General features: G+C 44.5%; 1 protein-coding gene across 3 annotated transcripts; it reads left to right on the top strand.

Annotated features, from left to right (window-relative positions):
* Positions 1-13,536: 13,536 nt before the first annotated feature.
* Positions 13,537-42,679, top strand: BATF3 (basic leucine zipper ATF-like transcription factor 3). Of its 3 annotated transcripts, XM_056568290.1 has the most exons (5): positions 13,537-14,813; positions 33,648-33,726; positions 34,204-34,327; positions 38,209-38,313; positions 41,491-42,679. In XM_056568290.1, the coding sequence occupies exons 3-5, from the start codon at positions 34,247-34,249 to the stop codon at positions 41,677-41,679; spliced, it is 375 nt and encodes a 124-aa protein (XP_056424265.1). In that variant the 5' UTR covers positions 13,537-14,813; positions 33,648-33,726; positions 34,204-34,246; the 3' UTR covers positions 41,680-42,679. The 3 variants fall into 3 exon arrangements, with proteins under 3 accessions (XP_056424265.1, XP_056424262.1, XP_056424264.1); XM_056568287.1 differs by lacking the exon at positions 33,648-33,726; XM_056568289.1 differs by lacking the exons at positions 33,648-33,726; positions 34,204-34,327.
* Positions 42,680-72,089: the final 29,410 nt, after the last annotated feature.

Raw genomic sequence — 72,089 nt, 5'->3', positions numbered from 1 at the left:
ATCAGGATATACAGTATAATAGTTATGCACCTCCTCTCCAGCCCTGTCTGTATACTGCTGCTATCTCTATGGATCTGGATATATATTAATGATACACTTCTCCTCCAGATATATCTGTAAACTGCTGCTATTAACTATATGGGATTGGGATATATAGTAGTTATACACCTCACCTGCAGCTCTATCTGTATACTGCTGCTGCTATCTCTATAGGATCAGGATGTACAGTATAATAGTTATGCACCTCCTCTCCAGCTCTATCTGTATACTGCTGCTGCTATCTCTATGGGATCAGGATATATAGTAGTTAAACAACTCCCCTCCAGCTCTATCTCTATGGGATCAGGATATATAGTAGTTAAACACCTCCCCTCCAGCTCTATCAGTATACTGCTGCTACTATCTTTATGGAATCAGGATATATAGTAGTTAAACACATCCCCTCCATCTATATCTGTATACTGCTGCTGCTATCTCTATAGGATCAGGATATATAATAGTTATGCACCTCCTCTCCAGCTCTATCTGTATACTGCTGCTGCTATCTTTATGGGATCAGGCCATATATATAGTAGTTAAACACCTCCCATCCAGCTCTATCTGTATACTGCTGCTGCTATCTCTATGGGATCAGGATATATAGCAGTTATACACCTCACCTGAAACTGTTCAGATGTTGGGTTTTTGCCAGGCTTTCCCTAAAATTGTTCTATTTATCGCAGTAAAGATACATCGAAAATCTGAGCTAAAACAGGGCCAAAACTTGGTAAAAACGTATTTAAAAATGATATAAATTTGCAACATTGTAAACACAACCTGAATACTTTTGGTTATGGGCCAAATCTGTTTCTCCTCATGGCAACATTTCTCTAAACAAAACACACTTTGAATAACAGAACACACATAATGTGAACTGACCCTAACCCACTTATAAGTCTCCGCAGTTAAAGGGGTACTCCGGTGAAAACCTTTTTTCTTTTAAATCAACTGGTGGCAGAAAGTTAAACATATTTGTAAATTACTTCTATTAAAAAATCTTAATCCTTCCTGTACTTATTAGCTGCTGAATACTATAGAGGAAATTATTTTCTTTTTGGAATGCTCTCTGATGACATCACGACCACAGTTCTCTCTGCTGACGTTATTATAATAATAATAATACTTTATTTATTGTTGTCCTTAGTGGGATTTGAACCCAAGTCCCCAGCTCTGCAAGGCAGCAGTGCTAACCACTGAGCCACCATGCTGCCCTTAGCATACATCTGCTATGCATGGTTCCTAAAATGAATAGAGATGTCAGCAGAGAGCACTGTGCTTGTGATGTCATCAATGTTCCAAAAAGAAAGGAATTTCCTCTGTAGCATTCAGCAGCTAATAAGTACTGGAAGGATTAAGATTTTTTAATAGAAGTAATTTACAAATATGTTTAACTTTCTGCCACCAGTTGATTTAAAAGAAAAAAGGTTTTCACCAGAGTACCCCTTTAAGGCCCCTGGTTGCTGGAGTCTAGCCAGGTGATTAGATTGGTCTCATTAGGTGAATTGCAGTGATGAGACTCCACACCCCCCCTCTTCGCAAAGCCAGAGGCTTCATGGGGAATATAGGCAGCATTAGAAAATTATAGGAACTAGTATGGCTGAATACCCCATGCCTGCCACATCATATAAAAGAGGTAAGCAGAAGACATACACAAGAACCTTTTACATTATTCTCTAATAATAACCTTTGCTGCACTCTATAAAAAAAAAAAAAAAAAAACACATTATTGGAGTGTTACTTTAAGGGTACAGGGTTACACATACATGGCCACTTTATACCAGAAACAGCTGCACACTTGTCCAGGGGTTGTATCTGGTATTGCAGCTCAGCTTCTTTGAATCAAATAGGACCAAGCTGTGATACCATACACCACCTGCGGACAGGGGTGGAGCTGTTTTGGGGAGAGGGAAGCCATGTTATTCTAACCCCAGACAACCCCTGTAAGAAAATATCTTAATTTAGGAAATGATGTACAGTGGTCCCTCAAGTTACAATATTAATTGGTTCCATGACGACCATTGTATGTTGAAACCATTGTATGTTGAGACCAGAACTCTATGGAAACCTGGTAATTGGTTCTAAAGGCACCAAAATGTCATCCAAAAATAGGAAAAAGTGAGGATTAAAGAAAAATAAGTAGATAACTAATATAGATAAAGCAAATCCTTACATATAAAAGTAATAAAGATCTGCTGGGAGCTGTAATCACTGTCTATGTCAGTGTTTCCCAAGCAGGGAGCCTCCAGCTGTTGCAAAACTACAACTCCCAGCATGCCCGGACAGGCAAAGGCTGTCCGGGCATGCTGGGAGTTGTAGTTTTGCAACAGCTGGGGGCACCCTGCTTGGGAAACACTGGTCTATGTAGAGGACAGAAGCTTCTTCAGGGTCCTGTAAAGTGTACACAGTGTCCTAAAAAAGTAATGGAGTCGCCCTCACCTGGTGTCCAAAGGAGCAGCTAACCCTGGGACAGGTAAAGTGTACAGAACATGTAATACCTCCCTGTACTGTAGGGGGCGCTACCAGACACCAGTCAGTGCATACACTTCAGTAATACAGGTAGATTACAGAACATGTAATACCTCCCTGTACTGTAGGGGGCGCTACCAGACACTAGTCAGTGCATACACTTCAGTAATACAGGTAAAGAGTAGTACAGAACATATAATTCCTCCCTGTACTGTAGGGGGCGCTACCAGACACTAGTCAGTGCATACACTTCAGTAATACAGGTAAAGAGTAGTACAGAACATATAATACCTCCCTGTACTGTAGGGGGCGCTACCAGACACCAGTCAGTGCATACACCAGTAATACAGGTAAAGAGTAGTACAGAACATATAATACCTCCCTGTACTGTAGGGGGCGCTACCAGACACCATTCAGTGCATACACTTCAGTAATACAGGTAAAGTACAGAACATGTAATACCTCCCTGTACTGTAGGGGGCGCTACCAGACACCAGAAAGTGCATGCGCTTCAGTAATACAGGTAAAGAGTACAGAACATGTAATATCTCCCTGTACTGTAGGGGGCGCCACCAGACACCAGTCAGTGCATACACTTCAGTAATACAGGTGTTTTACCAGTGAATGCCCATTCTGATTGGTCAGTTCTTCCGGCCATTGACACGTTTCACAGATCTGGACTGTCCGTACATTGTATGTTGAGTCTGGTTTCAAGTTACAATGGTCCAGAAAAGACCATTGTATGTTGAAACTATTGTATGTTGAGGCCATTGTAAGTTGAGGGATCGCTTGTACAGTGTGTTGTATCAGCTGATAGGTTTTCTTCATGAGATCAGGCATGTTTTACAGTAAGTGTCTGACTAGAGATCTGACCAAATGTCTCCTGTGGTATAAAAGAGAAGTGGTGTAAAGAGCTTCATGTAGTCTTGTGCTAAAAATACCCTGACTATAACAACTACTCCCTCAGGTCACACCATGGCTGTCCGTATAGAAACTACACGTAGCAAATATTTACTCATGGCACGAAATTAGCCAAAGACATCCCCTTAAAGGGGTACTCCGGTGGAAAACATTTTTTTTTAAATCAACTGGTGCCAGAAAGTTAAACAGATTTCTAAATTACTTCTATTTATAAATATTAATCCTTTCAGTACTTATCAGCTTCTGCATGCTCCACAGGAATTTTATTCCTTTTTGAATTTCTTTTTTGTCTTTTCCACAGTGCTCTCTGCTGACACCTCTGTCTATGTCAGGAACTGTCCAGAGCAGAATAGGTTTGAGTATGGGGATTTGCTCCTGCTCTGGAAAGTTCCTGAAATGGACAGAGGTGTCAGCAGAGAGCACCGTGGACAGACAGAAAAGAAATTCAAAAGGAAAAGAACTTTCTCTGTATTATATAGCAGCTGATAAGTACTGGAAGGATTAAAGGGGTTATCCAGGAAAAAACTTTTTTTTTATTTATATATATATATATATATATATATATATATATAAACTGGCTCCAGAAAGTTAAACAGATTTGTAAATTACTTCTATTAAAAAATCTTAATCCTTTCAGTACTTATGAGCTGCTGAAGTTGAGTTGTTCTTTTCTGTCTAAGTGCTCTCTGATGACACCTGTCTCGGGAACTGTCCAGAGTAGAAGCAAATCCCCATAGCAAACATCTTCTACTCCGTGCAGTTCCCGAGACAAGCAGAGATGTCAGCAGAGAGCACTGCTGCGAGACAGAAAAGAACAACTCAACTTCAGCAGCTGATAATTATTGGAAGGATTAACCCCTTAACGACGCAGGACGTATATTTACGTCCTGCGCCGGCTCCCGCAATATGAAGCGGGATCGTGCCGCGATCCCGCATCATATCGCGTCGGTCCCGGCGCTCATCAACAGCCGGGACCCTCGGCTAATACCACACATCGCCGATCGCGGCGATGTGCGGTATTAACCCTTTAGAAGCGGCGGTCAAAGCTGACCGCCGCTTCTAAAGTGAAAGTGACCCGGCTGCTCAGTCGGGCTGTTCGGGACCGCCGCGGTGAAATCGCGGCATCCCGAACAGCTGACCGGACACCGGGAGGGCCCTTACCTGCCTCCTCGGTGTCCGATCGGCGAATGACTGCTCCGTGCCTGAGATCCAGGCAGGAGCAGTCAAGCGCCGATAATGCTGATCACAGGCGTGTTAATGCACGCCATTGATCAGCATAGGAGATCAGTGTGTGCAGTGTTATAGGTCCCTATGGGATAATAATGATCAGTATAAGAGATCAGTGTGTGCAGTGTTATAGGTCCCTATGGGACCTATAACACTGCAAAAAAAAAAGTGTTAATAAAGGTCATTTAACCCCTTCCCTAATAAAAGTTTGAATCACCCCCCTTTTCCCATAAAAAAAATAAAACAGTGTTAATAAAAATAAACATATGTGGTATCGCCGCGTGCGTAAATGTCCGAACTATAAAAATATATCATTAATTGAACTGCACAGTCAATGGCGTATGCGCAAAAAAATTCCAAAGTCCAAAAAAGCGTATTTTGGTCACTTTTTATACCATTAAAAAATGAATAAAAAGTGATCAAAAAGTCCGATCTAAACAAAAATCATACCGATAAAAACTTCAGATCACGGCGCAAAAAATTAGACCTCATACCGCCCTGTACGTGGAAAAATAAAAAAGTTATAGGGGTCAGAAGATGACATTTTTAAACGTATAAATTTTCCTGCATGTAGTTATGATTTTTTCCAGAAGTGCGACAAAATCAAACCTATATAAGTAGGGGATCATTTTAACCGTATGGACCTACAGAATAATGATAAGGTGTAATTTTTACCGAAATATGTACTGCGTAGAAATGGAAGCCCCGAAAAGTTACAAAATGGCGTTTTTTCTTCGATTTTGTCGCACAATTATTTTTTTTTCCGTTTCGCCGTGCATTTTGGGGTAAAATGACTAATGTCACTGCAAAGTAGAATTGGCGACGCAAAAAATAAGCCATAATATGGATTTTTAGGTGGAAAATTTAAAGGGTTATGATTTTTAAAAGGTAAGGAGGAAAAAACGAAAGTGCAAAAACGGAAAAACCTTGAGTCCTTAAGGGGTTAAGGAATACCCCCTTTAACCCCTTAACGACCAAAGACGTAAATTTACGTCCTGGTGCTGTGGTACTTAGCGCACCAGGACGTATATCTATCTATGTCCTGTAAATGACCGTGAGTATTGGAGCGATACTCGGATCACGCTGGTCCCAGCTGCTGACCGGTAATGGCCGATCGCGCGGATGTCCGCCATTAACCCCTCAGATGTCGTGATCAATACAGATCACGGCATCTGCGGCAGTGCGGTCAGAAATATGGATGATTGGATCGCCCGCCGCACTGCCACAGCGATCAGATCATCCAGAACCGCGCACGGAGGTCCCCTCACCTGCCTCCATGGGTCTTCTACTCTGGTCTGTGATCGAGCAGTCCAGAGCAGAAGATCACCGTTAATACTGATCAGTGCTGTGCCCTATGCATAGCACTGAACAGTATTAGCAGCCAAAGGATTGCTATCGATAGTCCCCTATGAAGTCCATTAAAGTGTAAAAATGTAAGTAAAAAAAAATAATTAGAAAAATCCCCTCCCCCCAAAAAAATTTTAAATGCCCTTTTTCCCCATTTGACCCCAATAAAGTGTAAAAAAAATAAAATTTATACACATATTTGAAATCGGCGCATGCGTAAATGTCCAAACTATTAAAATATAATGTTATTGATCCCGTACGGTGAATGTTAAAAAAAAAAAAAAAAAAATGCAAAATTGCCAACGGCTGTCCGGGCATGCTAGGAGTTGTAGTTTTGCAACAGCTGGAGGCACTTTCATTGGGAAATACTGCCCTGGAGCCTGAGGGGTTTCAAATGGCCCCTTCCTCCATAGGAGAGGACAAGTACCATAAGTACAGATTTTGCATCGGGCTAATGAGCTTTAAAGGGAACTCGTCACATTAAAAATGTAGCCCAATCTGCAGGCATCATGTTATAGATCAGGATGAGCTGAGCAGATTCATGTATAGTTTTGTGTCAAAATTTTTAGAATAACTTGTTATTTTCTGCTCATGTGGGTGATGTGGGTAGGACCGCCCACTTGACTACTTGGTCCAGGAATGCGCAGAAAATAACAAGTTATCCTAAAACTTTTGACACAAAACTATATATGAATCTGCTCAGCTAATCCTGCCCTATAACATGATGCCTGCAGATTGGGCTAAATTTTTTATGTGACGGGTTCCCTTTAAAGCTCATGAGCCCGATGCAAAATCTGTACTTATGGTACTTGTCCTCTCCTATGGAGGAAGGGGCCATTTGAGACCCCTCAGGCTCCAGGGCAGTATTTCCCAACCAGGGTGCCTCCAGCTGTTACAAAATTACAACTCCCAGCATGCCCGGACAGGCACGCTGGGAGTTGTAGTTTTGCAACAGCTGGAGGCTCCCGGGTTGGGAAACACAGTTTTTTGTGGGGCCTAAAAAGTCACGTCTAAAAAATAAATCCACTTAAAGGAGATCTGCAGCTGCATATAACTTATCTCTTATCCCTGGCACCAGTTGATAAAAAAAAAATATATATATGTTTTCCACCGGAGTACCCCTTTAAAGGGATCCTGTCACATTTATAATATAATGCTACCTGCAGGCATTATGTTATAGGGCAGGATGAGCTGAGCAGATTGATATATAGTATTGTGGGAAAAGTTACAGGATAACTTGTTATTTTCTGCGCATCCTGGACCAAGTAGTCAAGTGGGCGGTCCTACCCACATCACCCACATGAGCAGAAAATAACGAGTTATCCTAAAACTTTTGACACAAAACTATATATGAATCTGCTCAGCTCATCCTGATCTATAACATGATGCCTGCAGATTGGGCTACGTTTTTAATGTGACGGGTTCCCTTTAAAGCTCATTAGCCCGATGCAAAATCTGTACTAACTACAATGGCGCATAAATAGTATTCGTCCTCTCCTATGGAGAAAGGGGCTATTTGAGACCCCTCAGGCTCTAAGGTAGTATTTCCCAACCAGGGTGCCTCCAGCTGTTGCAAAACTACAACTTCCAGCATGCCCGGACAGCCGTTGGCTGTCCGGGCACGCTGGGAGTTGTAGTTTTGCAACAGCTGGAGGCACCCTGGTTGGGAAACACTGCTCTAGGGCAGCTGCAACCTCTGCTTTCCCTATTACCATGCAAACTGAGGACAAATGCTGAGAGATTTCAGCACTATAGCTTACAGAATTAGGAATAATACAGGCTGTAACTCAGGATCACGTCAAGCATAGTAATGCCATTTATTTTTTAAGTAACTCAACTCTAAGGCTATGTTCACGTTGGACTAAAATCCACAGCTGCAGAAAATATGCAGCATTCTTCACCTGAATCTGCAGCAGAGAAATTCCACACCAAATTGTGCAGATTTTGGTGTGAATTTGCTGTGGATGTTGAACAGAATATATAAGGGATAAATAAATAATGTGTTTTATTACCATAACTTCATTACCATGTCATGTGATCACCAGTCTGACAAAGTTACAGTGCTTAATGTGTGTCAGAGGAAGTCAGTCCTGGGCCAGCTGGATTCCTGTGACTTACTAAGTATGACACAATCACTTACTGGATGCCTCCTACTAGCTCCTTGACCCCTCCCAGATCTGTATACTGCTTCTAAATCTGTGGGATCAGGATTTACACTAGTTATACATCTGTCCTATGGCTTTATCTGTATACTGCTACTGCATTCGATATGGGATCCACATTGTATATACAGAAGTTATACAACCCCTTCCAGCTCTATCTACAGTATATACCACTATCTCTGTGGGATCAGGATAAACAATAGTTATACATCTCCCCTCCAGCTCTATCTGTATACTGCTGCTGCTGCTATCTCTATGGGATCAGGATATATAGTAGTTATACACCTCCCCTCTAGCCCTATCTGTATACTGCTGCTGCTATCTCTATGGGATCAGGATATATAATAGTTATACACATTCCCTGAGTTGTTTTTAACAGCATTTACAGATCTGCTTTACAGCAAACCCCATGGACATAGGCAACAATGGACAGGAGCTGTCCCATTCACATGAATAGGAAAAGTTACTGGGCGTTCTCTGTGACCTTTGCAAATGGCATTCTACAGGGCGGGGGGCTCTGAACTGTGAGCTATATCTATTGTCTTCTCTCTACTAGTGTCACCTATCACCGTAATGCTGTACAGATCAACTTTCCTGCAGGCTCCTCCTTATCATCACAAACAGAACAGGAAGTCTCGGCTTGGTTGTAGGCTTAGTGGTGAAAATGGAAACTGCAAGAATATAGTAGATTCAATTATAGCAAATAATATAGTAGATTGAAAAGCGGTATCACAGAATAGGGGATAGGTGTCTGATTGTTGGGGGTCCGACCACTTAGACCCCCCCCCCCCCTTTTCTCCTGTGCAATCTTCAGAACGGGAGCCCGAGTCTCATCTTGGCATGGAGTAGTGTTGAGCGTGTTTATTCGAACAGCAAATTTTTATCGCGAATATCGGCTCGTCGAGATTTCGCTAATATTTCGAATATAGCTAAATATATTCATTATGATGAATATTCGTTGTGTACTGTGTAAATAAAAAGTGATCATCCCTCCCTGCTTCCAGCTTATGGTCCAAAGAAGGCGAATGCAGCAGAATCTAGTTAAAAAACAATGGGAGGCTGCTGCACCATATTTTCCGCAGCAGAATTCTGCTCGGAAAATACATCGTGTGAACAAAGCCCTAATGCTTTAGAGGAATACTGCAGCAGTTTTTAGCTAATCCCCTATCCACAAGATAGAGGTTAAGTATTTAATCGTGGGGGGGGGGTCCAACCGCTTTGACAACGCAACCCCCCCTCCACCCCACCCTGCAATCCCCCATAGCGGGACCTGGCTTTGCTGTGGCTCTGCACGGCTAGTGCTCCTGACATCGACCTCACTGAGCATTCAGCTCTATGGGAGAGGCGGGGAGGCACGAACGCTGCATCTTTACCTCTCCCATAGAGATACATGGAGGGGGCATGTCATACTGCGGCCAACACGCCTCCTGCATGGGTAGAGCTGCGACAGGAAATTGCGGGGGGTCCCAGCGGTCAGACCCTTGCGATCAAACACCTATCCTGCGGTTAAGGGATAAGTTATACGCAGCTGCAGATCTCCTTTAGGGTACGTTCACACATACGCAGATTTTCTGCTGCAGATTTCAATGTAGACTAAATGATTGAGCACAGCTTCTAATCTGCAGTTACAAATCAAATCTGCGCAGGATGCTGTACGTGAGAACGCACCCTTAAGTGGATTTTTTGGGGGGGATTTGACTTTTTTCGCCCCAGAATACACTCCCAAAAACTGTGTGAACAATCGTCTCGCTGCGGTTACTCTCTGTGCTTGCTCAGCGGCAGGGAAGAACTGAGAGTTATCTAAGGACATGGATGTTAAAAGGTCACGGATTCATCATGAACCCTTATGGTCCTGCCCCGAATTTCTGAAGGGGTTCTCTGCTTTGGACAATCCCTACTTGCTAGGAGTTCCCCTGGGCCAGTGTTTCCCAACCAGTGTGCCTCCAGCTGTTGCAAAACGACAACTCCCAGCATTTACAACAGCTGGTGGCACACTGGTTTGGATCCACTGCCCTAGAGAATAAGCTGATTATGGAAACAGCAGCGATTAGGTCTGATCTAAGAAAGGGGGAACACATTAACCCCTTAAAGGGGTAGTCCAGTGGTGAAAAACTTATACCCTTTCCTAAGGATAGGGGATAAGTTTGAGATCGCAGGGGGTCCGACCGCTGGGGCCCCCTGCGATCTCTCTGTACGGGGGCCAGGCTCTCCGACCAGATAGCGGGTGTTGACCCCCGCACGAAGCGGCGGCCGACACGCCCCCTCAATACATCTCTATGGCAGAGCCGGAGATTGCCAAAGGCAGCACTTCGGCTCTGCCATAGAGTTGTATTGAGGGGGCGTGTCGGCCGCCGCTTCGTGCGGAGGTCGACACGCCCCCTTCCCGCGGGCTGTCGGGGCCCCGTACAGGAGGTCGTGGGGGGCCCCAGCGGTCAGACCCCCGCAATCTGCAACTTATCCCCGATCCTTAGGATATGGGATAAGTTGTTCACCACTTGTTCACTACTGGACTACTCCTTTAAGGACACAGCGATTCTTCATTATTGCGCTTAATTTTTTTCCTCCTCGCCTTCTAATAGCCATAATACGTAAAATTTTCTACCTACAGACCCACATGAGGCTTGTTTTTTTTCTGTGCCACCAAATGTTGTACTTTGTAATGACATCTCTCAGTTTACTACAAACTCTACGACAAAACCAAAAAATTTTATGATCTGTGAGGAGAAGCAAAAAGAAAAACAAAAAAACACGTAATTTTGCAACTTTTGGGATGGGGGGTTTTGTTTCTACACAGTGCATTTTGTGGTTAAAATGACATATTGGGGAGATTTATCCAGTCCAGTGTCTATTAAAAGTTGACCAGTTGCCCATAGCAACCAAATCAGATCACTTCTTTCTTTTTTTACCAAGGCCTGTAGAAAATGAAAGAAGCGATCTGATTGGTTGCTATGGGCAACTGGTCAACTTTTCCTATACACTAGATTTTATAAATCTCCCCCATTATCTTTATTCTTTAAGTCAATATAATTGTCATGATACCCAATATATCTATAGGTTTTATTGTATAACTTTTAGGGTGCGTTCCCACAGGGCGTATACGCAGCGTATTTGACGCTGCGCAAAATGTATGGCAGCAGCGGGAAATACGCTGCGTATTCCTTGCTCACTATACACACAGGGCTTTCCGGCGGCAGCCCTATGTGTGCAGTGAGTTTTGGAGGCGGGGCCGTGTGCCGGCGTGTCTGTGACGCGCGGCTCCGCCTCCAAAACTCACTACACACATAGGGCTGTCGCCGGAAAGCCCTGTGTGTATAGTGAGCAAGGGATACGCAGCGTATTTCCCGCTGCTGCCATACATTTTGCGCAGCGTCAAATACGCTGCGTATACGCCCTGTGGGAACGCACCCTTAACAAGAAATTAAACTATGCTTAAATGGGCACTGTCACCAACATTTTTTTTTTTTTATATGTTGTAGTACTTATGTACTAATATAGTTTCATTTTTTTAAATTTTTTTATTAAAATGACATGACGTCACGCTTGAATTCGGACCGATGCTGGCCGGGCAATCAATCCTAATTAATTCAGCCTGCGCTCGCTCCCTGCCTGTCAATCAGACAGGCGGGAGCGAGCGAAGTGAACGCTGGGGCTGCGCGCATTGACTGCCTAGATTCACAGGCAGCCCGTCCCCGCCCCCGGCATATAATCATCAGAGTGCCTCCAGCTGCTGAAAAACTACAACTACCAGCATGCCCATACAGCATGCCCAATTATAAAGTATAATTGGGCATATAGGGACATGTTAGGGGGGGGGTTCTATATTATTATGATTTTTTAAAAATGAAAAAATATCAACCATTATATGCAAAATCTCGGTCCCGGGTCTCGGCAGGTGTATATTTCAAGGCTACTCCTATTCTCCTCCTCCCTGGGTAGCACATACACTGCTAAACAGGGAGGAGGAGACCCCGGAGCAGCCTGCTGTGCGATTCGCTGATCATCAATGGCGCACTCCCAATAGGAGCGCAGCATAGATGAAGTGAGGGCGGAAGTCGGCGCCCAGCAGGCATCAGTGACGTCGCGCCTGCTGGGGAAGTCGGCTTCTGGGAGGGGAGAACGCAAGAAGACAAGAAAAGCTGAAGATGACAACTTTTTAAGTTATAAACAATTTTTTTTAAAGGCAGGGAGGGGGTTAGGGATAGATTACCTATAGGTAGGTACAGAAGAAAAAAAAAAAAGATGGAGCTACTCTTTAAAATTGTCCTTTTTTGACCCCTATAACACTTTTATTTTTCCGTATACGGAGCTGAATGGGGGCTCATTTTTTGCACCCTGATCACTACAGTTTTTATTGTTACTGTTTTTGTTTTGTTTTGATCGCTTTTCATAAAAAAAATTCTGCCATATGAAGTGACCAAAATTCAGCAATTCTGGAACAGAAATGTATTTTTGCATTTACGCTGTTCACTGTGCGGCTTCGTTATATTCTAATAGTTCAGACAAATATGTTTATTTTTGTTTGCATTTGTTTATTTGAAAAATGGGAAACGGGGGGATTTAAATGTATTTTTCTTTTTTTTTGGGGGGGGGGGTTCTTATTCACATTGTGACCAAATTTTTTTAATATTTTTTTTTACTTTTTTGTGCCTATAGGGGACTATTACATGTAATATTTTGACTACATTGTTCGAGGTTGTGCCATAGCGCAGCATTGATCTGTGTTATCGGCGCTGCATTATTACAGGCTGCTAAGGCTTCCTGTATTTTCAGAGCACCGATCAGACACAGTTACTAAGGGTGCTTGCTTAACCCTTTCTATTCATGACGGCAGGGTGAGGGCTATTCTCTGCATGCTTGTACTACCACCACCCTTCCCAAGAGCGATAGGGAGATAGTAAATAATTTATTGTCCACAACCGGAGATTTGAAAAAACTTGTCAGAACTTTTACTGAAGATTTTATGCAATAATGAACAGGAACAGTCCATATAACAGAGCCTATTAGAGCTTGACAAGTGGTTGGGACCTCGTGAGTCTATTGAGCTTAGGAAGGTAATTGTTGCGGTGATCCACTGGATTTAGGGGTTTAGATTCGGTCCAGTAATCACATTAGCTTTAGCGGGGATTGAGATTTTTACTCATATTTAGTTTAGGCTGAGGCCGGCAGACTTCTGGCCTAGCTTGTCTTTGAAAGGGGCGTGATGTCACAACACTCGGTCCCCATGGGAGGCATAAGACAGAGCCTCTGGGCGTGATGGCACACGGGGTGGGGCGTGATGTCGCGATACTCCGTCCCCGTGGTCGGGAGGCATAAGACAGAGCTTCCGGCAGTACTTACAGGTGGGTGCTGCATGCTAGATTGCGGGGGTCCCCAGCGGCGGGACCCCCGCGATCAGACATCTTATCCCCTATCCTTTGGATAGGGGATTAGATGTCTTGGGGCCGGAGTACCCCTTTAAACCATGTCAGTGCTTTCTATATTTTGCATGTCTGTGTAAAATTAATCAACCGTTCGCAAGCTTGTTGATAAATTTTGCTCAAACATAGACATTCCCTCATGTTTCTACCGTCCGACACATTGGCACGCGCACTCCTCGGTGTTCTATATTTGCGCAAAATCTTTTGCCTTCGTGCAAAGTTTTAATATCTAAACAAAAAATGCGCAAAAGTAAATTAGTGTGTAAAGCATTTTTCTTTCTACGGTACACGAGCACGTAGGGTAAGGGATAAGATGTCTCAGGGCCGGAGTACCCCTTTAAATGATTTCTACCTCACACCGACATTGATAAATCTCCCCCTATGTCCCACGTGCCCCTTAGATACAACAAAAAGTAAAACAAAAGTGTCGACTTTCTGCAAATTTTTTTTTTTTTACAAAGATAACAGAGGGAAACATAGAGGTGGCTGTGGCCCTGTTATCAGGACGAGGCAGGCGCTGGTTATCGCCGCTTACAGGGAATTTCTCTGAATTATTTTTTTTCGATTCATATAACACAAACAAAGTGAGTAATTCTCAGGTTGGTGCGGAGGTTGAGCACCGTTCTCTCAGTTCCCTGTCACTCACACGTGTGGTTTCCTCTACGTTTCAAAGACTTTCCACGTGACTTACTTGAAATGATCTACAGACTTCATTCCAAGAAGAAGAAGAAGAAGCGGAGGTCGCAGCGATAAAGCTCGGATCTCTCATGACAGCCCCGCACTCCGCATTACCTGGTCCGACGCTGCCCATAGCCTCAAGAGTTTGGGGTGTTGGAGTGCCGGTACTGCCCCCCTTGTGGAGCCAGCTATAGCAGACATTTTTTTTTTACATTGTTACCTCACAAAACAGCCGAGTTTGTTACAGATTCCATATGTGGCTGGTTTATAGTAATGGCCTACGTATCATAGGTCTATAGTTGAGGGTCCCGGTCTCATCGTGGTGCTGGTCTTCGATTTTCTTGGAAGTTGCATCCCATCACCGAGTGTTTTGTGGGCACCACCTCCGTCTCCTCCCACCTATGGTCTACTGGTCCTTCAGTCATCTCATGCGTCCTCATTGACTTCTGAGCTCCTCAGTCTATACAGGATGTCACAGCCGTCACCCTCAACAAGCAGTTCTTACCCTAGGAGCACGCACAACACGTCCGGATCCGAAGCGGATGTCCTATCCCAGGTATAACATCTTTTTTTTTTTAATATTTATTAAATTATTGTTATATTACTATATTAGATTTATTTGATACATTTTGAGCATACTATATCACTACCACATGTTTATTATAGTGTATTATACTATTGGTATGGATTGACCGATTAGCGGTTTGGCCGATATTATCGGCCGATAGTCACGATTTTGGACATTATCGGTATCGGCAATTACTTTGCCGATATGACGATAATGCCCCGCCACCCCTCCCCGGCCAGAGACCACCGCCGCCGCTGCCCCATTGCCTCCCCCATCCCCGGTTTTATAATTACCTGTTTCCGGGGGTCCGCGCTACTTCTGGCTCCTGTGACGTCCTACGGCATCCTGCACGCTGCACAGCGCAATGACGTCCTCAACGCGACGTCACCGTCAGTGCACACGGTGACAGCTCAGGAGGACGCCGCCGGAGCCAGAAGTAGCGCGGACCTCGGGAACAGGTCATTATAAAACCGGGAATGGGGGAGGCAATGGGGCAGTGGTTGGACTAGGGAGGACCCCAGGAAAGGCAGGGGGAGAGAAGCGGGTGGCGGCGGCGGTCTCTGGCCCCGCAAAAGCCGCTGCAGTTCATTGATTTAAAGCGCCCATTGAAATAGCCGATAACTTATATCGGAATAACGGTAGAAGTTATCGGCTATCGGCCTGAAAGGTCACAGATTATCGGTATCGGCCCTAAAAAATCGATATCGGTCTATCCCTAATTGGTATATTATATTATATTGTGTTTTATTTATTACAGTTATATCAGATTACTGCCATGTTAAATTGTTTAACTGGTATATCATTTTGCGTTATTGTAGTATTATATTATTGGTATTTCATATTTTTGATATATCTCCCATAAGACCACCTTCTACAAGACCACCCCCTTATCCAGACCAGATTGCTTTTCATGGCTTTTCAGCCCACCATTTCAGGTTTTTTATGAATAGACCATGTTTCAATGCAATTTGAGGTGGTCTTCCGAAAGTGGTTTAGTTGTTTATTATATCGTATTATATTATTCTGTTGGTATTTTATATTTCAAACTTTGTCTTGGCTTGATGAAGGCCCCATATGGCTGAAACATTGCCGTATACTTGGATTGTTGAATAAAATAAGGGGTTTATTGGTCCTCTGGTGCCTTGGATCTTAAATGACAGTGTTTCCCAAAAGTGGTCCTCAAGTACCCCCGAGAGTGGTACATGTTTTCTGGATTTCGTTAGTCTTTCTCAGGTGATATAGTTATGGGCAGTGCATCATGTAACACCGTAATTATATCACCTGTTGTAGACTAAGGAAATCCTGAAAACATGACCTGCCGGGGGAACGTGAGGACTGCGCTATACAGTGGCCCTCAAGTTACAATATTAATTGGTTCCGGGATGACCATTGTATGGTGAAACCATTGTATGTTGAGACCAGAACTCTATGGAAACCTGGTAATTGGTTTTAAAGGCCCAAAATGTCATCCAAAAATAGAGAAAAGTGAGGATTAAAGAAAGATAAATAGATAACTAATATAGATAAAGCAAATCCTTACATGTAAAAGTAATAAAGATCTGCTGGAAGCTGTAAATCACTGTCTATGTCAGTGTTGCCCAAGCAGGGAGCCTCCAGCTGTTGCAAAACTACAACTCCCAGCATGCCCGGACAGCCAAAGGCTGTCCGGGCATGCTGGGAATTGTAGTTTTGCAACAGCTGGGGGCACTCTGCTCTGGAAACACTGGTCTATGTAGAGGACAGGAGCTTCTTCAGGGTCCTGTACAGAACACAGTGTCCTACAAAAGTAACATGGAGCCGCCCTCACCTGGTGTCCTAAGGAGCAGCTAACCCTGGCACAGGTAAAGAGTACAGAACATGTAATACCTCCCTGTACTGTAGGGGGCGCTACCAGACACCAGTCAGTGCATACACTTCAGTAATACAGGTAAAGAGTACAGAACATGTAATACCTCCCTGTACTGTAAGGGGTGCTACCAGACATCAGTCAGTGCATGCACTTCAGTAATACAGGTAAAGAGTACAGAACATGTAATACCTCCCTGTACTGTAGGGGGCGCTGCCAGACACCAGTCAGTGCATACACTTCAGTAATACAGGTAAAGAGTACAGAACATGTAATACCTCCCTGTACTGTAGGGGGCGCTACCAGACACCAGTCAGTGCATACACTTCAGTAATACAGGTAAAGAGTACAGAACATGTAATACCTTCCTGTACTGTAGGGGGCGCTACCAGATACCAGTCAGTGCATACACTTCAGTCATACAGGTGTTTTACCAGTGAACGTCCATTCTGATTGGTCAGTTCTTCTGGCCATTGCCACATTTCACAGATCTGGACTGTCTGTATCATTGTATGTTGAGTCTGGTTTCAAGTTACAATGGTCCAGAAAAGACCATTATATGTTGAAACTATTGTATGTTGAGACCATTGTAAGTTGAGGGATCACTGTATTCTATTGATGTGGACAGTGTCATTCAGTAGAGAACTATTCCGAGTTTAAGCACAGAGGATACATGGGGTGCAAAAGGGACCTCGACATTGATACTGCTGGTAAATGTCATGATATTTGTGTTCATTCCATTTTATTTTATTATTGGAATAGTTTTGTTATACTATTGGTCTATTATGGTACTGTAATTGATATTATTTACATGAATATTATATCTTTTTTTATATATTAAAAGTATTTTGCTTCAGAATTAGAGATGAGCGAACGTACAGTAAATTCGATTCGTCACGAACTTCTCGGCTCGGCAGTTGATGACTTATCCTGCATAAATTAGTTCAGCTTTCAGGTGCTCCGGTGGGCTGGAAAAGGTGGATACAGTCCTAGGAGACTCTTTCCTAGGACTGTATCCACCTTTTCCAGCCCACCGGAGCACCTGAAAGCTGAACTAATTTATGCAGGATAAGTCATCAACTGCCGTGCCGAGAAGTTCGTGACGAATCGAATTTACTGTAAGTTCGCTCATCTCTAATCAGAATGTTTTGCTTTTTAACAAAATGTATCACTATATCAAAAATAATCAAAAGAAAAAACAAAAATTAGGCACAAAAATACACAAAGGCACCAAAAACGCCAACAAGGATCACACACACCACAGGGTAGATATAATGATCAATAATTTACATGACAATACAGTGTAATATCAACTGCTCCAAAAGGACATTAGGAATAACAGTATGTAGTAGACATAGGGCATATACAGTAAAACAGTGCTGGACGAAAATAGGATAGTCCTAGAGTAGCCAGAGCCCTAGTATCTGACATGTACATAAACCTTACCCAGGTATGTACAGACCCCAACGTACATTTCACTCCTAGTGAGCTTCATCAGGGGGTGTTCATGTCTATCGGATACTGTTATTCCTAATGTCTGGACTAGGTAACGTCCTTTTGGAGCCATTGATATTACACTGTTTTGTAATGTAGATTAATGATCACTATATCTTCCCTGTGGTATGTGATCCTTGTGTAAGTTTTTTTTTAAGTGTCTTTGTGTTGTGTATTTTTGGGCATAATTTTGTTTTTACTTTAGATTTTTTCAATAAAATTATACATTTTGTTAATTTGATCATATTTTGTCTTTGATTAAAGGGGTACTCCGGTGAAAAACTATATTTTTTTTTAAATCAACTGGTGCCAGAAAGTTAAACAGATTTGTAAATGACTTCTATTAAAAAATCTTAATCCTTCCAGTACTTATTAGCTGCTGAATACTACAGAGGAAATTCTTTTCTTTTTGAAACACAGAGCTCTCTGCTGACATATCTGTCCATTTTAGGAACTGTCCAGAGCAGCTTATGTTTTCTATGGGGATTTTCTCCTATTCTGGACAGTTCCTAAAATGGACAGAGATGTCAGCAGAGAGCACTGTGCTCATGATGTCAGCAGAGAGCACTGTGCTCGTGATGTCAGCAGAGAGCTCTGTGTTTCAAACGGAAAAGAATTTCCACTGTAGTATTCAGCAGCTAATAAGTACAGGAAGGATTAAGATTTTGTAATAGAAGTAATTTACAAATCTGTTTAACTTTCTGGCACCAGTTGATAAAAAAAAAAAGTTTTTCACCAGAGTACCCCTTTAAGGTATATTGTAGTCTATACACTATACAGATTGAAAATAAATTGTAATCTATACACTATACAGATTAAAAGATTTCTATGTATTTGTTGCCCTTCTTTTTGGAGACTATACAATGGCATTACTTTAGGTTGCATTATATATTGCATGACGCATATATATATATATATATATATATATATATATATATATATATTTACACATAACAATATACATTCTTTAAAAAAAAAATAAAAAAGACCTGATACTTCATATTTCCCCCTAACCCCACAAGTGTTTTAGAACCTGGATCCCACATTGCAGTTGTCTCTGGGGTCAGGATGGAGCCGTTAGGATGCCCTTTATGGTACCTTGCTCCTTGGTATACCCTGATGCCATGTTTCATGTGTCCTGCACTTTTCTGTGGGGGTAGAAGAGTACACGACAGAATTTTCACTTTTGCTTGAAGTGTCACCTTAACATAACCCAATGTATAAAAGTCTAATAATGCCTAATCACTGTCCTCAAAAAAGACATTATTTCACCTAAAGATGTTTTGACTAAATTCAAGGTTGAGTCAATCTAGAACAGTATTTCCCAAGGGTGCCTCCAGATGTTGCAAAACTACAACTCCCAGCATGCTGGGAGTTGTAGTTTAGCAACAGCTGAAGGCACCCTGGTTGGGAAACACTGATCTAGAAACTGATCTAGCAGAATACATGTTGTTCTTTGTACATTTCACCTGAAAATAACAAAAGTATGCATGATATGATTAACTTTGGGGAAAAAACGCTAATGTAAATACCTTGCATTACCACTTGTGACCACCTGGTGGTGTTGTGCCATTCTGTTTTGTTGCTGTTGTTGTAATGAGAGGTTAAAGTGTCTGTCACTTTAAAAACTTTTGGCATGTCACACAGACATGTCAAACGTTTTGATCAGTCAAGGTCTGGGTGTTAAGACTCCTGCAGATCATTAGATTGGGGGTTAAAGGGGTATTCCAGGAAAAACTTGTTTTTATTATATCAACTGGCTCCAGAAAGTTGAACAGATTTGTAAATTACTTCTATTAAAAAATCTTAATCCTTCCATTAATTATCAGCTGCTGAAGTTGAGTTGTTCTTTTCTGTCTGACAACAGTGCTCTCTGCTGACACCATGGCAGAAAATATATATACAAAAGGGAACAGGTGTCGGGGGCCCAGAGGACACTGCAGGGAGGCTGCCTAACAAGGGCAAGAGTACTGGGGAACAACTCCTGTACTGGGCCACCACATAAGAAAGATCTGCTGGGATCTGTAATCACTGTCTATGTAGAGGACAGGAGCTTCTTCAGGGTCCTGTACAGAACATAGTGTCCTAAAAAAGTAACATGGAGCCACCCTCACCTGGTGTCCAAAGGGGCAGCTAACCCTGGCACAGGTAGAGTACAGAACATGTAATACCACCCTGTACTGTAGGGGGCGCTACCAGACAGAAATTCAGTGCATACACTTCAGTAATACAGGGGTTATACCAGTGAATGCCCATTCTGATTGGTCGGTTCTTCCGGCCATTGACACGTTTCGCGGATCTGGACTGTCTGTACATTGTATGTTGAGTCTGGTTTCAAGTTAATTCCAGAAAAGATGGAAAATATTGTAACCTGAGGCCATTGTAAGTAGATGGACCACTGTTTATTGGCACCAAATTGTGACCATGTCCCATAGTAAATATACAATGCGCATATAAAATATGTGGGCCTCTACCTATGATGCCAGATAAGGAGTAAATCATTATAGGGATTGTACCCAAATACTACTTGCAGCCCTATGGACATTCTGTTACTATAAAGCAATAGTGTTGGTAACTTGTACCCTATGGTGCTGCACAATCTAAAATCCTTCATACAGTGCTCACATAATACTCAACTATACTGACCAAACAGCTCCATACATCAACAATTGTAATAACAATTCAAATACATGACTAGGGGAGAGTTACACTACCCTTGCGCCCTGACTACCCCTTTTTTTACTTACCACCATCCCCATCAATAACCACAGACTCTTCGTATGGTGCAAAGGCCACAGCGGACCAACCGTTTTATTAACAAAATAACAATTATATACCATTTTACTGTTTTAATAAACGGAAATTCTGTTATTTATTTTGTTATTTAATTTGCTAACAACTGATCCAGGGTTAACATAACCTCCCATCCAAAAATAAATACCCCCCCCCCCCCCCATTCTGGAAGGGGACCTGAAGGCAGCTTCTCGTCCAAGCACTGTCTCCTACTTTGCCCTTGGTCGACCATCACCTGACCCAAGGGCACCACCTTCGGAGACCCACTCTGTCCCTTCCCCCAAGGACCCCCATGATTAGCTGGCTACCAACCGAGCTCCCCACGGCCATTCTGACCAGGGCCTCCACCATCCTTCCAGCATGCCTCCAAATCCCCCTCCAGCTCACGCCACTGTGACATAACAAAAAAAAACAGTCCCCCCCTCGAAAACAAAACCCACCAAACCATCATTACCAGCTCAAAGGGCGGGACACGGCTTCTCCCCCCCGGAATGACTCCTCCCCTTCCTGTTCCTGCAAACCCCTAGTCCCTTGCCTGCCTAGCTCCTCCCACCTTAACCCCTCACCCCCCCAGCCTAGCTCAAACTTGTAACCCTAAGTCCGCTACCTACACCCCCTGTCATGTGCCCCCTCCTCTCCCATTTTGTACTTTCGTACGGGGGCTTTCTGTGTCTAAAAACATGTGTTGACAAAATAAATAGATAAATAAATGCACCAAGAAGGACTTGTTGGTATCAAATAAAAACTTTGTGTGAATGTTATGATGATATATGGAAGTGATTTACAATAATAGAGCAAAATTAGATGTTTATTAGGGAAAACTGTACAATTGGAGGAGGCTGAAGTACCATATTATTGGGTGCCTCTAGTCTGGATACAAGATGAGATACGATTGGGATACATGGAGGCTCTAGTACCCTGTTGGGTGCCTCTAGTCTGGATACAAGATGGAATACGATTGGGATACATGGAGGCTCTAGTACCCTGTTGGGTGCCTCTAGGCTGGATACAAGATGAGATACGATTGGGATACATGGAGGCTCTAGTACCCTGTTGGGTGCCTCTAGGCTGGATACAAGATGAGATACGATTGGGAGACATGGCGGCTCTAGTACCCTGTTGGGTGCCTCTAGGCTGGATACAAGATGAGATACGATTTGGATACATGGAGGCTCTAGTACCCTGTTGGGTGCTTCTAGGCTGGATACAAGATGAGATACGATTGGGATACATGGAGGCTCTAGTACCCTGTTGGGTGCCTCTAGTCTGGATACAAGATGAGATACGATTGGGATACATGGAGGCTCTAGTACCCTGTTGGGTGCCTCTAGGCTGGATACAAGATGAGATACGATTAGGATACATGGAGGCTCTAGTACCCTGTTGGGTGCCTCTAGTCTGGAGACAAGATGAGATACGATTGGGAAACATGGCGGCTCTAGTACCCTGTTGGGTGCCTCTAGCCTGGATACAAGATGAGATACGATTGGGATACATGGAGGTTCTAGTACCCTGTTGGGTGCCTCTAGTCTGGATTTAGGATGATATATAATTGAGCATGGAAGCAAACAGGTTCTATATGGTATCTTATGGCACATTTACCCACAGATTGGGCCAAGGAAGTGTTACAATCTGGCAGAGACATTCCTAGGAATCCCTTTCTGTGTGTGGGCGAACATTATCCTGCTGGAAACCATGAACTGTGACACACGTGTGCGCAGGATGTCCTGTACGTATCACTGAGCTGTTACTGCCCCTCGTATTACTGTTAGGGTCACCTGACTGTATGTGATGGCTCCGCAGATCATCACACAGGCAGATGGAGCAGTGTGTACAGCCGAGGCAGGATGGAAGCGCTCACTAGGGGCCCCCATATTCCAACACAACTGTCAGAGTATCCCATACAGAACCTGGATTTAAAGGGGTATTGCAGGAAAAAAACACTTTTTTTTATATATCAACTGGCTCCAGAAAGTTAAACAGATTTGTAAATTACTTCTATTAAAAAAATCTTAATCCTTCCAATAATTACCAACTGCTGAAGTTGAGTTGCACAGAGTAGAAGAGGTTTGCTATGGGGATTTGCTTCTAATCTGGACAGTTCCCGAGACAGGGGTCATCAGAGAGCACTTAGACAGAAAAGAACAACCTTAACTTCAGCAGCTCATAAGTACTGAAAGGGTTAAGACAATGCTGAAGATAAGATAAGAAATGAAGAAGTATCCAGCGCAGCAGCTCGAATGCAGGAACATTTATTTCAGTACAGCACCACACACGGACCAGGACAGCAGTGACACGTTTCAATTGTCTAAGTGATCTTAATCATACTGACATTAATTGAAACGCGTCACTGCTGTCCTGGTCCGTGTGTGTTGCTGTACTGAAATAAATGTTCCTGCATTCGAGCTGCTGCGCTGGATACATTTATTCACAGGATTTTCTGTGAATTCATAGTAAATAGGTCGGGTTGTGAAACCACGCCCCCTTTTTGTCCCAACCACGCCCCTTTGCAGCATACCACGCCCCATTTTTGTCTTTTCACAAGGCAATTTGGGGTTAATTGAATTTTCCTGGTGCACACTGAGCAAGACATGTCTCAGAGAGTCTTAGACACTGTGCACTAAAATAACAGAAAAATACAGACAAAAACTAGTGGGTTTTAGCTCAGTAAATGAGGCCTACTGTTTCAGTCCGTAGCTAACCAGCTTTTGGATAGCAGGACACGTAATGGGCACTGTGATACCATGTATGCTTCTGCTAAGTGCCTGGAGACAGTCAGGGCAAAGGGAGGGGCATGTACTGAAGAGACCGTGGTGTAATGAAGAGACAGGAATGTGTGATTAGGAGACAGGGGTGTGTACTGAAGAGAGGGAGAGGTGTTTAAGGGTGTGTAATGAAGAAACAAGTGTGTATTGAAGAGACTTGGGGTATAATGATGAGACTGTGTAATTATTAGGCAGGGGTGTATACTGAAGAGACAGAAGTGTGTAATGAAGAAAGGGGGATGTGATGAAGATACAGAAGTGTGTAATGAAGAGAAGGGGGGTGTAATAACGAAACGGGGTATAATGAAGAGACGGAGTGTAATGAAAAGACAGGGATGTGCTATGAAGAGACGGGAGTGTAATGAGGAGACAGGGGGTATAATGAAGAGACAGGGGGTATAATGAAGAGACGGGGTATAATGAAGAGACAGGGGGTATAATGAAGAGACAGGGGGTATAATGAAGAGACGGGGTATAATGAAGAGACAGGGGGTGTAATGAAGAGACAGGGGGTGTAATGAAGAGACAGGGGGTGTAATGAAGAGAAGGGGGTGTAATAACGAAACAGGGGGTATAATGAAGAGACGGAGTGTAATGAAAAGACAGGGATGTGCTATGAAGAGACGGGAGTGTAATGAGGAGACAGGGGGTATAATGAAGAGACGGGGTATAATGAAGAGACGGGGTATAATGAAGAGACAGGGGGTGTAATGAAGAGACAGGGGGTATAATGAAGAGACAGGGGGTATAATGAAGAGACAGGGGGTATAATGAAGAGACGGGGTATAATGAAGAGACAGGGGGTATAATGAAGACAGGGGGTATAATGAAGAGACAGGGGGTATAATGAAGAGACAGGGGGTATAATGAAGAGACAGGGGGTATAATGAAGAGACAGGGGTTGTAATGAAAAGACAGGGGTGTGCTATGAAGAGACTGGAGTGTAATGAAGAGACAGGGGGTATAATGAAGAGACAGGGGGTGTAATGAAAAGACGGGAGTGTAATGAAAAGACAGGGGTGTGTAATGAAAAGACAGGGGTGTGTAATGAAAAGACAGTGTTTTGTAATGAAGAGACAGGGGTGTGTAATGTACTGGGGATGTAATTGTGGTGTCCCGGTACCGTATTGCATACCGTACCTTGTATGGTGGTCCCCAAAGTCAGAGTTACTACGTTCAGGCAGGGTCCCCCAGGTGGGACAGCCACTAGTCGCCTCTTTTCTTTTCTAATTTTGTACTATTTAAATGTATATATTTAATATAATGTATATTAGTATGTTTACCTTGGTAGCGCCGCAGGACCTTTGGTCATGTGACTATGTAAATTCCTCTATGGTATGTTGGATGACCTTAGGAGGTCCTTGGGTCACATGATTACCCATAACTCTATGTAAGGATGATTGACAGAAGTATTGGACCAATCAGCTTAAGGCCAGCCCCTGCCCATATAAGGGAGCTGTAACCAATTATCGCTAGAGACAGAAGTGTGTAATGAAGAAAGGGGGATGTGATGAAGATACAGAAGTGTGTAATGAAGAGAAGGGGGGTGTAATAACGAAACAGGGGGTATAATGAAGAGACGGAGTGTAATGAAAAGACAGGGATGTGCTATGAAGAGACGGGAGTGTAATGAGGAGACAGGGGGTATAATGAAGAGACAGGGGGTATAATGAAGAGACAGGGGGTGTAATGAAGAGACAGGGATGTGCTATGAAGAGACGGGAGTGTAATGAGGAGACAGGGGGTATAATGAAGAGACAGGGGGTGTAATGAAGAGAAGGGGGGTGTAATAACGAAACAGGGGGTATAATGAAGAGACGGAGTGTAATGAAAAGACAGGGATGTGCTATGAAGAGACGGGAGTGTAATGAGGAGACAGGGGGTATAATGAAGAGACAGGGGGTATAATGAAGAGACGGGGTATAATGAAGAGACAGGGGGTGTAATGAAGAGACAGGGGGTGTAATGAAGAGACAGGGGGTATAATGAAGAGACAGGGGGTGTAATGAAAAGACGGGAGTGTAATGAAAAGACAGGGGTGTGTAATGAAAAGACAGTGTTTTGTAATGAAGAGACAGGGGTGTGTAATGTACTGGGGATGTAATTGTGGTGTCCCGGTACCATATTGCATACCGTACCTTGTATGGTGGTCCCCAAAGTCAGAGTTACTACGTTCAGGCAGGGTCCCCCAGGTGGGACAGCCCCTAGTCGCCTCTTTTCTTTTCTAATTTTGTACTATTTAAATGTATATATTTAATATAATGTATATTAGTATGTTAACCTTGGTAGCGCCGCAGGACCTTTGGTCATGTGACTATGTAAATTCCTCTATGGTATGTTGGAGGACCTTAGGAGGTCCTTGGGTCACATGATTACCCATAACTCTATGTAAGGATGATTGACAGAAGTATTGGACCAATCAGCTTAAGGCCAGCCCCTGCCCATATAAGGGAGCTGTAACCAATTATCGCTCTCTTGGGTTGCTGCTCTCGTGGATGCCGGACTATTAGGACGGATCTGCGCAACTTTCAAAGACAAGCTAGGGCAGAAGCCTGCCGGCCTCAGCGTGAACTGAAAATGTGAGTCTTAAACTGAATCCCGCTAAAGCTAGCGTGACTGCTGGACCTCAACTAAATCCAGCGGAACAGCGCATATCAGTCTACGGACTCCAAAATGCTTAAGGTCCCAACCACTGTCAATATCTAAGAGACTTTTCTTGTACAGAGACTGTTCCGGTTTTAAAGCTTGCATAAAATCTTCAGTAAAAGTTCCGACTGTTTTCAGCAAACTCTCCGGTTGTGGACATTCAATTATTTCATACCTGCTTTTGGGAAGGGTAGCGGTAGGACATGCATTGCAGTGGAGCCCTCACCCTGGCGTCACGAGTAGAAGAAGTTAAACAGAACCCATTAAAGTACCGCACAGTTATGCCCCATATACCCTACACCCCAAGCTACCACATAGCTTTTTGGCATCATGAACAGGATACGGGTGTGTGCCTACAGCTGTTGCCACCGTTAAAAGAGTACTCCCCCCATGTAAAGAACTGTACATGTACTGTGAGTCGCATTCAAAAGTACGGGACTGTGCTTATGGTACTGTGTGCAAGAAGTGCGCACGAAAAGTACAGCGAAAAGGAGAAAAATACAGCGGAGTTGCGATTCGCATCAGAAGGGGTTAAAACTATGGTCTGTATTGCAGCTCTTCAATTTAAAGGGGGACTCCGGTGGAAAACTTTTTTTTTTTAATCAACTGGTGCCATAAAGTTAAACAGATTTGTATATTACTTCTATCAAAAAATCTTAATCCTTCCAGTACTTATTAGCTGCTGAATACTACAGAGGAAATGATTTTCTTTTTGGAACACAGAGCTCTCTGCTGACATCACGAACACAGTGCTCTCTGCTGACATCTCTGTCCATTTTAAGAACTGTCCAGAGTAGGAGAAAATCCCCATAGAAAACATATGCTGCTATAAGGAACATAAGTACTGGAAGGATTAAGATTTCTTAATAGAAGTCATTTACAAATCTGTTTAACTTTCTGGCACCAGTTGATAAAAAAATAAAAAAAAGTTTTCCACCGGAGTACCCCTTTAATACCAGACAAAGACCCTTTTTTTTTTTGCAAATTTACATAAAAGAAAAAAGGAGAATCATTTCACAGAATTCTTCAGAAGCCATCTGCATCACCTTCTCACTACTAGCCGCCTTATCTCTTCCTTGAATCCCCTGTTTTCCATGTACGCAATAACTTCTATGAATGATCTCGGTGGTAGAGATAACGTCTGTCTAACAGGTGTCGGGGACAGTCCCGTCCGCGCCACAAACTGTCTTCATTCAGCTCAGCCGCCCGGGGTTGGTGTCATCATGGCCTCCTGCTCTGACAGATCTGTGTTTCCTGTGAAAAAAGGAATATGTTTCTCTGTAATCCGATAAAGAATCTTCCAGCGAAGTTACAAAAAAGTGAAAAAAATAACCCAAAAATTGCATAGATGAAAAATATATAAATTGCATACATATATATATATATATTAGTAAATTTGAGTAGCCGTATTAGTCCAGTGATGCAGATGCAAATCCAAAAAGTTGCATTATCTAGTAGTAATTTGTAAAGAATTTTGTAGAGAAGCTTTCGGGATTCCTCCCGTTATCAAGTCCAAAGCAAATCTAAGCTCACAAGAAGAAGACACAGGTTACATCTCACACATATGGAGGGGTTAAGACAATTAGAGATGAGCAAACGTACAGTAAGTTTGATTCGTCACAAACTTCTCGGCTCGGCAGTTGATAACTTATCCTGCATAAATTAGTTCAGCTTTCAGAAGTTCCGGTGGGCTGGAAAAGGTGGATACAGTCCTAAGAAAGAGTCTCCTAGGACTGTATCCACCTTTTCCAGCCCACGGGAGCACCTAAAAGCTGAACTAATTTATGCAGGATAAGTCATCAACTGCCGAGCCGAGAAGTTCGTGACGAATCGAATTTACTGTAAGTTCGCTCATCTCTAAAGACAATAATTGTGAGCTGCACATAACCATTTGTGTGTGTGTGTGTGTGTGTGTGTGTATATATATATATATATATATATATATATATATATATACATATATATGTATACAGTACTATGAAAATTGTAGATTCACACTGAAGGCATCAAAACTATGAATTAACACATGTGGAATTATAGACATAACAAAAAGTGTGAAACAACTGAAAATATGTCATATTCTAGGTTCTTCAAAGTAGCCGCCTTTTGCTTTGATTACTGCTTTGCACACTCTTGGCATTCTCTTGTTGAGATTCAAGAGGTAGTCACCTGAAATGGTTTTCACTTCACAGGTGTGCTGGTGTGGAGGAGGAGGTGTGATGGTGTGGAGGAGGAGGTGTGATGGTGTGGGGGGGGGGGGCTTTGCTGGTGACACTGTTGGGGATTTATTCATAATTGAAGGCATACTGACCCGGCATGGCTACCACAGCATCTCACAGCAGCTGCTATTCCATCCGGTTTGCGTTTAGTTGGACCATCATTTATTTGTCAACAGGACAATGACCCCAAACACCTCCAGGCTGTGTAAGGGCTATTTGACCAAGAAGGTGAGTGATGGGGTGCTGCTCCAGATGACCTGGCCTCCACAGTCACCGGACCTGAACCCAATCCAGATGGTTTGGGGTGAGCTGGACCGCAGAGTGAAGGCAAAAAGGGCCAACAAGTGCTAAGCATCTCCGGGAACTCCTTCAAGACTGTTGGAAGACCATTTCAGGTGACTACCTCTTGAAGCTCATCAAGAGAATGAGTGTGCAAAGCAGTAATCAAAGCAAAAGGTGGCTAGAACCTAGAATATGACAGATTTTCAGACTTTTTTGTTATGTATATAATTCCACATGTGTTAATTCATAGTTTTGAAGCCTTCAGTGTGAATCTACAATTTTCATAGTCATAAAAATAAAGAAAACTCTGAATGAGAAGGTGTCCAAACTTTTGGTCTGTACTGTATATATATATATATATATGGTGATCTGAGCTCCGATATCCTGATACAGAGCTCCAAATCTACAGCATAGACATAGGGGAAGTATACTGTATGCTACTTGTGTGTATATATATATATATATATATATATATATATATATATATACACTATATAACTTGTGTATTAAATGGTGCAGAGACATGTGAAAAGTTTTGATTGGTCGGGGTCTGGGTGTTCAGAATGAGCCAGGAGAAAAGGGAGCTAGGGGAGACAAACTTACAATGTAAGTCATAGGGGATTGTCAGCGCACATGTAGTGATCGGACTTCGTCTGAACACCCAGACCCTGATAGGGCCAAAGCTTTTGTCTTGAGTCTAAAAGAGAGTTTCCCAACCAGGGTGCCTCCAGCTGTTGCAAAACTACAACACGTCAAAATTTTTTCTAAAGTGACAGGTCCACTTTAATTGGTTGCCGTCTAAGGACGAGCCAGCCCATACTGGGCAGCCCTCAGCTGATACTTGTAACTGAGGGCCGCCGTCAATGGCCGACATGCGGCGATCGCCGCGGCCAGCTATTATCCCCTTAGATTCGCCGCTGTCAAAGCTGAGGGCAGCATCTAAAGGGACCTTTAAACAGTCCCTGGTGGTCCAGTGGGGTGGATGTCCCCCCTCCCCCGAGGCGCGATCGCGGGGGGGAGGGGTGGTCGATCCACTTTTGAGTTAGCCAGTGGACCTACCTCTGCATTCGTGGCTGCTGCGGCTCTGTGATTGATAGAGCCTGGCTGGACCAGGCTTTATCAATAGAGCCCAGAGCACACAGACCAATGGAGTTCTATGGAACTCCATTGATCTGTATGAAATTTAGACATTCCACTGTCTGAACATTTTGTCATTGTGTCTTTTGCCATGTCTCAGTCAGTATCACTGATACCAGAGAAGAACGGCTTACACTCTGCTGCGCGTCTACATAAGTGCTATGGGGATTATTCACATGCTGACTCATACTAGAAAATCTACCCTTATCTTGGGATATTTGCATGCTGCGCGAAAAGAGACTTCATGTTACGTCGCGATTCACCGGAGCTGTCACCCAAAAGGGACTGTGTCCTGTACAAAGATGATGAAACTGGGGCATGAAAGGGCAAAGCTTATACCTTTTGTCAAGATCTTTTTGAAAAGAGTGAGATCCTTTAGCACAGTGTTTCCCAACCAGGGTGCCTCCTGCTGTTGCAAAACTACAACTCCCAGGATGCCCGGACAGCCTTCGGCTGTCCGGGCATCCTGGGAGTTGTAGTTTTGCAACAGCAGGAGGCACACTGGTTGGAAAACAGCGCTCTAGCATAAGGCTGAGTTCACACTAGCATTGGTGTTCCGTCACAGAGTCCCTCATGCTAGAAAAAACTGAGCTTAGCGGTTCGTTGCACAACAGATACCAACTGGTCCAGATGGGTCTTATGACTTTGTATGGGGTCCGTCCTGTACCCGTTGTATTGCAGGACTTCTCCGCAGTGTTTTTATTCTCCGCTCGTGTCCCATCATTGCAACGGTTCCGGTAAATGGAGCTGGTGCATGGATTTTCGCAACTATACGTGAAAGCTAATTTTGCCACCCCCTTGACTCCACCCTCTGTCACCCCAGTATTAAGGTGGGGACCTGTATAGGGAGAAAAAAGAGACCAGAGGGGGCACCTCGTGTGATACCGTTGGGGTGGTAGAGGGAAGAGAAAAAGAAATAGGTGCGGGGCTTGCAGGCCCCTTAGGTAGTAACTGCTCACCTTAGAGCAAGTGTTAAACTTGCATATCAACCCAATGCACGGGTTACAAGATAGCCGGAACCGCTGCTGAGCCTGAGGTCACAGGTGAGGTAAAACCGTCTCCTGGAGAAAGTAGGTGATCATAAAAGAGCAAAATGACCTCGCAAATGGTGCGGCTGGTTCCGTGGGGATGTAGGAATAAACCAAAATCCAGAGTAGAATATTGTAAAAGCTTGTGGATTTTATTGCAAATGAATAAAATCAATAAAAGCAATAAAAAGCGATACAAGTTGAGATTACGCGTTTCGGGGGAGCCACCCCCTTCTTCAGATCAGTACGCAGACTATACAGACAGAGATTCTATAAATAGTGGAAAAAAGGGCGCCAGGTACATTAGGGGGAGGAGTCATGCAAATGACATACATGTAAAACAGTAGGAAAACACAAAGAAACAAAATGTAATCAAAATATGTCCATCTTATGTGGGTAACAGTAGGGACCATATATTGATAGGCAGGGAATTCAGTGCGTGACTTAAAACTGAGGCTGCTGATGTCTGGCAGTGTCAGGCCACACATCCGGACCATAAGGTGGACACCCCCCCACCTTAATACTGGGGTGACACACTGTAATATCCCCCTCCTCAAGTAATTAGCTTACTGTAATATCCCAGTACAGTACATAGTCCTATACTACCCTTAGGCCCTGTCAGGTTGAGACCCTCAGTGACCTGGGGGCTCCTCTGCAGGGTCTCCCCCTGTTGTTTCCAGAATGTTGTGTATACTGCTTTAATGTATAGACAGGATCCTAATGTATAGATACAGCAGAGGACCTGTGAGAGGTTGTCTCAAGGACCTGTAAGTCTGTCACATGTTATGTTATGCAGTCACATGATTTGTTGTCACATGTTCTCCCAGAGAGAACCAGCTTAACCTATGACCCGCAGCTTGACCAATGGGCCTTAGTCCAGCCCCCCACAATATAAAGGGGCAGTCATTATAATTCACCCTCTTATCTCTTATGATCTTTGCTGAGGAACAGTTAACGCCAGAGATCTCAGTGCAAATGACCAGCTACCTGGAAGACCACAAAGCTACAGTCATTCCAGTAAGTCAAAAGTCTATGTCTGCTGTCACTACAAATTGTCAAGTCCTGCATATAGTCAAGCCTCAAGAAAATTGCCTCAAGTCTATTACAAGTATAATTGGTCCCAGCAAGCTGTGAGGTCCTTCTGGGTTCCTGGCCACCTCTCTGGGAATTTGGCCTAGCTGTGAAGATAATTCCACCTGTCTTAAACTCAGTAAAGCCTCCGATAAACCATAACTGGTTGTGGACCCTCCTTTCCCTAACTAGCAATTGGAATAGCGGAGATACCGTTCATGTGGTTCCGGTACCAAAAACCCCTCTGGCGTCACAAACACTAGGGGTTGAAAACATCTTGCCTCCGGGGTTAATACCATCTGATCCCACCACCTACACTGCTACACCGGTGCTCCCGCCATACACCAGTGGTCCACCACCAGGACCGGCCTTTGGGTTGTGCGAGCTGTGCGGCCGCACAGGGCGCCATAGCAACAGGGGAGCCTGGCGGCCGACACAGCTTGCATGCCACTAACATACTTGTCTTGTCACATACTGCAGTAGATTGCCGCATTATAAGGGAGGGGCACATCACAGGGGGGCATTATAAGTGAGGGGCACATGACAGGGGGGCATTATAAGTGTGGGGCACATGACAGTGGGGCATTATAAGTGAGGGGCACATGACAGGGGGCCCCCTGTCATGTGCCTCTTACATGTAATGCCCCTGTGCTGTGCCCCTCACATATAATGACCCCATCATGTGCCCCTAACATATAATACCCCCTTTCCTGTGCCCCACACTTATAATGCCCCCTGTCATGTGCCCCACACTTATAATGCCCCCTGTCATGTGCCCCACACTTATAATGCCCCTTGTCATGTGCCTCTCACTTATAATGCCCCCTGTCATGTGCCCCACACTTATAATGCCCCCCTGTCATGTGCCCCACACTTATAATGCCCCCTGTCATGTGCCCCACACTTATAATGCCCCTTGTCATGTGCCTCTCACTTATAATGCCCCCTGTCATGTGCCCCACACTTATAATGCCCCCCTGTCATGTGCCCCACACTTATAATGCCCCCTGTCATGTGCCCCACACTTATAATGCCCTCCTGTCATGGGCCCCACACTTATAATGCCCCTTGTCATGTGCCCCACACTTATAAGGCCCCCTTTCATGTGCCCCACACTTATAATGCTCCCCTGTCATGTGCCCCACACTTATAATGCCCCGTCATGTGCCCCTCACATATAATACCCCTGTCCTGTGCCCCTCACATAATGCCCCATGTCCTGTGCCCTTCGCATATAATGCCCCCTGAGGGGGCAGGACACGTGGCACTGTTACTATGTGATGGGCACAGGACGGGTCATAATTATTATATGTGGGGCACAGAATGGGGCATTATTGCTATATGTGAGGGGCACATAATGTTATGCATTTCATAGGTATAGAGTATATTATTATGGAATTTCTCGGGTGGTATGGTTTTTATAGGCCACAATACGTTATGGTATGTGGCAGTATTATATTCAGAGGGTACAGTGTGTTGTAGAATTATATTCAGGGGATACAGAGTTTGGCAGTATTATAATAATTATCATTTTCATATAGAGGACCAGACTTCGCTGACATAGTGAGGAGCCATCCGGGCGTCAAGTTCTGCAGAGAGAAGTTTTAGCTGGACCCGGCGGTATGTACCATCTGAATTAGATAAGGAAAGACTATAGAGAAGACGTCACCTGTAATCACCGGGGGGGGGGGGGGGTTGGGGGCGACGCCACAAGGTTAGCTCGCACTGGGCAACACGGACTTTCGACTCCATCCAAAGGTTTTCTATGGGGTTGAGATCTGGAGACTGGCTAGGCTACTACAGGACCTTGAAATGCTTCTTACGCAGCCACTCCTTCATTGCTCGGACAGTGTGTTTGGGATCATTGTCATGCTGAAAGACCCAGCCATGTTTCCTCTTCAATGCCCATGCTGATGGAAGGAGGTTTTCACTCAAAATCTCATGATACATGGCCCCATTCATTCTTTCCTTTACACGGATCAGTTGTCCTGGTCCCTTTGCAGAAAAACAGCACCAAAGCATGATGGTTCCACCCCCATGCTTCACAGTAGGTATGGTGTTCTTTGGATGCAACTCAGCATTCTTTCTCCTCCAAAGGTACGGAGAAGAAATACATCTGGCACTACCACATATTCACCGTATGATGCGGGGTTCAACAGGTACACGGATGATCACTCCACAAGGTCCGGACGGTGCTCAAAGCAGACCAGCAGCAGCAGAGGTAATTAACTCAGGTGTAAGAATAAAACGTCTGCAGCAAACATCATGGATCCAAACTTTATTAACAGCTTGGGCAGAACACAGGCAACAATTGTTTTGCTTCCAAAGCTCCTTCACAGCCTCTGTGAAGAAGCTTTGGAAGTGAAACAATTCTTGCCTGTGTTTTGCCTAAACTGTTAATAAAGTTTGGATCCATGATGTTTGACGCGGACGTGTTATCCTTACACCTGAGTTTCTCCTCCAAACACAAAGAGTTGATTTTTTACCAAAAAGTTCTACTTTGCTTTCATCTGACCATATGATATTTGCACAATCCTCTTCTGTATCATCCGAATGCTCTCTAACAAACTTCAGACGGGCCTGGACATGTACTGGCTTCAGCAGGGGGAAACGTCTGGCACTGCATGATTTGAGTTCCTGGCGGCATAGTGTGTTACTGATGGTAGCCTTTGTTACTTTGGTCCCAGCTCTCGGCAGGTCATTCACTAAGTCCCCCTGTGTGGTTCTGGAATTTTTGCTCACCATTCTTGTGACCATTTTGACACCACGGGGGGAGATCTTGCGTGGAGCCCCAGATCGAGGGAGATTATCAGTGGTCTTGTATGTCTTCCATTTTCTAATAATTGCTTGCACAGTTAATTTCTTCACGCCAAGCTGCTTGCCTATTGCAGATTCAGTCTTCCCAGCCTGGTGCAGGTCTACAATTTTGTCTTTGGTGTCCTTCGACAGCTCTTTGGTCTTGGTCATAGTGGAGTTTGGAGTATGACTGTTTGAGGTTGTGGACAGGTGTCTTTTATACTGATAACAAGTTCAAACAGGAGCCATTAATACAGGTAACGAGTGGAGGACAGAGGAGAATCTTAAAGAAGAAGTTACAGGTCTGTTAGAGCCAGATATCTTGCTTGTTTGTAGGTGACCAAATACAGATTTTATCGAGGATTTTACCAATTAATTCATTAGAAATCCTACAATGTGATTTCCTGTATTCTTTCCCCCCCCCATTCTGTCTCTCATAGTTGAGGTATATCTATGATGAAAATTATAGGCCTCTCATCTTTTTAAGTGGGAGAACTTGCACAATTGGTGGCTGAGTAAATACTTTTTTGCCCCACTATATCAAGAAAACAATAGCATGCACTCACCGCTATGCGGTGAGTGCATGCTATTGTTTTCTTGATGTTGTGATTTATTGATACTTGATTTATTTAAACTTGATAGACTTGTGTGCGGGCTTCCGTGTTCGCGGCCGCCCCCTCGTGATGTCTCGCCCGGCCCCTTCGTGATGTCTCGCCCGGCCCCTTCGTGATGTCTCGCCCGCCCCCTCGTGACGTCTTGCCCGCCCCCTCGTGATGTCTCTCGCCCCCTCAACGAAAGTCTATGGGAAGGGGGCGTGACCGTTGCCACGCCCCCTTCCCATAGACTTTGGTAGAGGGGGCGGGTGTGACGTCACAAGGGGGCAGGCGAGACGTCACGAGGGGGCGGGCGAGACGACACGGAAGCCCGCACACAGCGTTCGGAGTAATGAACTTTGACGCTGTGAGCGGAGCTCCGAACTGCAGGGCAGCGCTCAACCCCTTTAAATAGGGAGGCGCTGTATGAGCAACATGAATAGAAAACAAAGTGTAGTAACTGACTAATAGGTCATGGAGCCTTGACCTAATGTCCAAATGGTCAATCTGGCCCTGCTATTGGGTCCCTCCCTTGGAGCATCCTCAATTATTAGAAATCTTACCATAATTACACAATAGTATTGGAACTATTGCTGATCCTCAGCCCTGTGAAGAGGTTTCTGTTCCTCCCAACAAACATTTCAGCAGCTGAGAGATAATTAAGTAAGATGTAAGTTCCCCAAAAGAAAGAAAAATCTAATGATTTCCCCCATTCAGTGACATGTGATCATAATGCAAAGTTACATTAAGGGTCTGGTCACATGTGCCGTATTTTGCTGCATATTTGCTGCTGTGTATTTTTGTACGGATTTAATTCAATGGGTAGCAAAATCAACTCCAGAAACTATGCAGCAAAAAAAATGGCACGTGTGCCCCTATCCTAAACGACCTGAAACTGCGCAGTGGATGTCATTCTCTTGTGACTGTGGGATCAAAGCTACACCATGCCTCTACACCCCTGATGACATCGCTGGTGCCAAAAAACATGTAGGGAAGGCGAATGGTTAAAGGAAAACTGTCAGAAGAGTCACCCACTAACCAATGGTACTGCCTGGTAGTGCGGGTGATGCTGAGAAAAACGATGTGTACAATGCCCAGATCCCTCGCTCTGTCCGTCAGATATCTTCTTCTCTTTGAATATGCAAATTAGCTGCTAGTGGCTTGGGTGGAGTTACGGTCCAGCCTTTGGGCACTGTGACGTCTGTGCTCTTTCTTCAGCGCTTGGCCCGGCTAATCATTATTCACTGCCTCCTTCTGCCTCTCCCCTTCTCCCTGCTCTGAAATCGCATTTACTGCGCATGCGCGGCTTCCTGGCTTGTATATTAGAAAGGTTAAAGGGGTTATACAGGAAAAAAACTCATATATATATTTATATATCTCAACTGGCTCCAGAAAGTTAAAAAGATTTGTAAATAGCTTCCATTAAAAAATCTTAATCCTTTCAGTACTTATGAGCTGCTGAAGTTGAGTTGTTCTTTTCTGTCTAAGTACTCTCTGATGACACCTGTCTCGGGAACTGGCCAGAGTAGAAGCAAATCCCCATAGCAAACCTCTTCTACTCTGTGCAGTTCCCGAGACAAGCAGAGATGTCAGCAGAGAGCACTGTTGCCAGACAGAAAAGAACAACTCAACTTCAGCAGCTGATAATTATTGGAAGGATTAAGATTTTTTAACAGAAGTAATTTACAAATCGGTTTAACTTTCTGGTGCCAGTTGATATATATAAATCTAAAAAAAAAAGTTTTTTCCTTGAATAGCCCTTTAATGTTTTTCCAAGATGAACAACATATTAAAGGGGTATTCCAAGTAAAAAAAAATGTTTTATATATCAACTGGCTCCGGAAAGTTAAACAGATTTGTAAATTACTTCTATTAAAAAATCTTAATCCTTCCAATAGTTATTAGCTTCTGAAGTTTTCTGTCTAACTGTTCAATGATGATGTCACGTCCCGGGAGCTGTGCATGATGGGAGAAAATCCCTTGCATGATGGGAAAATATCCCCATAGGAGCTGGACAGCTCCCGGGACGTGAGTCATCAGAGAGCAGTTAGACAGAAAACAGCAACTCAACTTCAGAAGCTAATAACTATTGGAAGGATTAAGATTTAAAAAAAAAAAAGTAATTTACAAATCTGTTTAACTTTCCGGAGCCAGTTGATATATAAAAAAAAAGTTTTTGCCTGGAATACCCCTTTAACTATTTAGATTGCCGCTTTCAAAGTTGACAGTGGCATCTAAAGGTGTCTGTATCCCGTCCCTGGTGGTCCAGTGGGGTGGGTCGACGCCCCCCCTCCGCGCAGCACGAGGGGGGGGGGGAGGGGGGGGGGGGGGAGTTGTGCAATCCACTACTGAGGTAGCCTGAGGGCTTACCTCTCCTGCTGCGGTGGCTCTGGTGCTCAGAATGATAAGGCCTGGCAGGACCAGGCTTTATCAGTCGAGCGCAGAGCACACAGATCAATGGGATTGTATGTAACCCCATTGATCTGTATGAGGAATCTAATGATTCCTCCTTAATAGAAGTAATTTACAAGTCTGTTTAACTTTCCGGAGACAGTTGATATATATAAAAAAAAGTTTTTGCCTGGAATACCCCTTTAAAGGTTTTTGCACTACGCTCTGGCTGGGTTCACACTACATTTTCCTTTTTTTTTTTTTTTTTATGACATTTTCATTTTTCAGTATACAAAAGAATAAATTGCATCTTTCGTTCCAGGGCTCAGATGTATGTGACAGAAAAGTGCGAAGGAGAGAGAAAAACAGAGTGGCCGCGCAGAGAAGCCGCAAAAAACAGACACAGAAGGCTGACAAACTACATGAGGTAAATGGGATTAATATATTGGCACAAAATCAACACCATCAAGGTTCTAAAACTGTAAAAATGGAATAAAATGTAAAGTGTACCTGTCATATCACTGCAAATAATAATGCTTCTATATGTTACTCACTAGTTGCAGATGCTTTTATGTGTCTAGCTTCTTTATTTGGCTCACAAATCCCTCTGTTCTGCTGCTCATTATTCTGGCATACACTGCTCAGGAAGGGGTGTGTCCAAGGCAAGCAATGAGCCCGCCCTCACTCACCATGCATTCACTTCCTCCCTGAGTCTGCTGTGCCGTACTCGGTCTCTTCATCCAAACACTGCCGGCTGCTCTGTAACCCCATCCTCCTCCTTTTCATGCTGCAGTCTGATAGGACAGGAGTGAGCACAGGGGAGTGATAGTCCCGCCCTCACTTCCTGGACTTTATCCCTATCTATCTATCTATCTATCTATCTATCGATCTATATAGTCATAACTAAACTAAACCATAACTACAGTTGCAATTATAATGGTTGTGTCTCCATAGTAACACACTACAAACCAGCCCTGTGTAGTCAGCCAGTGTGCCTCCAGCTGTAGCAAAACTACAACTCCCAGCATACCCGGACAGTCGTTGGCTGTCCGGGCATGCCGTGAGTTGTAGTTTTGCAACAGCTGGAGGCACGCTAGTTGAGAAATGGCTGTCTTATAGACACATAGGAGCTTTAGATGTTCTATTATTATTAAAGGGGTACTCCGGTGGAAAACTTTTTTTTTTTTTTAATCAACTGGTGCCAGAAAGTTAAACAGATTTGTAAATTACTTCTATTAAAAAAAATCTCAATCCTTCCAGTACTTATTAGCTGCTGAATACTACAGAGGAAATTCTTTTCTTTTTGGAACACAGAGCTCTCTGCTGACATCATGACCACAGTGCTCTCTGGTGACATCTCTGTCCATTTTAAGAACTGTCCAGGGTAGGAAAAAATCCCCATAGAAAACATATGCTGCTCTGGACAATTCCCAAAATGGACAGAGATGTCAGCAGAGAGCACTGTGGTCGTGATGTTAGCAGAAAGCACTGTGTTCCAGAAAGAAAAGAATTTCCTCTGTAGTACTCAGCAGCTAATAAGTACTGGAAGAATTAAGATTTTTTTTAAAAATAGAAGTCCTTTACAAATCTGTTTAATTTTCTGGCACCAGTTTATTTAAAAAAAATAAAAATAAAAGTTTTCCACCGGAGTACCCCTTTAAGACTATATGCAAAGTATAGAATCCAGTAGACACTGCTAAGCAGCTGCAAAAGGGAAGTGAGCCACCACAGATGACAATCACACTTGTTCCGGTCACCTCTTTGCTGGGTTTATAGTACGCACTCTCTGGCGGTAGGTTTATTTTAAAGGGTCGCGGCCTGTACTCTACCTGCACTTCCACCGCTTTAGCGCAATTGCTGCCAGAGACTATTACTTCTGCTCTGTACATCCCCCATTTCGGCAATGTATCCGCATGTATTGTGCACTGTGAGAACCGACTATGCTGATCTACTAGAGCCGGTTGCACATTATTTTACTTCTCCAAAACAATAAGGGTAAATATGCACTATGAAGGGGGAAGTGAACTCGAAACTAAAAGAGAAATCTTATAAAAAGTGATATCAGTGCCAAGTATCATTGACACATACTCTGGGGTGAAACTCAAACCTTCTAATATTCCTTAATATAGTAGGTGCTGGTCACACACCATTGGCGGGGATAGCTTTTATCATCATTTTAGCTGATATAATACTGCCATATAATGCTCAAATTCAATGTAATATCCAAATAATACTGCCTAAGAGAGCCAACAATAATACTGCCTTATAGTGCCCAAATTATATGTAATAAACAAATAATACTCCCTAAAAGAGACAATATAATGCTGCCCTATAGTGCCCAAATTAAATGTAATTGACAGATATTACTGCCTAAAAGAGACAGTGTAATACTGCCATACAGTACCCACATTATATGTACTATCCAAATAATACACCCCCGAAAAGAGTCAATGTAATACTGCCATACAGTGCCCACATTATATGTAATATCCAAATAATACACCCCCGAAAAGAGTCAATGTAACAGTGCCCAAATTATATGTAATATATAAATAATACTCCCTAAAAGAGACAGTGTAATACTGCCATACAGTGCCAACATTATATGTAATATGCAAATAATACACCCCCGAAAAGAGTCAATGTAACATTGCTGTAGAGTGCCCAAATTATATGTAATATATAAATAATACTCCCTAAAAGAGACAGTGTAATACTGCCATACAGTGCCAACATTATATGTAATATGCAAATAATACACCCCCGAAAAGAGTCAATGTAACATTGCTGTAGAGTGCCCAAATTATATGTAATATATAAATAATACTCCCTAAAAGAGACAACGTAATACTACCATAGGGTGCCCATATTATATATTATATCCAAATAATACTCGCTAAATGAGCCAACATAATACTGCAATACAGTGCCTATATTATATGTTATATCCAAATAATACACCCCTGAAAAGAGTCAATGTAATACTGCCATATAGTGCCCAAATTATATTTCAAATCCAAATAACACTTAAAATAGCCAACATATTACTACCATATAGTGCTCAAATTATATGCAATATTAAAATAATACTTCTTAAAATAGCTTACATAATACTGCCATATAGTGCCCAAATTATATGCAATATGTAGACTATTTTAGGAAGTATTATTTTTATATTACAAATAATTTGGACACTATATGGTAGTATTATCAAATAATACTCCCTAAAAGAGCCAACGTTATGCTGCTGTATAGTGCCCAAATTATATGTAATATCCAAATAATTCTCCCTTAAAACACCAGCATATTACTACCATATAGTGCTCAAATTATATGTCATTTCCAAGTAATTCTCCCTAAAGCACCCACATATTACTAACATATAGTGCCCAAATTATATGTCATTTCCAAATAATACTCCCTAAAAGAGCCACTGTAATACTGCCATATAGTGCCATAATGTGATTCCTTACATTTTATTTATTGCTTTGCTTTGTAAATTAATATAAATACATAAAAATATAAATAAATATAATATAGAAATATAGTATAAAATACATATATAAGTAAATATATAAAATATATGTTTTCCTCCATGTAACAGGAATATGAATGTCTGGAACAAGAAAACTCTTCATTGAAAAAGGAGATTGGGAAACTTACAGATGAACTCAAACACTTGAGTCAGATCCTGAAGGACCATGAACAGATGTGCCCGTATCTGCACTGCCCAGTGAACTTTGTGACTGTGCCCAGACTGACAGATCCTGTAGCCGGATGCCTACCCCGATGACTTCCATCCATGCCCCAAGACTTGGCTATTATTGGGATTAAACCATTGGGAGTAAATGTGAAGCTTTTGGGACGTGACGTGAAGATGTCCACACTATAGGATCACACAGGACAGTTCCTGAGGACAAGTCAATGATTACTACTGACTTTATTTATGACTTTCTACTAAATGTAATAGGTGAATATGCTAAATATGTCATTGATAGGATAGAACGTAAAGCACAAAACTTTTCGACTCATGTCGTTTCCAGGTCTTAAATTCAGTTTTCCTGTGGCCACCACTAGAGGAGGTTTGGCGTTTATGGAATATAATTGTTATAGTAATAATATTAATAATGATAATAGATTTTATATAATTAAGTTCACTGTATAAACAGTATACAGTAAGTGCCCCCTAGTGGTGACTGCAGGCAGCCAAAATGTTATCATTTACCTCTATTTCTATGAAGGGGATCTGGAGCTCTGTATCAGAGATATTGACCACTATTTCTTCTATAAAATGAGAAATGATTTAGAACAAAAGTTCAGACTTTCTATTTCATTACTTTACTAGTTGAGTAGAGTCGCCCGGTCTTCCTACTAAAGCTTGTGGGAGAGGAAAAGCAACAAGTAGAAATATATTACAATTTTGGGGGAGTACTGTGACTCTGTACTGTGTACTGCCTGCCATCCAGCTTTCTCAGTCTCCTGAAGAGAATATCTGTCTGATAAAGCAGCCATATTGGAGGTCATTAGCAAAGCTGGGTGGCATCCTTTCCCAGTCTCCTGAAGCAACAGGAGTAATAGGTTGTTTGTCCTCCTCGCACTCCTCACTGCAGCACCGCTGCCATGCTCTCCCCCTGCCCCCGTGCTAATGTCTTCTCTCCCCCACTCACTCTTTCTTTAGCCCCCAATAAATCTTATCTCCTCCAGCTGCCCCATCACCTCTTCTTGTACCTGCGCTAACTATTCTCTGAACCCGTCTGCCAGACAATTAAATCATACATTACCATGACACTGGTTTGGCGGCAGAATGTAAAAAATTCCTGGGCAATCTCTGCAGCCTAAGAGTAACATGATCAAGTCTCATAGACTTGCATCGCATTACTTTCGAGCTGCAGAGATTGCCCGGGAGTTTAAACATCCTGATGCTGGATCAACCTCATGGTAATGCATGATTTTAACTGTCTGGTCTCCGCTGTCTTACTCTCTGGCTGCAGAGATTGTTGGTATTGGTACATCCCTAAGATCTACTATATTTTATAAGAAAGATGTATACCAAATTTAATTGAAATATCTCCAGCCGTTCAGAAGTTAAAGGGGTACTCCGGTGTAAAAATTTCTTTTTTTAAATTAACTGGTGCCAGAAAGTTAAACAGTAAAGTAAATTACTTCTATTTAAAAATCTTAATCATTCCAGTACTTATTAGTAGCTGTATGCTACAGAGGAAATATTTTTTTGTCTTGTCCACAATGCTCTCTGCTGACACCTCTGTCTGTGTCAGGAACTCTCCAGAGCAGCAGAGGTTTGTTATGGGGATTTCCTCCTGCCCTGGACAGTTCCTGATAAGGACATCAGGTGTCAGCAGAGAGCACTGTGGACAAGACAAAAAAGAAATTGAAAAAGAAAAGAATTTGCTCTGTAGCATACAACTGCTAATAAGTACTGGAAGGAAGGATATATATTCATATTTTATTTATTTATTTTCATTTTTTTATTTTTTTTTATAATTGACCCTTCAGCACACTTTCAATTGCTATGCAAATTAGCCTTAAAGGCTCTGCAAAGTTCCTCCCATCACTTAGCAACATTTCTCGTGCTGCTTGTAACTCCATCCTCATCCTCCTTTCTCATGGATATGTTGTGCAAATTCTTCGGAGTGTGAATGGGGCCCTAAAATGTCTCTGCTGAAGATAGTTTAGAAAAAAGAAGGCTTAGGGGAGACCTAATAACTATGTATAAATATATCAGGGGACAGTACAGAGATCTTTTCTATGATCTATTTATACCCAGGACTGTATCTATAACAAGGGTGCATCCTCTACGTCTAGAGGAAAGAAGGTTTCTACACCAGCACAGACGGGGGTTCTTTACTGTAAGAGCAGTGAGACAGTGGAATTCTCTCCCAGAGGAGGTGGTCATAGTGAACACTGTAAAAGAATATAAAAGGGGTCTGGATGCATTTTTGGAGAATAATAACATTACAGGTTATGGATACTAGATTTATAGGGACAGAAGGTTGATCCAGATTTATTCTGATGCCATATTTGGAGTCGGGAAGGAATTTTTACCTCTAGTATGAGTTTTTTTTTGCCTTCCTCTGGATCAACTCAGCAGGGACTCATTAGGGGTATAGGTTGAACTTGATGGACTCTGGTCTTTTTTCAACCTTATGAACTATGATACTATAGTTGAAGTGGAATTGGGCTCCTCAATTACCTTTTACCCCTTGGATGTGATAGTCTGGGTTCCTGTTCCAAAACTTGCATTGGGGCCCAGAAGCTTCATGATTTTCCTCTGGTCTGTCGTCTATGGGGGGGGGGGGGGGGGGGGGGATTTATCAAAACCTGTCCAGAGGAAAGGTTGCCCAGTTGCCCATAGCAACCAATCGAATCGCCTTTTTCATTTTAAACAAGGCCTCTGCAAGATGAAAGAAGCGATCTGATTGGTTGCTATGGCCAACTGGTCAACATTTCCTCTGCACAGATTTTGATCAATCTCCCCCCATATGTTCCTTGGCACTAGAAAGGCATCTGATCCCATCCTTGGCACAAAAAATCCGGCCATATGCACTGAGCCTTACGGGCAGATATTAGCTTGACGGGTGCGCCACTCTCTGCTGTACACTAAGGCTAGGTTCAGACTACGGAATCTCCGGGCAGAAAATTTCCACCTGGAGATTCCGAGTGCGGCCAGCGCTGACTGAATCAGTCGGCGCTAGGACCGCGCGGACACTGCAGTCTCCAATAGACTGCAATGTGTTCCGCGCGGATTTCCGCCTGAAGAAAGAGCAACGCCATTCTTCAGGCGGAAATTTCAAAGCGGATTTTCCGTTCACAAATTCCGCAGTGTGAATTTGTGAACAGAAACCCATTCACTACACTATACATTTTAGCAAGCGGAATTTCCGCCTGCAATTTCAAAGCAGAATTGCAAGCGGAAATTCCGTAGTCTGACCTAGCCTAATAGGAATGATGATTTACTAGAAGTCATAGAATCGTGAACAGCAAAACCGAAAATATCCAAATGTCGTTCATGGTCAGAGAGAAAAGCACCTTACATGGGCTTGTTTGTGATAAAAGGAGATTTAGTAAACTAAGAATTTTGGGATTTTTTTTTATTTTGTGTTTAATTATGTTTCATTTTTATCAATCTTGTTTCTTTGTTGCACTGAATTTGAGAACCTTAATTATTGTCACTTGTTTTTACACACACACAAATATATACATAATGGGGGAGATTTATCAAAACCTGTGCAAAGGAAAAGTTTTCCCAGTTGCCCATAGCAACCAATCAGAGCGCTTCTTTCATTTTGCAGAGGCTTTGTTAAAAATGAAAGAAGCGATCTGATTGGTTGCTATGGGCAACTGGGCAACTTTTCCTCTGGACAGGTTTTGATAAATCTCACTCTAATGTACATTTATGCATATATATATATATATATATATATATATATATATATGGCAGGGTTTCCCAACCAGGGTGCCTCCAGCTATTGCAAAACTACAACTCCCAGCATGCCCGGACAGCATGCTGGAAGTTGTAGTTTTGCAACAGCTGGAGGCACCCTGGTTGGGAAACACATTAATATATGGTAATGACTGTTCAATTAAAAAATATTTAAAGGGCCTGTTCACTACAGACATTAATAATATCTGTTTGTTTTGATATTCAAAAGTGGAATAACAGTAAAAAAAAAAAAATAAAAATAAAGGGTAAATTTGACTTACAAATTTTCACCAACAGCAAAAAATAAAGAACAAATTCACAAGGACAATACAAAGCGATGCCAATTTATTATATGAAATGTGCACAATATTAGCACACAGAATGGAAAAAAAACAGGGGCGTTGCTAGGGGGGCTAACAGGGCAGTAGCCCCGGGTCTCTGGCTACTGCTGTTTTAAAAAATTTTTTTTATAGCCACCTCTGCTTTAAGACAGCGGTGGCTTCTGGGAAGTGACATGATACTCCTGGTGCCTATCAGCCCCACTGTTTACCCACCCTTCGCACATAGCCGTGACTTCAGAACCTTTAAAGGGGTACTCCGGTGAAAAACTTTTTTTTTAAATCAACTGGTGCCAGAAAGTTAAACAGATTTGTAAATTACTTCTATTTAAAAATCTTTATCCTTCAAGTACTTATCAGCTGCTGTATATCGAGAGGAAGTTGTGTAGTTCTTACCAGTCTGACCACAGTGCTCTCTGCTGCCACCTCTGTCCATGTCAGGAACTGTCTGGAGCAGGAGAAGTTTTCTATGAGGATTTGCTTGTACTCTGGACAGTTCCTGACACAGACAGAGGTGTCAACAGAGAGCAGTGTGGTCAGACAGAGAAGAACAACTCAACTTCCTCTGGAGCATAGAGCAGCTGATAAGTACTGGAAGGTTTAAGATTTTTTAATGGAAGTAATTCACAAATCTGTTAAACTTTCTGGTTCCAGTTCAAAAAATGTTTTTCACCGGAGTACCCCTTTAATAAAGAAGGTAAGGGAGGAAATAGAAATAAAAATGTTTCCCTTGTATGAATAGATAAAGGGGGTGCCGAATAGCCAGAGAAGTCTTCAGAGTCCTTAAATTGGTACCAAGGAAACCAAATTAGATTGGACCTGTAGTTCTGCCATCCAATTGTCTGTGGAAGGAACTGAGTGGGACTTCCAATACCATCCTAGCAGCGGTCAACGTGTGTATGAAGATATCATTCTTGACCTGGGCCAACAATCTGGGATCGTGGATAGTCCGGTAAATATGGAAATGATAAAGGTCGCAAGACCAGAAACGTCATCATGTATGCTTCAGTGTTCCTGATTTTATATACTGCCGTTTGAGAGCTTTTATTGATGTCTTATCGGGAAAAAGTGAAGTTCTTTTACCGCTGCCTACTTGCTGTTTTCTGCATTGCATTGGAGATTTGCCGTGCGGACGGGTCGTGTGAGCTGACTTCCCTTGCTTGCTACTATGGAAGTGATGGACATTCACCTACCTAAGCGTTGTAGACTCTGATGATTTTATCCCAGAACACCTCGATGCCTGGGAAATCATACCGAATGTTAATCAGAAAACCTGAGAAAGAAAGACTCTGCCAGCGCTGATCAGAAGCTTCATTCTAAGCACCTAGGGCAATAATACCATTTAAATTCCTTTTAATTTGCTTTAAAGGGGTACTCCGGCGCTAAACATCTTATCCCCTATCAAAACTGTAGGGGATAAGATGTTAGATTGTGGGGATCCTGCCGCTGGGGACCCCCGCGATCTCTCCTGCAGCACCACCGTTTTTCAGCTCTACAGAGCGAGGATCACTCTGTGGCTGATGATGGGCGGTGCAGGGGACGGAGTACAGTGATCCCCCGACCTGCGATGGCTCCGACATACGATAATTTCAACATACGATGGCCTCTCACACATACAAACATACGATGCTTTTATATGTCGGAGCCATCGCATTAACGGCTATCCGGCAGCGCAGACTACTTCAGCTACCACCGGATAGCCGTTTAAGGTGCCCGGTGTGGTCCGGTGATGATCATTCACCTGTCCCCGACATTCCGGACCGTCCTCTCTGGGCTCCGCTGCATCATCATCGCTCTCCTTCGTCATCATGTCGTCCTGTCATCCAATAGGAACGGCGTGCGCAGCGATGAAGAGCGACGATCCCGGTTTCAACTAACGATGGTTCATTTGGAACAAATTACCATCGTATGTTGAGGGACCACTGTATCGTGATGTCACGGCTCCGCCCCCACGTAACATCACACCCTGCCTCCTCAATGAAAGTCTATGGGAGGGGTCGTGGCGGCCGCCACGCCCCCTCCCATAGACTTGCATTGAGGGGGCAGGCATGATGTCACAAGGGGGCGGAGCCGTGACGTAGGATACACCATCGATGTCCAATAGGTCAGGATCTGACAGCTGTGACCCTGATAACCATTAGAATAAGGTGGAATACTCTTTCGGTTCCTGTCAGCTCCTCTTGGCTTCCTGTAGAGACTACGCAGTTGGCCATTGCCTATATTAAGTTGACAATGTCATAGCAGCTGACCTGATGGAAACACATTTGTGAGGTCACAGCAGCAGTGGGAACACACTTATGATTGAATAACTTACCTAACTGAAATGATTGTGATGTCACAGCAGTCACCTGACTGAAACTCACTTTTGATATTGAAATGGATCGGAACCAGATCCGGTATCAGATGAGTATCTGCCCCCTTCCTTTTTAGGTATCTGGATCAGCATATGCTCGACAGAAAGAAATCACACGGACACGAGTTCAGCAAATTATACCTCCTATATTTTTAAAGAATTCCAAGGTTTTTATAATCATGAAATAATGTGCCGTGTGCAAAGCTATACATCATGAATAACCGTCCTTGTGATTGGTTTCTTCCATCTGAAGGTGTTTTCTCGTCCATCACGTGGTCTTATCATTTTGGGTGTAGATCCCGGTTGGGCGCCATCTTGAGACATTCTTTCAAACACGATGGGAGTGGCGGGGGGGTGACTGAATGGGAGGGGGGGGGAGCTAGTGAGTGGATGGGAGGGGGGGGGTTTGAGTGGATGTGAGGGGGGATGAGTGGATGGGAGGGGGGGTGAGTGGATGGGAGGGGGGAGTTAGTGAGTGGATGGGAGGGGGGTGAGTGGATGTGAGGAGGAGTGAGTGGATGGGAGGGGGAGGGTGAGTGGATGGGTGAGGGGGAGGGTGAGTGGATGGGTGGGGGGGAGCTAGTGAGTGGCCATTATTTAGCAAGCATTTTCTTAAATAGACATTTTACCTGTATCCATTACAATATCACAATAGTTTACCTGGCTGAAACACACCTGTGATGTCACAGTAGTTTACTTGACTGGAACACAACTATGATGTCACAGTAGTTTACCTGACTGGAAACCGCTTATGACGTCTCAATACCCCTGAGGAAGTCGTGTGCGCCAGAACGCGTGGGATTCCTGTGGCTCCGTTCCTGCTCCGCCATCGGGATCGCTGGCTCCCGTTTGGTTTGCTGTGCTTGCATTATGGGATGCTCCTGCTTAATTCTCACTCTTGGCTAGATTATGTCCGAATTGATATTGTTTTTTATAATGACTTTGTCCATATTATAGCCTTGAATATTATAATATTGTATACATTGTTTTACACACTAGTATAGTATAGAGCATCAATAATCCTTATTTATTTATCTAATATTTTGTATATTGTGTCATATTTATGCGGCACAGTAATTGGGAGCATTGTGCATGACTCCTCATTAGACAGCAGGACGGGGTTATACCTCTGTAGAGGGGGTTTATGGCCCAGCTGGAGCCACCCCTGCTTGGGAAACACTGATATATATATATTTTATATAGTCCAACATGCTGGGAGTTGTAGTATCAGGGCATGCTTTCAGTTGTAGTTAGTAATAAAATAAACTAAATACTGTCCACCGCGAGATAAAAAAACGGGGCGACATTCCTCAAAAACAGACCGTGACAAGGGAGGTTGATACTTCTCATACTTCTCACTGGATCTTGACTCGCAGACTGAGCTGAACGGGGGGGAAACCTCTTGTTATAAATACTTTGGGGGAAATTTCTCAAAACCTGTCCAGTTGCTGAGTTGCCCTTGGCAACCAATCAGATCGCTTCTTTCATTTTGCAGAGGCCTTTTCAGAAATGAAAGAAGCAATCTGATTGGTTGCTATGGGCAACTCAGCAACATTTCCTCTAGGTAGGTTTTGATAAATCCCCCTCTTCGTTCCCGCCGTAACCAGGACGACCAATCCACTGAGTCCACTCTTCTGCCCAGCAACAGCCGGCCTGCAAATAGAATCTCAGCACTAGAGTAAGTACATATATTGATAACAGTATTAAACTAAACAAACCCATAATAAGTGAATGAGGGAAAAGGTGGGGGTGGGGGGGCTCATCCCATGTGGCCCCTCTGTCAAACTGCATGGCCCTTAGCATGGAAATGAGACCCCCCCAACCCAAACCTGGTATATAAACACTGACAACTTGCTTTGGAAATAAAAGGCCATGGTCTTTTATAATTAAATAAATAAATGAATAAAATAAATAATAATTAATTTAATAAGACCAATACATAAATTAAAACAGCTGTCACGCCCCCTCCATAGGCTTGCATTGAGGGGGCGGAGCGTGACGTCACACGGGGGCAGAGTCCTGACGTTACAGACTTCCATTCCCGGAGTCGCGACTCAGACCCTCCAGCGGTTTCGGTGAGAACACAGGTGGGTGCCGCATGCAATAATGCCCAGCGGCGGGACCCCCGCGATCAGACATCTTATCCCCTATCCTTTGGATAGGGGATAAGATATCTAGGGTGGGAGTACCCCTTTAAACTCAGTAAGGCTGGGTTCACACCACGTTTTTCAAATACGGTTACCGTATACGGTTTTCCGCTAAAAAACGTATGGCAAAAACCGTATGCAACCGTATACAACCGTATGACTCCAAATTAACACGTATACGGTTTTTCCCCCGTACGGTTCTATCCGTTTGCATCAGTTTTTGCCAACGGTTATGCTATTTTGTTGGAATTAGTTTTCCAGCAATTTAATAAAGTTACTATTGTTCTATTGAAATTCCTTCTGCGCATGTGTCAACTCCAAAGATGGATTAGAAAAACCGTGTGCAACCGTATTCTGAAATTCTGTGTACGGTTCTCATAGACAACAATGTTAAAAGAACCGCATACGGTTCGCATACGGTTTTCCAACCGGAGGCAAAAACGTGGTCGACAGCGTTTTTGCCTACGGTTGAAAAATCGGCAAAACCGTATCCGAGGCAAAACGGATGCAACCGTACACAACATTTGGAATACGGTTTACAATGCATTCTCTATGCATATGGTTTCGGATACGGTCGGATACGTTTTTTTGCGGAAAATCGTATACGGTTACCGTATTTGAAAAACGTGGTGTGAACCCAGCCTAACAGGGAAACCTAGAGAAAACCCTTTAAATAACAGATTAGCTTTGACCCTGTCTGGGAAGTGGCTTAGAAAGGGCAGCATGCTTGACAACCTCACTGGAGTCCAAGCTCTTTGAAAGCGTCTCTCTAACGGAGTTTTGCTGCAGTGAGGACTGATTGAGTTTTTTAAAGCATTTGTAGACCGGATGGTTACCTGAGCAATGGTTACATTGGTGGCGATACTTGCAGTTGGCCTGCCACCGGCATTGAGAGTCATTGAAGGCAAAACAGATGCCTTTACGAAAATTAGAATTGCCAGTGGCAGGGAAACTGCGAGACCTCTGGAGGAGCATCAAGTTCAACCACAGACCAAAATCCTTCTGACCCCATCTTACACTAGGGTAAACCGCCATCTTTTGCCTAAACATCTCGTCATATGTAACCCAAGCAGTACCCCCAAAATTCTTGTAAGCTTCCAAAATAATATCTAAATGTTGAAAAAGACCAGAACACAAGTGAGGGTTCTTTTCCCCTGAAACCGCAGCGTAAATACAAAAAGCTTGTATCCAGGAATGGAATGATTTAAAAAAAACTGTTTTCCTGCGGTCAGACTCTTTGTCCTCCTTTTTATCCGCAGACACGAATTGTTCTTTATTAGAGGGAAGCAAAGAAAATATATCAACATACTCTCCCCTCCAGATTTTTTCTTTGACAGAGGTTGACAAGTGAAAGCCCAGAGGTGAGACATCACAGGTCAAGACCTCCTTTAATGCAGTTTCTGGAATATCTGTGGAGGGGAGAGTACGCCGAACCTCGGTCGCCATGGCAACAGAAACATCAGAAACCATAGGAGACTTGGGAACAGAGGGAGAAACGAGTAATGGAGCTGAAAAAGGACTCTGAGGGGCCACAAAAATATCATCACCTTGCTGTTCAGACCTGTCAGTAGAAACAGCTGAGCAAGCAGGTAAATCATTAGCAATTCTAGTAGCTGGTACACAAGGAGAAGAGAGATTAACCCATGCTGAGCTGGGAGAGCTAGAATGAGGCACTGCAGATAATAAATTAACTAAAGCTGCAATCCCTGCTAATATGTTATGACCCTGAGAAGATTCAACCCCACTGGAAAGACCTCTAGAAGCTAAAGGTGGGCAGGAAATCTCACCATCCAGTGCCCTCTGCGAAGGTGTAGAAGCAGAGGCAGAAGTGCTAACCGGAGCTTCACGGGCTGCACGGGCTGCGGGGGTGGGCGCCTTCTTTGCCGGAGCCCTGCTGCTGCTAATGCCGCTCCTCCTGCTGCTCTCATAGGGGGATCCTCTTCTTTTAGAGTGTCTGGTGGTCCGGAGGAACCTCTGAGGTTTACTGGGCCCTGTGATGGCGTCAGACTGCGGCGCCGGCTCCACCTGATGACGCTGCGTCGGTAAATCCAATCCGGAAGTAGGCTGATGATGACTTTCGGCCTCCAGCTGATGACAACTTCTGGCCGCGACGTCACTGGAACCAGCCGGTCACTCCACAATCTCCGCAATGGCCGCTGACTCCCGTCGGCTCTCCGGAACAGAAAGATGAGCAGGTAAATCCTCAGGGGCTGAAAGCTCTACTGTAGATGGTCCAGGGGAGCTTTCCAGCAGGCATCTGCGCAGCCAGTCTTCACCCCCCTCTCCGCCGCACATGCCAGCAACCGGAGATATAGCTCTTTTACTTCGGAGCTAGGCACACCGGCGGGGATATCTTCAAAGGCCCTCTGCATTATTATAATCCACAGGGAGCAGGAACACAGCCACAAACAGCAGACAACCCGATGCTTCTCACTGGATCTTGGCTCGCAGACTGAGCTCAACCAGGGGAAACCTCTTCTTATAAACATTTCGTTCCCACGGTAACCAGGACGACCAATCCGCAGAGTCCGCTCTTCTGCCCAGCAACAGCCGGCCTGCAAATAGAATCTCAGCACCAGAGTAAGTACATATAATGATAATGTGGTTATCATCTACAGTATAATGTTCCATCTATAATGTGGTTATTTACAAGTAAGCTACAGTCACAGCTTAGTCTGTCTCCAGTCAAGTCAAGTCAGTCACTGTCATCTATTGTTAAGTCAACGTGGCCTGCACTAAATTGTCCAAAACCACTGCAAGTCCCAGCAAGCCCTTAAGGTCTCTGAAGTCACTGGTCACCTCCGTGGGCCTGGCTACACTGTATAGACTGTACTATCTGTCACTCAATAAAGCTACCATTGTCCGTAATTTGGTGTCGGAGTCATTATTGCCCCAGTGCCTAGCCCAGGATCCTGCGGTATACCTTCAGGTGGTACTGAGGATAAGCCACACCCTGGCGTCACAAAAACAAGGGGTTAATGCCATCTGGCCCTAGAATAATTCCATCTGCCCTGCATCACACCCCTTACCACAACTTCTGGCGTCCTACGAACAGGATACGAGTGTGCGCCTTATGCAACATGTCCTCCCCCAGTCTGAACTGTGTCCAGTATTGTCAGAAAATCGCATGCCAATGCGAATAAAATTTGCACCAGGAAGTGTACAGGACTCTGTCAGTGGAAAGAGTTTTACCCGAGGCGCTTGTGAAATAGAGAGGGAGGTGAAGAAAGTACTGTTATTTGCCATTGTGAACTGCATTGAGTCGATACCTGAAAGGGTTAACTTGGTCCAGTGTTTTCCGTGAGCGCGAGCGGTCCCAGCTCCACCCCGTTAGTCCCCAGTGGTGGCGCCTCTTCAGTACAGTGAGGAGGAACCAAAGAGCCGCCCTGTGTTGCACAGGGGAAGATTTTGCCAACTGGACCAAAACCGGAAGTTCCCTGGGCGCAGCCATATTGAAAGCTTTGGCTGCTGCGCTCGTCTCTACTGTTATCTGTCAAACACCCGCTAAAGCGCAGACTCTGCAAACACCAATGATTGTCAGTATTAAGTGTGGTGTCCCGGTACCGTATCCTATCCGGTACCTTTTATTGTGGGTCCCCATAGCCAGAGTCCCTAGGACGTCGGAGTCCCAATTGTCTAGTTCACCCCTAGTCACCTCCCATCCAGTTGGTAATTGTCCAGTAACCACTTAGGATTTGGATGTATAAGATTGTATAAATGTAAATAAATAGTTAATTACCTGCCCATAGCGTAGCAGGACCTGCGGGTCACGTGGTCAGGTGAACTCTATGGTATTTCTGCTTTAGGACCTTTGGAGCTCCCTGTGACGTAGTCAATCCCATCACACTGTGTAACAGTGAGTGACGGATGTTCGGACCAATCAGATTAGCCCCGCCCCCTGCCCATATAAGGGAGCGGCCGCCATGTTCTTGCTCTCTTGTTCCTGTGCAAGCAAGCAAGAAGCATCTGCGCTGCTGAGATCAGTGAGTCTAGGCCTGAACCTTGCGGCACCGGCTGATAACTTCTAAATTCTGAGTGTATCAATCCCCACGCACTCTGCAGGATCACCGGACCTTATCTATCCCCTAAATCCGGACGGATCTGCAATAACTATCCTAAATTCAGAGACTTTTAATATCATTCAAGGTCTGCAACAATTGTCAGTCATTGAGCTATATATAGAGACTGTTTGCCTGAGACTGTCATTGTTCATTGGATGTACTGTAAGCACTTAAGTAAAGTTTGTTCAAGTTCAAATTCAAGTACCTTGTGGACCTTCAGTCATTTTATTACATGCACCTATCGTTTCTGGGAAGGGTGGCGATAGGCCAGAGAATTACTTCAGCATACTAGCCCTCAGCCAGGCGTCACGAACTATAGGGTTAACATTAACCCCTTATCTACTACAACATCCCATATACCCTACACCCCCAAGGCTTACCACAAAGCCTTTTTGGTGTTGCACGAACATGATACGGGTGTGTGCCTACTACAGTCGCCATTAGTGAAAGTGTACTCCCCCCAGAAAACGAACTTTATTCATGTGCTGTAAACCGTGTTGCTGTGTATGGGAGCGGTGCTCGTGGTGCACCATACAAGGGGGCCACGAAAAAAGTAAGGGGGAGGCGAAGATTCATCTAGTACTGAAATGTGTAAACTACGCAATGAGTTCATGCTGCGATACTCTGGTCCGGTCGGCACAGACGGAGCCGAACTGCTGCCGGAAAAGCACGCAAAGAAAGCCTGCGCTGCACCACGCCCCGCCCATGGGCGTGGCCACCAAGTTGCTGTGTCGCAGCCAAAAGGGAACTCAGAGATACAGGAGTCATTTCTAGAGGGACCGGAAGTCGGGGCTGCACCGACAGTGTCCTTCCTGCCCAGCGCCATTTTGAAGAAGCCCACTATAAAAGACACCACGCAGAGCAACCTCTTCAGTCTGCATGGAGAGCCAGAGAGTACAGACATGGCGGAGAGCAGCGTTCCACATGGTGAAGTTGGCAAAATGGCGCCGGAAACACGGAAAGTTGTGGCAGTCGCAGCCCAACTTTTTTAAGAGCTTGCTGACCGTCTGCAGCGGTTGTCATTAGACGAAGAGGGGGCCTGCAATCTTCCCCCACTGCCTGATGATGACGACGATTGGCCAGAGACACCTCCAGCGAACAGCGCAGGGACACCTGGAGGTGCATCACCGGTGAGATTGTCCCCTCACCACAGGACCTGGGGCTCGTGGGCCGAGATCCCGTCGGAGGAGTCTGCTGTAAGAACCCCGCCAGAGGCGGCCTATTCTTCCTCCTCCAGCCCTGAGGTCATTCCTCGATCAAGCTTGCCAAGTGCACGACCGTGCTCATCAAAATTGAAGCTCTACACTTTGGAGGTGGATGAAATTGTGGATTACACCCCCGTCTAGAGCCTTCGTGGAGAATGGGCTGCAGCGGTCACCAGACCAACAGCCCCAACACAGCTTCCTTTCAAATATTTCCCATCAACGGATTGGGAGTCCGATCCCTTCAACTTGAGGCCAACAAGGTCTGCTCCTAAAGACTCCACCAGCGCACCCAAGGAGGAGGAGCTTCAACAGTCAAGTTCATCATCTTCTATGTACAGCAAGAGTCAAGTTCTTCATCTTCTTCATACCGTTGAGAGTCAAGTTCAGCACAGGGTGAAGAAAATAGGCCAAAGTTGCTTCCACCCAAGTCAGTACCTAGACCCTCTCGGGGCAGTGAGAGTTCGTCTAACCCTGGGGTACCAACATATGTACCTAGGCCCTCTCGGAGCCATGAGAGTTCGCCTGTTCCTGAGGTACCAATGAAAGGGTCATGGGTCGCTCCTAATTTGGAGATGGTACTCAAACCCTATTGCCCCACTTTGATCCCGGCTAGTAAGCCTATAACCCCTTCTCAAGCTGCCCTCCACAACTCCATCCTCACCAATGTGGTGTGGCAAAGCTATGTCAATTCTGCACCTGCCCCTGATGTTGGCAGATGTAGAGGAACCAAGAGAGGCACTACAAGAGTAAAGAATAACATCTTCTAAAGAGACTCTAAAGTAATGTCATATTGTTTTCCTGTCTAACCATTTTTGTTTTACAGCAACCAAGTTCAAGAATAGTGCCTAGCAGGACTGTGCTAAGTTGTTCCAGTTCAAAGTTCAGCAATGTAACCACTAAGCTTGTGCCTGACTATTAAGTCAAGAGACTCCTAGCCTGTAGGAGATTCATTAAGGACTGTACCCGGCGGATTTGTGGTAAGGTCGTGTTTACCTTTCCCTTCCCATGAACTCTTAGTGTAGATGGACTGCTGATCCTTACACGCCAATTTGTATATTTGCCTTGGACTCTTAGTGTAGGTGGACTGCTGATGCTTACACGTCTGCTTTATGTATATAACAGCAGCTTCAAAAGAACTCTTATGCTAAATGTTACACTTATCGGGTGAATGCACCTGAAACATGTTGGAGTGTTGATAAATGTATAGTAAATATGTATATTGTTCTGTACACAGGAAGGTATTCTCATGTCTGTGTACATAAGTAGTAAGCAAAGGTTGCACATAGGAAAATAGTCTAATGTCTATGTACATAAAAAGTAAGTTAGAGCTGTACACAGAAAATATTGACATACTGCACGTGTACACTCAACACTAAAAATATATATAATTCTTGTACATACAAATGTATAAAATATTAAAGGTGTTTAGTAGGTTCGGCTCCTCCAAGGGTAGTAATATTGCTGTCGCCCATCGCTAGCACCTGTCTCAACAAAAATAGTAGGGAGGATTCCCCTTAAAATAGTACTTGCACACATAGTACCCTAGATTACTAACTTAAATGTACTATCTCAAGTTTCTCTAGTACATACGTCAAAATAAATATCTCACTTAAGAAAACACTTAGGAATTGTAGCATATTGATACCCAATTCCTGCCACTGTTAGGTACACTTCTTCTTCTCTTTCATTGCGTGTGTGAGATGCTCTGCCTGGACAGTAGGTGCTCTTGCTAATAAAGAATTAAACACGTAATTCTAAGAATAACCTAGTTAGGTTGTTTTTGAAAGTGCTCTAGGGATAAGTAGCGTTTAGCCGATAGACCCTAGCAGCCACCCTTACTGTGACCTAGCTTCCGGCTGGCCAGTATAACCTTATGTGTACTTACAGTTAACTTATTGTTGGCGAATAAAATGTGTGAGATAATAAAAGTGTCTTGTCAGCTTGAAACTAAAGGTAAATAGAGCTGTACTAATGTCTAGATAGTCTCATGTATAGAGAGCTAATAGGATGTCTTAGGAACTAGCAACTACATGTCAGGTAGCTGCCTAATTGTCTAGTAAGCTTTGGAATGTATAATAGGTTTAATAAAGTTGTCTAGGAAGCTAGAAACTAAAGGATAGATAGCTTCTTCAAAAGTCTAGATAGCATTCTTGTCTAGATAGCACCAATGCCTAAACAGATTCTAATTGTCTAGTCCAGACACTAGTAAGAGTATCAAAAGAATGTAAATGTGTTCAATGTTTACTTAGGATGTATAGTGAATTTATAGACCATCCTGTCCTTGTTCTAGTCCCTCTGTCTTGGGGACAGACGTCGAGGTCGACTTATTTTACGTAAGGGGGTTTGTGGTGTCCCGGTACCGTATCGTATCCGGTACCTTTTATTGTGGGTCCCCATAGCCAGAGTCCCTAGGACGTCGGGGTCCCAATTGTCTAGTTCACCCCTAGTCACCTCCCATCCAGTTGGTAATTGTCCAGTAACCACTTAGAATTTGGATGTATAAGATTGTATAAATGTAAATAAGTAGTTAATTACCTGCCCATAGCATAGCAGGACCTGCGGGTCATGTGGTCAGGTGAACTCTATGGTATTTCTGCTTGAGGACCTTTGGAGGTCCCTGTGACGTAGTCAATCCCATCACACTGTGTAACAGTGAGTGACGGATGTTCGGACCAATCAGATTAGCCCCGCCCCCTGCCCATATAAGGGAGCGGTGGCCATGTTCTCGCTCTCTTGTTCCTGTGCAAGCAAGCAAGAAGCATCTGCGCTGCTGAGATCCGTGAGTCTAGGCCTGAACCTTGCGGCGACGGCCGATAACTTCTAAATTCTGAGTGTATCAATCCCCACGCACTCTGCAGGATCACCGGACCTTATCTATCCCCTAAATCCGGACGGATCTGCAATAACTGCCCTAAATTCAGAGACTTTTAATATCATTCAAGGTCCGCAACAATTGTCAGTCATTGAGCTATATAAAGACTGTTTGCCTGAGACTGTCATTGTTCATTGGATGTACTGTAAGCACTTAAGTAAAGTTTGTTCAAGTTCAAGTACCTTGTGGACCTTCAGTCATTTTATTACATGCACCTATCGTTTCTGGGAAGGGCGGCTATAGGCCGGAGAATTACATCAGCATACTAGCCCTCAGCCTGGCGTCACGAACTATAGGGTTAACACTAACCCCTTATCTACTACAACATCCCAACTACCCTACACCCCCCAAGGCTTACCACATAAGTCTCCGATGCCAGCTGCTGTCAGTATTAACCCGATAATGCCCACAAGTCTGGTCGCAAAACTATTCACCAGCGGGTGCCTGCAAAATGGAGGGGGAGCATCCATTACAGTACCCCCATCAGCAGCGCTTCAGCAAGATTCTTAAAGGGGAACGCACCTTATTTCTCTTAAAGCGACAGCGCTCTAAAAAATCAACAGGATGTCAAAACCCAGCTCTCCAGATCAACCAGGCGGCAGCACCCCTTCATCTCCAGCAGCGAGGTCATCACCTGCCCCAACAGTTAGGAGCTTGCCCGCCCTGCCTGCAGTCAACATCAACAGTTATGGTGTTCCAGCATCTGCACCAGTATTCATGGAGAACCCTGTCCTCCCTACCTACAATGGAGACCCCTTCACTTTGAGGGATTTCAAAGAGAGAATCAAGAGCTTGTTTGTCTTTTACTCTTTCCCTCCTAACCAACAGGTGCAATTGCTCACAGGACAACTACAGGGACCAGTGTTAGAGGAAGCCGGCACCTGGCCAGCCTCCGAGAAGACGACTGTAGAGCAGGTCTTTGAAGGACTGTACCAGGTATTTGAGTCACATTCTCCATCAGAGGTACGTCTCCGGTTATATGAAAGGTGACAAAAGCCAGGTGAGACCTTGAGAGCATATGCCATAGCCCTACAGTATGCCCTAGAGACTGTCCAAAAATGATATGGTATAACTCCCGAGCGGGGCAACAAGGTGTTAATAGACAGATTTATTGATGGGGCTCATAATAAGTGGGACAAAGCCCAGCTTAGAATGTTAGCGGTCCAAAACCCCAACATGTCATTCCCCGCTTTCAAAAGACTGGCTATCCAAGTGATAGTAGCCAGACCTATACCACCACCATCACCAGTCCCCGCCCCAGTGTCCTCTACTTTGCCAGCCACTGCAGCCTCAGATTTACAGAGTGTTAGGCAGGTCATTGAACAACTGACTAAGACTGTGAAGGAGCTTGCCACCCAGGCTGCTCCACCTGACCGTGAACTGCCCCTGCCTAGAAAACCTGACCCTGCTCCTCGCAATTTCAATTAACGCAATCCTCCACCCAATAGACCCTTGGGGACTCAAAGACCCTTGTGCACTTACTGTAATAAGTCAGGACTTTGTAAAATGCAGTGCTGCGATTTAAACGAATTTCCCCTGAGGTCGAGGACCGTCCCTCAAGAAAACAGTCATCAGGTCCAATCCCTGAATGACCTCAGGACTCTCACTTTATGTCGCCTCCTGCCCCTATGTAAAAATTGTTGTAGAAGGTGTACCATTGGAGGCATTGATTGTTTGAGCCTGATGATGTTAAATTCTGAGTAGATGCGGGTAATGGGCAACCAGTCTCCAGACATGGATACTGGGAGCCAACTATTCAGTTGGGAAAGCATGTACTTACCAGGCAGGGAGTGATTGTAACAAATGTGACAGGTAAGGGGTCTGCCGAGTTTATATTGGGGATGAACATTATGAATTTTTTTTTTGCTGAAATATGAGATGCCTTGCATGCCTCTCTTCCCCATCTGTCCCCTTCAGGCCAGCGGGCTGCACAGCACCACTTGAAAGTTCTACAGGCGGAGCAGAAGTTTGTCAACAAGCAAGGGGAAATCTGCAGAGTACGAGTTCAAGACATCAGGTCGGGGACCTTACAACCCAACACGGAGACCATCATCTGGTGTCGTGCATGTCCCGGAGTCAAGAATGGATTATCAAGCCCTGCTGGAACCTATGCAATTGGAACATCATCCTCTTGTTTGAGCTGCAAGAAGCCTTGTCACTGTCACCAATGGAAGAGTCCCGATGCGGTTAGTAAGCCTGTCTGATTCTGCTACTGTCTTGCCCAAATACACTCCTGTAGCCCAGCTGTACCTCCTAGAGTCGAAGGACATTGTGACAGAACATCTGGTGGCTCTACAGCGTGCAGCTCAAGTGGTCGAAGGATATGATGTGAGCCCTCCAGAGCCCTGGTGAGCGCAACTCCAGGTTGGAGACGACACTACCCAAAGGGACCAAGTCAATGAAATCATCAATGTCACCAAGAGGTACCATAAGGCTTTCAGAAAGCACCCAACAGACCTAGGGCAGACTTCAATGATCCAGGACCAAATCCTCACAGTTGAAGGCAGACGTGATTAAAAAAAGTCAGAGCCCCTGGGCGGCGCCACTTGTCCTGGTCAAGAAGAAAGACGGAACCATCCTCTTCTATGTTGATTACAGGAAACTGAACATAGAGACATAAAGACGCTTATCCTTTGCCAAGGATCGAGGAGTCACTCACAGCCCTCAGGTCAGCTGTTTACTTTAGCGGATATTGGCAAGAGCCCATGGCTGTGGAGGATCAGGAGAAGACCGCCTTCATGATGCCCATGGGACTGTTCGAGTTTAAAAGTATGCCATTTAGGCTGTGCAATGCCCCTGCTACGTTCCAGCGTCTGGTGGAAAGGTGCCTGCGCCATCTGAATTTTCTAAGTGTCCTATTGTACCTGGATGATGTCATTGTGTATTCCAAGTCCTACTAGGAACACCTCAGTCCTCTGTCAGACATCTTTCAAGTCTTAATCAAGCATGGATTAAAGATTAAACTGTCCAAGTGTCACCTGCTCAAGCCTCAGGTCCATTACTTGGGTCATGTTGTCAGCGCTGAGGGAGTCCAGCCCAATCCTGAAAAGGTGGAAGTTGTCAAAAACTGACCTACCCTGCGCACGGTGAATATGTCGGGAGCTTCCTGGGATTTGCCAGCTACTACAGCCGCTTCATTCCCCACTTCGCCCAGATTGCAGAACCCCTCACAGCTCTCTTACGGGGTACGGCGAAGGAGAACTACAATGGAAGACTACCTGTTGAATGGGCCGAAGAGCAAGAGACAGCGTTACAAGCTCTTAAACGTCTGCTAACAAAGCCACCCATCTTGGCGTATCCAGACTACAGTCAGCCATTCCAGCTGTATACTGATGCCAGTTTTGAGGGTCTGGGAGCTGTCCTGTCCCAAGTCCAAGAAGGACAAGAGCGATTAATTGCCTATGCCAGTTGCAACCTGCGAGGATAAGAGAAGAACGATGCCAATTACAGCTCATTCAAGTTGGAACGTCTTGCCCTGGCGTCACGAATACAAGGGGTTAATGCCATTTGCCCCTAGGGTAATTCTATCTGCCCTGCAAACCCCAAACCACAACATGTTAACATTTCTTAAAGCAATAACACTTTTATATACATTTTACAGTATAACACATGGCAGAAAATATATATACACAAGGGGACAGGTGTCGGGGCCCAGGGGACACTGCAGGCAGCAAGGGTACAGGGGTATAACTACTGTACTGAGCCACCAAACCGAGTTATATCCTGTATCATACACCAGAGCTGCACTCACTATTCTGCTGGAGGAGTCACTGTGTACATACATTACTTATCCTGTACTGATCCTGAGTTATATCCAGTATTATACTCCAGAGCTGTACTCACTATTCTGCTGGTGGGGTCACTATGAACATACATTACATTACTTATCCTGTACTGATCCTGAGTTATATCCTGTATTATACTCCAGAGCTGCACTCACTATTCTGCTGGTGGGGTCACTGTGTACATACATTACATTACTTATCCTGTACTTCTCCTGAGTTATATCCTGTATTATACTCCAGAGCTGCACTCACTATTCTGCTGGTGAGGTCACTGTGTACATACATTACATTACTTATTCTGTACTGATCCTGAGTTATATCCTGTATTATACTCCAGAGCTGCACTCACTATTCAGCTGGTGGGGTCACTGTGTACATACATAACATTACTTATCCTGTACTGATCCTGATTTATATCCTGTATTATACTCCAGAGCTGTACTCACTATTCTGCTGGTGAGGTCACTGTGTACACACATTACATTACTTATCCTGTACTGATCCTGAGTTATATATCAGACAGGAGGCGAGTATCTTGCATTAAACCTTTCTTTTAATGCCCATAGCAGAAAACTACAGACAATTCATTTTCGTCAATATTAGAACATTTTCATTCAAACTACAACTCCCAGCAAGGGGGGTCGGCGGTCCCTATATAAGGGGCTGTCTGGACCTCCTCCCCCTCTTTCTTTCTGCTCATGGCAGATAAGTATATGTGACTTGTGTGTGTGCTGTTTTTCTGTGATTTTAAGGGTGCTATAGTCGCCACTATACACCCCCCTTGCTTATAATACCTTATTTTATTTAGATCATTTACCCTTATTATCCTATTCTTATTTCTTTCTATTCTTATTCTTATTATTTTGTTTTCTCCTTGTTCCTCCTGCTGGAATTGGGCTGAATTCCTCCAACCCTCTCTCAGACATTGCTTTACCACTGTTCTATTCAGTGTCTTTTCTCACTCAGTTTCTGTTTATCCCCTTAGAATAGGCGCCATTTTACCTTCTTTGCGCCTTCTCTCTGCTCCCTTCCGGCCGCGCGCGGCGCTTCGCGGGCTTGGTGACGTCAGAGGGGCGCGGCCTAGGACGCGCAGCCTGTGATGCGCCTCTGGAGACTCGGCGCAGCCTATCGCAACGCTCTCGCCCGTAGCCACGCGATACTACGGCGGAGAGCGCTGTTTGCTGATCCCTCTTTCTCTCACCGTCGCCAGTGTTGTGTGAGCAGTGAGAGGAGCGACAGCATAGGTTCTGCGGTCTCTATGTACAGGGTTTCTTCAGGTACAGAGTTCTGCTTAATCCACTCTGTGGGCAATCCGGTTTATTGTACAATTCTACTGGATTGTGCTTGGTTCTGTGCCTCTGATACAGCCCACTGTGGTGCTGCACTCCGTTGGACTTGCTATACCCTATAGCTTTATATATACCTACCTTAGGTTACTAGCTACTTGTAGCTTCCCATAGTCCAATCCTTCTTAGTAATAGACCATGGCTGGTGAGAAGGATACCTCCCCTTTTTTTGGGCTCACTGGACGGGCTAATGAGGTTGTAGAGATGGAAGCCTCTCACCTCATGTCTGCAGCCCAGATTTAGGACTTGATCAACAAGTCTATACAAGCGGCTTTGGCTGCAAATGGGCGACCATCCGCGTCAGGTGACACCCCCGTCAGGGGTAAGGTGTCCCATAAACGTGAGCACATGAATGTGCACTCCGACTCCCCGGCAGGGGAAGTTTATAATGTGCCCCAGGCAGGACTTGACCCGGTCTGCTGCACCCCGCACCTCACAGACCACTCTCGACCCTTGGGCCCCAAGGAGTACAATAAGGGGCAGAAGTCCGCCAGGCGGACTAAGCCGGATTCCTATGAGACGTCTACGGACGGGACCTCCGGCGAGTCTGATAGGGCTGAGGCCACGGACTCCGGTTCTGATGTTGAGGAGGATGCGGGGTTCACGGCGTATTACCATACCGCGAAAATTGAGGTGCCAAATGAAGCCATTTTAGATTCTATGGGGCAACCATTGTTCAACCCTGACGAGATTATGCACCCAAGCCACATGCCACATGTGGCACAATACATAGAATATTGGACGAGGCGGTCCTTGGACCGTGTGAACCGCAATAAATTGAGGGCTGTGTGCCCTAGGCCGTATGTGGCCATGAAAGTTGCGGTCACCCCGGAGATAGATCCGGTGCTCCTTAAATACTTGACGTGGTCCGGAAAGTATTCTAAAAAAGGAATTGAGAGATCATTCAAATTGATCCAAGACCGCATCCTAGATCTACTGGGTCCGCTTACGAAGATCTTAAATCTTTCGGAGCAGGCGGCCTCGTCGGCCCAGCTGGTGGACCTGACGCAACTCAGGGGTTGGGCCCAGCGTGCTATTTGCATGCTGGGCAGTGCGAACACGACATGTTCGGTGGAGCGAAGACGTTTCATTCTAGCCATTTGGCGGTGAACGAACCAGGCCCCTCCGCGGAAGGTCTTCTCTTCGGGGAAGAACTTATGAAGAACATCAACAAATTTGTCAGCCTTTTCTCCAGCCTGGATAAGGCTCAAACCTCACAAAAAATAAGGCTGGCCAACCTGGCAAGGTTTTTGGCAAGGCCGGTAGAGGCAGAGGGCGATCTACCAGCCGCGCTGCCCCATATAGGCCCTACACTAGACCGGAAAACAAGCTGCTCACTCCTGCTCAGCAACAATATGCCCTACCTATGGCCCAACCGGCCCCTTTCTTTCCTCCTCGAGGACGGCCCTGGAGGGGACGTGGAGGTCGCGGATTCCCTAGATCTCGGCCACCGACCGGTGAGTACACTCCCACTTTCGATTCCACACATGTTGGTGGGGGGCAGGCTGATGTATTTTACCCACGTCTGGTCCACGATTACGGCAGACGTGTGGATCCTCAATACGGTAGCCGGCTACCAAATAGAGTTCCAATCTCTTCCCGAACTGAATGTTGTACCTCAACCCATTCGGTTTTCTGCTCAAAACGTAGAGCTCATGGACATCGAGCTCCAAGAACTTTTGTCCAAACAAGCGGTGTGAGAAGTAGACCCCCTATCGCCCGGTTTTGTCAGCAACATCTTCTTGGTAAAGAAGAAAGATGGCGGTTATCGCCCGGTGATAAATCTGAGGGACCTCAATCAACACGTGGCTTACCGTCACTTCAAGATGGAGGGAATCCATCTGTTGCACGATCTTCTCTGGCCAGGGGACTGGCTAGTGAAAATCGACTTGAAGGACGCGTATCTTACCGTCCCCATACACAATGCCTCCCAACCTTTTCTAAGGTTTCTATGGAGAGACTGAATGTGGCAGTTCACCTGCCTGCCGTTCAGATTGTCATCGGCCCCTTGGTGTTTCACCAAGTTACTCAAACCAGTGGTGGCTGCTCTTCGGAGCAGGGGGGTACGACTTATCATATACCTGGACGACCTGCTTATCATGGCACGTTTCAGAACGCAAGCCTTGCTGCACAGCCAATGGGCGGTTTCGTTGATGAAGGAACTAGGGTTCCTCATCAATTACAAGACATTGGTGCTGATCCCCTCGAGGGAGATGGAATTCCTAGGTTTCCTAGTGGATACCAATCGGGCCCTCCTGTTGTTACCGAGATCCAAATTGGCTCTGATTCACAAGGAAATCAGGGGGACATTACGCAAGGGTCGTGTATCCCTACGATGATCGCACGCATAGTCGGCCAGTTGTCGGCCTCTATTCAAGCGATATTTCCGGCCCCACTGCACTATCGGGCCCTGCAGAGACTCAAGGCTCTCCACCTACGCCAGGGTCTCCGTTATGCGGACGAGGTCTCCCTCTGTCATGTCATGTCGAATGGAACGGCTGAACTATTTTCAATTCCTGCCCGGACGTTATCATAGAGTCCGATGCGAGCAGCCAGGGTTGGGGTGCTCGTTGCGGGCAAGTCACCACCGGAGGGAGATGGTCTGCAGAGGAATCTCTCCTCCACATCAACGCTTTGGAACTTCTGGCAGCATTCTTTGCTATCATAGTTAGTACGGTGAAAAAAGACATATGTCCATCAAGTTCAACCAGGGAATTAAGGGGTAGGGGTGTGGCGCGATATTGGGGAAGGGATGGGATTTTATATTTCTTCATAAGCATTAATGTTATTTTGTTCCATGAATGTATCTAATCCTGTTTTAAAGCTGTTAATTGTTCCTGCTGTGACCAGTTCCTGAGGTAGACCGTTCCATAAATTCACAGTCCTCACGGTAAAGAAGGCGTGTCGCCCCTTGAGACTAAACTTTTTTTTCTCCAGACGGAGGGAGTGCCCCCTCGTCCTTTGGGGGGGGGGTTAACCTGGAACAGTTTTTCTCCATATTTTTTGTATGGGCCATTAATATACTTATATACGTTTATCATATCCCCCCTTAAATGTCTCTTCTCAAGACTAAACAATTGTAACTCCTTTAATCGCTCCTCATAGTTAAGATGTTCCATGCCCCATATTAGTTTAGTCGCGCGTCTCTGCACCCTTTCCAACTCCGCAGTGTCCCTTTTATGGACAGGTGCCCAAAACTGAACAGCATATTCCAGGTGAGGCCGTACCAATGCTTTATAAAGGGGGAGTATTATGTCCCTGTCCCTTGAGTCCATGCCTCTTTTGATACATGACAATATCCTGCCGGCTTTGGAAGCAGCAGCCTGACATTGCATGCTATTCTGTAGTCTGTGATCTACAAGTACACCCAGATCCTTCTCTACCAGTGACACTGACAGTTTAATCCCCCCTAAGACATATGATGCATGCAGGTTATTAGTACCCAGATGCATAACTTTACATTTATCCACATTGAACCTCATTTGCCAAGTGGATGCCCAGACACTTAGTCTATCCAAGTCATCTTGTAACTTATGCACATCCTCTATAGACTGTACCGTGCTACAAAGCTTGGTGTCATCTGCAAAGATAGAAACAGAGCTGTTAATACCATCCTCTACTGTTAATACCATCCTCTATCAGGAGTTTTCTTCCCCACACTTCCAACAGGTGTGTGCTTTTACGCATGGATAACGTGGCAGCGGTTCAATATGTCAACCGCCTTGGGGGCACGAGGTCCAGAGTGCTAGCGGACATTGCGTTCAAATTCTGGCACTTTTGTCTGTCCCGGAATATCATCCCGGTGGCAGAATATCTCCCTGGGGTATCCAATACTGTGGCAGATTGGAACTCCTGTTACCTGACGGATTCCAGCGATTGGACGTTGGACCGTTCGATTTTTCTGGCCTTGCAAGACCTTTGGGGTCCGTTACATACGGACCTCTTCGCCTCTCGTCTCAACTGGCAATTACACCGCTTTTACAGCTGGAGGCCGGACCCGGAAGCATCAGCAGTGGACGCATTCCGCCAGGTGTGGTCGCGGGGGACGCATTATGCGTTTCCTCCATTCAATATGATTACCAGAGTCCTTCTCCAAGTAGCGAGTCAGAAGGCGACAGTGGTGCTGGTTACCCCTTGGTGGCCAATGCAACTGTGGTTCCCCCTGTTGCTGGGGATGTCAACCGACTACCCTCGATTGATTCCCCACTCGCCTCAACTTCTCACGAACCCGATCAAGGGTTATCACCCTCTGATATTGGAATGCAACCTTCCACTCCTAGCGTGGTCGGTAATGACCTTTCGCAATCGGCTAGAGACTTCCTCGCCTTGGCATGGGCCCCAGGGACTAGATCGGCACATAGATCTGCCTGGGCCCTGTGGGTTTGTTGGTGTGATCAACGGCAAATTGATGCCGTTCAAGCACCTGTTTCAGTCGTAGTGAACTATCTAGCGGACTCTTTTGAGTCTGGAAAGTCTTATAGTTCGCTGAACGTCTATCGATCCGCCATATCGGCATATCATTGCCCGGTGGACGCATTGCCGGTAGGCAAACATCCTCTGGTATGTAGGCTTTTATGGGGAGTGAAATTCAAGCGTCCTCCCCGTCCTAGATACCAATCAACTTGGGATGTCTCCCGAGTGCTGGAACTTTTTTCCTCTTGGGAGGACAATGACGTCCTTTCTTTGAAAAACTTATCTATTAAACTTGCAACCCTTTTGTGCTTGGTGTCCATAAAAAGAGTGTCGGATGTAAAAGCGTTGGTTATATCTCGGCGACAATTTTCGCCAGAAGGGGTGCGGTTCTCCGTAGTCCGTAGAACTAAGATGAGACTTCAATCAGTCTTCTACCCCTTCTTTCCTGATCATCCACGCCTGTGCGTGGTGCGATGTCTGCAAATGTACGAGTCGCGGACGGCAGTATTGCGGTCCGTTAGTCATAATCAATTATTAATATCCTATGTCAAACCTCATCTTCCGGTGGCCTCAGCTACTTTAGCCAGGTGGGTGAGGTCGGCCATGGAAATGGCTGGAATTGATATTTCTCTTTTCGGTGCCCACTCTTCTAGAGGGGCTATGGCCACCAAAGTGGTCACTTCAGGAGGTTCGCTCTTGGACCTTTTATTGGCTGCTGATTGGTCATCCGAGACGACTTTTAGGCAGTTCTATTTTAGGCCACAGGAACACGTTTCTGTATCTGTCCTCTGACGTGTCTGCTCTTCTGTATTCATGTTAAACTTATTTAGCTTTAAATTTGCAAGATATGAGCCTCCTGTCTGATATATAAATCGAGATTTTCCTAGCTACCGTGACGGAAAATATAAGTTATATGAAGACAGGAAGAGACTGAGGAGTCCCTGAGTGACCGCCGTTCTGTTTTTGGTTCCAGTTAGAACACAGTTGGTCGAGGCCCGGTTGGCCCTGACTTCCGTTTCCAGTAATGTAGTTCGATTGCCGTCGGAGTGCTTCCGGTGTGACAAGATGCTGTGCGCTGCTCCAAAGTTCACACGAAAGAAAGAGGAGGAGGAGGTCCAGACAGCCCCTTATATTGGGTCGCCGACCCATGGGAGGGAGGATCCTCGCCTCCTGTCTTCATATAACTTATATTTTCCGTCACGGTAGCTAGGAAAATCTCGATTTATATCCTGTATTATACTCCAGAGCTGTACTCACTATTCTGCTGGTGGAGTCACTATGTACATACATTACATTAAAAAATCTTGTAGGTTTGTGTGGCCAGGGCCCCTTGTCCCCCTCCTTTTTGTGACTCCACCATCAGCCACGTCATGGCCTGTGCCCCGGATCTTTTGAATACCTAGCAATGCCCCTGGCAGAAAGAATGAATACGTTCATTCTTTGTGCAGAGTACGCATGGAATGCATAGCCGTCATGCATATGGCATATTATGCCGGCGTCCCGCAGTTTGCGGAATGTCCGCATGGAGATTCTCTGTGTGGACATTCCTTCATGTGAACATAGCCTTAGGCATGCAGATTCTGCATTAAAATAAAGATTTTAATGGGATTCCGCACTCCCATTCACACTTCAGAATTTCAACATGCGGATTCCGCATGGATTCCGCAAGGAATCTGCACCAATGCCATGTGAAATCCATGCAAGCCAGAAACCACCTAATGAATTCAGAAGCGGAATTGGTGCGGATGGGCAGAAGTTCTGCCTTGTGAATATAGCCCTGCTCAGCTTACACATATACATACCGAACACCGGACCAGACCAGACTAGACTCCAACTCTGACTGAACTGTGAGTCTTCACAACTCCCCCCCCCCACACACACACTACTTAAAGGGGTACTCCACTGCTCCAGCGTTCGGAACATTTACTTCCGAATGCTGGGTGTGGACTTCGGGGCACATCATGTCATCTCACATTGACTTGTATTGAGTGGGCATGGCGTGACATCACGAGGGGTGTGGCCATGAGGTCATTACCCCCGCAGCCCTCACCCAGCATTCGGAACTAAATGTTCTGAACACTGGGGCAGTGGTGTACCCCTTTAAGAGGTGTCTTAGGGGTACCTCATTGGGGCGTTAGGGTTACCCGGTCCACTCTGCCACAATCCCTTAACCCCTTAAGGACCGGGGTTTTTTCCGTTTTTGCATTTTCGTTTTTTGCTCCTTGCCTTTAAAAAATCATAACTCTTTCAAATTTGCACCTAAACATCCATATGATGGCTTATTTTTTGCGCCACCAATTCTACTTTGCAATGACGTCAGTCATTTTGCCCAACAATCTACGGTGAAACGGGAAAAAAAATCATTGTGCGACAAAATTGAAAAAAAAAAACGCTGTTTTGTAACTTTTGGGGGCTTCCGTTTCTACGTAGTACATTTTTCGGTAAAAATGACACCTGATATTTATTCTGTAGGTCCATACGATTAAAATGATAACCTACTTATATAGGTTTGATTTTGTCGGACTTCTGGAAAAAATCATAACTACATGCAGAAAAATTAATACGTTTAAAATTGTCATCTTCTGACCCCTATAACTTTTTTATTTTTACGTATATGGGGCGGTATCAGGGCTCTTTTTTTGCGCCGTGATCTGAAGTTTTTAACGGTACCATTTTTGCATTGATAGGACTTATTGATCGCTTTTTATTCATTTTTAAATGATGTAAAAAGTGACCAAAAATGCACTATTTTGGAATTTTTTTGCGCGCACGCCATTGACCGAGCGGTTTAATTAATGATATATTTTTATAATTCGGACATTTCCGCACGCGGTGATACCATATATGTTTATTTTTATTTACACTGTGTTCTTTTTTTTATTGTAAAAGGGGGGTGATTCAAACTTTTAATAGGGGAGGAGTTAAATGATCTTTATTCACTTTTTTTTCCCACTTTTTTTTTGCAGTGTTATAGGTCCCATAGGGACCTATAACACTGCACACACTGATCATTGTTATCCCATAGGGACCTATAACACTGCACACACTGATCTCCTATGCTGATCACTGGTTTCTCATAAGAAACCAGTGATCAACGATTCTGCCGCATGACTGCTCAGGCCTGGATCTCAGACACTGAGCAGTCATTCGGCGATCGGACAGCGAGGAGGCAGGAAGGGGCCCTCCCGCTGTCCTGTCAGCTGTTCGGGATGCCACGATTAGCCGCGGCTATCCCGAACAGCCCGACTGAGCTAGCCGGGAACTTTCACTTTTAGCGCGCTATTAGAGGCGGGTCCCGGCTTCACTTTGACGCCGGGCCCGCCGTGATATGACGCGGGGTTACTGTGTAACCCCACGTTATATCAGAAGAGCAGGACCAAGGACGTACCGGTACGTCCTTGGTCCTTAAGGGGTTAAAGGGTAACTCTCATTAAAACTAATTTTTGCTATTGCACTCCTTATGGTAAATAAAAAATATTTCTAATATACTTTGTTTAAAAAAAATGAAGTTTTCTATGTTTTATTTGTGCTTAAAAAAAGCTCAAGAGCACATTTCCCCCCATCTCATACACAGACTTTGGACCAAAGCCCAAACACAGGAAGTGCAGCCTGGTGTGCTGAGGGGGTGTGTCCAGCCTCATCCAATCATTGCTCCTCTCACACTTAACTGCCATATGCTGTTGATTGGACACCCCCCTCCCCTCAGCACTCCAGGCTGCACTTCCTGTGATTGGGCTTCAGTCCAAAGTCTGTGTATGAGATGGGGGAAAATGTGCTATTGAGCTTTTTTAAGCACAAATAAAACATAGAAAACTTCATTTTTTTTAAAACAAAGTATATTATAAATCTTTTTTATTTACCATAAGGAGTGCAATAGCAAAAATTTGCTTTAATGAGAGTGCCCATTTAAGAAGACAGTACACAATTATAACATTACATGGGAATACGTCACAGTGTAATAGTATGGAGTAGTGGGCCCAGCACATAGACACAAGGGATGCCCCAGGCAATCTTTACCCCACATGACGTCATCCTGTGCTGGGACACCACATTACTAAGATAAATACACAGTTTTTTCTGTAGTCAATGGAAACACATAGGTCTGCAAAGAAGCTGTAGACACAAAATGGTAGCATTAGAAACATAAGTTGTAAAAGTATACATACCCTGTAATGATACCATAGATGGAAAAGATTATTCTCATGGGCAGATAGACAGAAACATATCAAGGGGATCTACAGG

The sequence above is a fragment of the Hyla sarda genome, chromosome 3 (assembly GCF_029499605.1).
Source record: "Hyla sarda isolate aHylSar1 chromosome 3, aHylSar1.hap1, whole genome shotgun sequence".
Classification (NCBI taxonomy): domain Eukaryota; kingdom Metazoa; phylum Chordata; class Amphibia; order Anura; family Hylidae; genus Hyla; species Hyla sarda.
This window is presented reverse-complemented; position numbering and strand designations above follow the sequence as displayed.

Excerpts from the sequence above, each read along its gene's own strand:
- BATF3 (XM_056568287.1), top strand. Across the intron at positions 34,328-38,208 it reads GCAGACCAGCAGCAGCAGAG|GGCTCAGATGTATGTGACAG; the intron begins GTAATTAACTCA and ends CTTTCGTTCCAG. Across the intron at positions 38,314-41,490 it reads AGGCTGACAAACTACATGAG|GAATATGAATGTCTGGAACA; the intron begins GTAAATGGGATT and ends TCCATGTAACAG.